The sequence below is a fragment of the Oncorhynchus tshawytscha genome, linkage group LG28, assembly GCF_018296145.1.
Source record: "Oncorhynchus tshawytscha isolate Ot180627B linkage group LG28, Otsh_v2.0, whole genome shotgun sequence".
In the NCBI taxonomy this organism is placed as follows: domain Eukaryota; kingdom Metazoa; phylum Chordata; class Actinopteri; order Salmoniformes; family Salmonidae; genus Oncorhynchus; species Oncorhynchus tshawytscha.
This window is the reverse complement of record NC_056456.1, coordinates 39677874-39749962: the sequence shown is the minus strand read 5'-3', so window position 1 is coordinate 39749962 and position 72089 is coordinate 39677874. Positions and strand designations below refer to the sequence as shown.

Genomic DNA, 72089 nt, shown 5'->3' with positions numbered 1-72089 from the left:
AACCCAGTGGAACTCCCTTCTACCACTCACCCTAACCCAGTGGAACTCCCTTCTACTCACCCTAACCCAGTGGAACTCCCTTCTACTCACCCTAACACAGTGGAACTCCCTTCTACTCCTCACCCTAACCCAGTGGAACTCCCTTCTACTACTCACCATAACCCAGTGGAACTCCCTTCTACTACTCATCCTAACCCAGTGGAACTCCCTTCTACTCCTCACCCTAACCCAGTGGAACTCCCTTCTACTACTCACACTAACCCAGTGGAACTCCCTTCTACTCCTCACCCTAACCCAGTGGAACTCCCTTCTACTCCTCACCCTAACCCAGTGGAACTCCCTTCTACTCCTCACCCTAACCCAGTGGAACTCCCTTCTACTACTCACCCTAACCCAGTGGAACTCCCTTCTACTACTCACCCTAACCCAGTGGAACTCCCTTCTACTGACCCTAACCCAGTGGAACTCCTTCTACTACTCACCCTAACCCAGTGGAACTACCTTCTACTCCTCACCCTAACCCAGTGGAACTCCCTTCTACACCTCACCCTAACCCAGTGGAACTCCCTTCTACTCCTCACCCTAACCCAGTGGAACTCCCTTCTTCTACTCACCCTAACCCAGTGGAACTCCTTTTCCACTCACCTTAACCCAGTGGAACTCCCTTCTACACCTCACCCTAACCCAGTGGAACTCCCTTCTACTCCTCACCCTAACCCAGTGGAACTCCCTTCTACTCCTCACCCTAACCCAGTGGAACTCCCTTCTACTACTCACCCTAACCCACTGGAAGTCCTTCTACCACTCACTCTAACCCAGTGGAACTACCTTCTACTCCTCACCCTAACCCAGTGGAACTCCCTTCTACTACTCACCCTAACCCAGTGGAACTCCCTTCTACTCCTCACCCTAACCCAGTGGAACACCCTTCTTCTACTCACCCTAACCCAGTGGAACTCTCTTCTACCCATCCTAACCCAGTGGAACTCCCTTCTACTCCTCACCCTAACCCAGTGGAACTCCCTTCTACTCACCCTAACCCAGTGGAACTCCCTTCTACTCACCCTAACCCAGTGGAACTCCTTCTACTACTCACCCTAACCCAGTGGAACTCCCTTCTACTACTCACCCTAACCCAGTGGAACTCCCTTCTACTACTCACCCTAACCCAGTGGAACTCCCTTCTACTCCTCACCCTAACCCAGTGGAACTCCTTTCTACTACTCACCCTAACCCAGTGGAACTCCCTTCTACTACTCACCCTAACCCAGTGGAACTCCTTTCAACTCACCCTAACCCAGTGGACCTCCCTTCTACTCACCCTAACCCAGTTGAACTCCTTCTTCTACTCACCCTAACCCAGTGGAACTCCTTTTCCACTCACCTTAACCCAGTGGAACTCCCTTCTACACCTCACCCTAACCCAGTGGAACTCCCTTCTACTCCTCACCCTAACCCAGTGGAACTCCCTTCTACTCCTCACCCTAACCCAGTGGAACTCCCTTCTACTACTCACCCTAACCCACTGGAAGTCCTTCTACCACTCACTCTAACCCAGTGGAACTACCTTCTACTCCTCACCCTAACCCAGTGGAACTCCCTTCTACTACTCACCCTAACCCAGTGGAACTCCCTTCTACTCCTCACCCTAACCCAGTGGAACACCCTTCTTCTACTCACCCTAACCCAGTGGAACTCTCTTCTACCCATCCTAACCCAGTGGAACTCCCTTCTACTCCTCACCCTAACCCAGTGGAACTCCTTCTACTCACCCTAACCCAGTGGAACTCCCTTCTACTCACCCCCTAACCCAGTGGAACTCCTTCTACTACTCACCCTAACCCAGTGGAACTCCTTCTACTACTCACCCTAACCCAGTGGAACTCCCTTCTACTACTCACCCTAACCCAGTGGAACTCCCTTCTACTCCTCACCCTAACCCAGTGGAACTCCCTTCTACTCCTCACCCTAACCCAGTGGAACTCCTTCTACTACTCACCCTAACCCACTGGAAGTCCTTCTACCACTCACTCTAACCCAGTGGAACTACCTTCTACTCCTCACCCTAACCCAGTGGAACTCCCTTCTACTACTCACCCTAACCCAGTGGAACTCCCTTCTACTCCTCACCCTAACCCAGTGGAACACCCTTCTTCTACTCACCCTAACCCAGTGGAACTCTCTTCTACCCATCCTAACCCAGTGGAACTCCCTTCTACTCCTCACCCTAACCCAGTGGAACTCCCTTCTACTCACCCTAACCCAGTGGAACTCCCTTCTACTCACCCTAACCCAGTGGAACTCCCTTCTACTACTCACCCTAACCCAGTGGAACTCCCTTCTACTACTCACCCTAACCCAGTGGAACTCCTTCTACTACTCACCCTAACCCAGTGGAACTCCCTTCTACTCCTCACCCTAACCCAGTGGAACTCCTTTCTACTACTCACCCTAACCCAGTGGAACTCCCTTCTACTACTCACCCTAACCCAGTGGAACTCCTTTCAACTCACCCTAACCCAGTGGACCTCCCTTCTACTCACCCTAACCCAGTTGAACTCCCTTCTACTCCTCACCCTAACCCAGTGGAACTCCCTTCTACCACTCACCCTAACCCAGTGGAACTCCCTTCTACTCACCCTAACCCAGTGGAACTCCCTTCTACTCACCCTAACCCAGTGGAACTCCCTTCTACTACTCACCCTAATCAAGTGGAACTCCCTTCTACCACTCACCCTAACCCAGTGGAACTCCTTCTACTCCTTACCCTAACCCAGTGGAACTCCCTTCTACCACTCACCCTAACCCAGTGGAACTCCCTACTCCTTACCCTAACCCAGTGGAACTCCCTTCTACTACTCACCCTAACCCAGTGGAACTCCTTTCAACTCACCCTAACCCAGTGGAACTCCCTTCTGCTCACCCTAACCCAGTGGAACTCCCTTCTACTACTCACCCTAACCCAGTGGAACTCCCTTCTACTACTCACCCTAACCCAGTGGAACTCCTTCTCTACCACTCACCCTAAACCCAGTGGAACTCCCTTCTACCACTCACCCTAAACCCAGTGGAACTCCCTTCTACTACTCACCCTAACCCAGTGGAACTCCCTTCTACTACTCACCCTAACCCAGTGGAACTCCCTTCTACTGACCCTAACCCAGTGGAACGCCCTTCTACTACTCACCCTAACCCAGTGGAAATACCTTCTACTCCTCACCCTAACCCAGTGGAACTCCCTTCTACACCTCACCCTAACCCAGTGGAACTCCCTTCTACTCCTCACCCTAACCCAGTGGAACTCCCTTCTTCTACTCACCCTAACCCAGTGGAACTCCTTTTCCACTCACCTTAACCCAGTGGAACTCCCTTCTACACCTCACCCTAACCCAGTGGAACTCCCTTCTACTCCTCACCCTAACCCAGTGGAACTCCTTCTAATCACCCTAACCCAGTGGAACTCCTTCTACTCCTCACCCTAACCCAGTGGAACTCCCTTCTATCACTCACCCTAACCCAGTGGAACTCCCTTCTACTCCTTACCCTAACCCAGTGGAACTCCCTTCTACTCCTCACCCTAACCCAGTGGAACTCCCTTCTATCACTCACCCTAACCCAGTGGAACTCCCTTCTACTACTCACACTAACCCAGTGGAACTCCCTTCTACCACTCACCCTAAACCCAGTGGAACTCCCTTCTACTCCTTACCCTAACCCAGTGGAACTCCCTTCTACTCCTCACCCTAACCCAGTGGAACTCCCTTCTACCACTCACCCTAACCCAGTGGAACTCCCTTCTACTCACCCTAACCCAGTGGAACTCCCTTCTACTCACCCTAACACAGTGGAACTCCCTTCTACTCCTCACCCTAACCCAGTGGAACTCCCTTCTACTACTCACCATAACCCAGTGGAACTCCCTTCTACTACTCATCCTAACCCAGTGGAACTCCTTCTACTCCTCACCCTAACCCAGTGGAACTCCCTTCTACTACTCACACTAACCCAGTGGAACTCCCTTCTACTCCTCACCCTAACCCAGTGGAACTCCTTCTACTCCTCACCCTAACCCAGTGGAACTCCTTCTACTCCTCACCCTAACCCAGTGGAACTCCCTTCTACTACTCACCCTAACCCAGTGGAACTCCCTTCTACTACTCACCCTAACCCAGTGGAACTCCCTTCTACTGACCCTAACCCAGTGGAACTCCCTTCTACTACTCACCCTAACCCAGTGGAACTACCTTCTACTCCTCACCCTAACCCAGTGGAACTCCCTTCTACACCTCACCCTAACCCAGTGGAACTCCCTTCTACTCCTCACCCTAACCCAGTGGAACTCCTTCTTCTACTCACCCTAACCCAGTGGAACTCCTTTTCCACTCACCTTAACCCAGTGGAACTCCCTTCTACACCTCACCCTAACCCAGTGGAACTCCCTTCTACTCCTCACCCTAACCCAGTGGAACTCCCTTCTACTCCTCACCCTAACCCAGTGGAACTCCTTCTACTACTCACCCTAACCCACTGGAAGTCCTTCTACCACTCACTCTAACCCAGTGGAACTACCTTCTACTCCTCACCCTAACCCAGTGGAACTCCCTTCTACTACTCACCCTAACCCAGTGGAACTCCTTCTACTCCTCACCCTAACCCAGTGGAACTCCCTTCTTCTACTCACCCTAACCCAGTGGAACTCTCTTCTACCCATCCTAACCCAGTGGAACTCCCTTCTACTCCTCACCCTAACCCAGTGGAACTCCCTTCTACTCACCCTAACCCAGTGGAACTCCCTTCTGCTCACCCTAACCCAGTGGAACTCCCTTCTACTACTCACCCTAACCCAGTGGAACTCCCTTCTACTACTCACCCTAACCCAGTGGAACTCCCTTCTACTACTCACCCTAACCCAGTGGAACTCCCTTCTACTACTCACCCTAACCCAGTGGAACTCCCTTCTACTACTCACCCTAACCCAGTGGAACTCCCTTCTACTACTCACCCTAACCCAGTGGAACTCCTTTCAACTCACCCTAACCCAGTGGACCTCCCTTCTACTCACCCTAACCCAGTGGAACTCCCTTCTTCTACTCACCCTAACCCAGTGGAACTCCTTTTCCACTCACCTTAACCCAGTGGAACTCCCTTCTACACCTCACCCTAACCCAGTGGAACTCCTTCTACTCCTCACCCTAACCCAGTGGAACTCCTTCTACTCCTCACCCTAACCCAGTGGAACTCCTTCTACTACTCACCCTAACCCACTGGAACTCCCTTCTACCACTCACTCCTAACCCAGTGGAACTCCTTCTACTACTCACCCTAACCCAGTGGAACTCCCTTCTACCACTCACCCTAAACCCAGTGGAACTCCTTCTACTCCTTACCCTAACCCAGTGGAACTCCCTTCTACTCCTCACCCTAACCCAGTGGAACTCCCTTCTACCACTCACCCTAACCCAGTGGAACTCCCTTCTACTCACCCTAACCCAGTGGAACTCCTTCTACTCACCCTAACACAGTGGAACTCCCTTCTACTCCTCACCCTAACCCAGTGGAACTCCTTCTACTACTCACCATAACCCAGTGGAACTCCCTTCTACTACTCATCCTAACCCAGTGGAACTCCCTTCTACTCCTCACCCTAACCCAGTGGAACTCCCTTCTACTACTCACACTAACCCAGTGGAACTCCCTTCTACTCCTCACCCTAACCCAGTGGAACTCCCTTCTACTCCTCACCCTAACCCAGTGGAACTCCCTTCTACTCCTCACCCTAACCCAGTGGAACTCCCTTCTACTACTCACCCTAACCCAGTGGAACTCCCTTCTACTACTCACCCTAACCCAGTGGAACTCCCTTCTACTGACCCTAACCCAGTGGAACTCCCTTCTACTACTCACCCTAACCCAGTGGAACTACCTTCTACTCCTCACCCTAACCCAGTGGAACTCCCTTCTACACCTCACCCTAACCCAGTGGAACTCCCTTCTACTCCTCACCCTAACCCAGTGGAACTCCTTCTTCTACTCACCCTAACCCAGTGGAACTCCTTTTCCACTCACCTTAACCCAGTGGAACTCCTTCTACACCTCACCCTAACCCAGTGGAACTCCCTTCTACTCCTCACCCTAACCCAGTGGAACTCCCTTCTACTCCTCACCCTAACCCAGTGGAACTCCCTTCTACTACTCACCCTAACCCACTGGAAGTCCTTCTACCACTCACTCTAACCCAGTGGAACTACCTTCTACTCCTCACCCTAACCCAGTGGAACTCCCTTCTACTACTCACCCTAACCCAGTGGAACTCCCTTCTACTCCTCACCCTAACCCAGTGGAACACCCTTCTTCTACTCACCCTAACCCAGTGGAACTCTCTTCTACCCATCCTAACCCAGTGGAACTCCCTTCTACTCCTCACCCTAACCCAGTGGAACTCCTTCTACTCACCCTAACCCAGTGGAACTCCCTTCTACTCACCCTAACCCAGTGGAACTCCTTTCTACTACTCACCCTAACCCAGTGGAACTCCCTTCTACTACTCACCCTAACCCAGTGGAACTCCCTTCTACTACTCACCCTAACCCAGTGGAACTCCCTTCTACTCCTCACCCTAACCCAGTGGAACTCCTTTCTACTACTCACCCTAACCCAGTGGAACTCCTTCTACTACTCACCCTAACCCAGTGGAACTCCTTTCAACTCACCCTAACCCAGTGGACTCCCTTCTACTCACCCTAACCCAGTTGGAACTCCCTTCTTCTACTCACCCTAACCCAGTGGAACTCCTTTTCCACTCACCTAACCCAGTGGAACTCCCTTCTACTCACCACCCTAACCCAGTGGAACTCCCTTCTACTCCTCACCCTAACCCAGTGGAACTCCTTCTACTCCTCACCCTAACCCAGTGGAACTCCCTTCTACTACTCACCCTAACCCACTGGAAGTCCCTTCTACCACTCACCTAACCCAGTGGAACTCCTTCTACTCCTCACCCTAACCCAGTGGAACTCCTTCTACTACTCACCCTAACCCAGTGGAACTCCCTTCTACTCCTCACCCTAACCCAGTGGAACTCCCTTCTTCTACTCACCCTAACCCAGTGGAACTCCTCTTCTACCCATCCCCTAACCCAGTGGAACTCCTTCTACTCCTCACCCTAACCCAGTGGAACTCCCTTCTACTCACCCTAACCCAGTGGAACTCCTTCTACTCACCCCCTAACCCAGTGGAACTCCCTTCTACTACTCACCCTAACCCAGTGGAACTCCCTTCTACTACTCACCCTAACCCAGTGGAACTCCCTTCTACTACTCACCCTAACCCAGTGGAACTCCTTCTACTCCTCACCCTAACCCAGTGGAACTCCTTCTACTCCTCACCCTAACCCAGTGGAACTCCCTTCTACTACTCACCCTAACCCAGTGGAACCCTTCTACCACTCACTCTAACCCAGTGGAACTACCTTCTACTCCTCACCCTAACCCAGTGGAACTCCTTCTACTACTCACCCTAACCCAGTGGAACTCCCTTCTACTCCTCACCCTAACCCAGTGGAACTCCCTTCTTCTACTCACCCTAACCCAGTGGAACTCCTTCTACCCATCCTAACCCAGTGGAACTCCCTTCTACTCCTCACCCTAACCCAGTGGAACTCCCTTCTACTCACCCCTAACCCAGTGGAACTCCCTTCTACTCACCCTAACCCAGTGGAACTCCTTCTACTACTCACCCTAACCCAGTGGAACTCCTTCTACTACTCACCCTAACCCAGTGGAACTCCCTTCTACTACTCACCCTAACCCAGTGGAACTCCCTTCTACTCCTCACCCTAACCCAGTGGAACTCCTTTCTACTACTCACCCTAACCCAGTGGAACTCCTTCTACTACTCACCCTAACCCAGTGGAACTCCTTTCAACTCACCCTAACCCAGTGGAACTCCCTTCTACTCACCCCCTAACCCAGTGAACTCCCTTCTACTCCTCACCCTAACCCAGTGGAACTCCCTTCTACCACTCACCCTAACCCAGTGGAACTCCCTTCTACTCACCCTAACCCAGTGGAACTCCTTCTACTCACCCTAACCCAGTGGAACTCCTTCTACTACTCACCCTAATCAAGTGGAACTCCCTTCTACCACTCACCCTAACCCAGTGGAACTCCTTCTACTCCTTACCCTAACCCAGTGGAACTCCCTTCTACCACTCACCCTAACCCAGTGGAACTCCCTACTCCTCACCCTAACCCAGTGGAACTCCCTTCTACTACTCACCCTAACCCAGTGGAACTCCTTTCAACTCACCCTAACCCAGTGGAACTCCTTCTGCTCACCCTAACCCAGTGGAACTCCCTTCTACTACTCACCCTAACCCAGTGGAACTCCTTCTACTACTCACCCTAACCCAGTGGAACTCCTTCTACCACTCACCCTAAACCCAGTGGAACTCCCTTCTACCACTCACCCTAAACCCAGTGGAACTCCTTCTACTACTCACCCTAACCCAGTGGAACTCCTTCTACTACTCACCCTAACCCAGTGGAACTCCTTCTACTGACCCTAACCCAGTGGAACTCCCTTCTACTACTCACCCTAACCCAGTGGAAATACCTTCTACTCCTCACCCTAACCCAGTGGAACTCCCTTCTACACCTCACCCTAACCCAGTGGAACTCCTTCTACTCCTCACCCTAACCCAGTGGAACTCCTTCTTCTACTCACCCTAACCCAGTGGAACTCCTTTTCCACTCACCTTAACCCAGTGGAACTCCCTTCTACACCTCACCCTAACCCAGTGGAACTCCTTCTACTCCTCACCCTAACCCAGTGGAACTCCTTCTAATCACCCTAACCCAGTGGAACTCCCTTCTACTCCTCACCCTAACCCAGTGGAACTCCCTTCTTCTACTCACCCTAACCCAGTGGAACTCCCTTCTACCCATCCTAACCCAGTGGAACTCCTTCTACTCCTCACCCTAACCCAGTGGAACTCCTTCTACTCACCCTAACCCAGTTGAACTCCCTTCTACTCACCCTAACCCAGTGGAACTCCCTTCCACTCCCACCCTAACCCAGTGGAACTCCCTTCTTCTACTCACCCTAACCCAGTGGAACTCCCTTCTACTCACCCTAACCCAGTGGAACTCCCTTCTACTACTCACCCTAACCCAGTGGAACTCCCTTCTACTACTCACCCTAACCCAGTGGAACTCCTTCTACTCCTCACCCTAACCCAGTGGAACTCCTTTCTACTACTCACCCTAACCCAGTGGAACTCCCTTCTACTACTCACCCTAACCCAGTGGAACTCCTTTCAACTCACCCTAACCCAGTGGAACTCCCTTCTACTCACCCTAACCCAGTGGAACTCCCTTCTACTACTCACCCTAACCCAGTGGAACTCCTTCTACCACTCACCCTAACCCAGTGGAACTCCCTTCTACTCACCCTAACCCAGTGGAACTCCCTTCTACTCCTCACCCTAACCCAGTGGAACTCCCTTCTACTCCTCACCCTAACCCAGTGGAACTCCTTCTACTCACCCTAACCCAGTGGAACTCCCTTCTACCACTCACCCTAACCCAGTGGAACTCCCTACTCCTTACCCTAACCCAGTGGAACTCCTTCTACTACTCACCCTAACCCAGTGGAACTCCTTTCAACTCACCACCCTAACCCAGTGGAACTCCCTTCTGCTCACCACCCTAACCCAGTGGAACTCCCTTCTACTACTCACCCTAACCCAGTGGAACTCCTTCTACTACTCACCCTAACCCAGTGGAACTCCCTTCTATCACTCACCCTAACCCAGTGGAACTCCCTTCTACCACTCACCCTAACCCAGTGGAACTCCCTTCTATCACTCACCCTAAACCCAGTGGAACTCCCTTCTACTCCTCACCCTAACCCAGTGGAACTCCCTTCTACTCCTCACCCTAACCCAGTGGAACTCCTTCTACTCCTCTCCCTAACCCAGTGGAACTCCCTTCTAATCTCTCCCTAACCCAGTGGAACTCCCTTCTACTCACCCTAACCCAGTGGAACTCCTTTCAACTCACCCTAACCCAGTGGAACTCCTTCTACTCACCCTAACCCAGTGGAACTCCCTTCTACTCACCCTAACCCAGTGTAACTCCTTCCACTCCCCACCCTAACCCAGTGGAACTCCCTTCTTCTACTCACCCTAACCCAGTGGAACTCCCTTCTACTCACCCCCTAACCCAGTGGAACTCCTTCTACTACTCACCCTAACCCAGTGGAACTCCTTCTACTACTCACCCTAACCCAGTGGAACTCCTTCTACTACTCACCCTAACCCAGTGGAACTCCTTCTACTCCTCACCCTAACCCAGTGGAACTCCTTCTACTACTCACCCTAACCCAGTGGAACTCCTTCTACTACTCACCCTAACCCAGTGGAACTCCCTTCTACTACTCACCTAACCCAGTGGAACTCCTTCTACCACTCACCCTAAACCCAGTGGAACTCCTTCTACTCCTTACCCTAACCCAGTGGAACTCCCTTCTACTCCTCACCCTAACCCAGTGGAACTCCCTTCTACTCTCACCCTAACCCAGTGGAACTCCTTCTACCACTCACCCTAACCCAGTGGAACTCCCTTCTACCACTCACCCTAAACCCAGTGGAACTCCCTTCTACTCCTTACCCTAACCCAGTGGAACTCCCTTCTACTCCTCACCCTAACCCAGTGGAACTCCCTTCTACTCCTCTCCCTAACCAGTGGAACTCCTTCTAATCCTCTCCCTAACCCAGTGGAACTCCTTCTACTCACCCTAACCCAGTGGAACTCCTTCTACTCACCCTAACCCAGTGGAACTCCTTTCAACTCACCCTAACCCAGTGTAACTCCCTTCTACTCCTCACCCTAACCCAGTGGAACTCCTTCTACTACTCATCCCTAACCCAGTGGAACTCCTTCTACTCCTCACCCTAACCCAGTGGAACTCCTTCTACTACTCACACTAACCCAGTGGAACTCCCTTCTACTCCTCACCCTAACCCAGTGGAACTCCTTCTACTACTCACCCTAATCACTCCCTTCTACCACTCACCCTAACCCAGTGGAACTCCTTTCTACTCCTTACCCTAACCCAGTGGAACTCCCTTCTACCACTCACCCTAACCCAGTGGAACTCCTACTCCTTACCCTAACCCAGTGGAACTCCTTCTACTACTCACCCTAACCCAGTGGAACTCCTTTCAACTCACCCTAACCCAGTGGAACTCCCTTCTGCTCACCCTAACCCAGTGGAACTCCCTTCTACTACTCACCCTAACCCAGTGGAACTCCCTTCTACTACTCACCCTAACCCAGTGGAACTCCCTTCTACCACTCACCCTAAACCCAGTGGAACTCCCTTCTACCACTCACCCTAAACCCAGTGGAACTCCCTTCTACTACTCACCCTAACCCAGTGGAACTCCTTCTACTACTCACCCTAACCCAGTGGAACTCCTTCTACTGACCCTAACCCAGTGGAACTCCCTTCTACTACTCACCCCTAACCCAGTGGAACTCCTTCTACTCCTCACCCTAACCCAGTGGAACTCCTTCTACACCTCACCCTAACCCAGTGGAACTCCCTTCTACTCCTCACCCTAACCCAGTGGAACTCCTTCTTCTACTCACCCTAACCCAGTGGAACTCCTTTTCCACTCACCTAACCCAGTGGAACTCCCTTCTACACCTCACCCTAACCCAGTGGAACTCCTTCTACTCCTCACCCTAACCCAGTGGAACTCCCTTCTAATCACCCTAACCCAGTGGAACTCCTTCTACTCCTCACCCTAACCCAGTGGAACACCCTTCTTCTACTCACCCTAACCCAGTGGAACTCCCTTCTACCCATCCTAACCCAGTGGAACTCCCTTCTACTCCTCACCCTAACCCAGTGGAACTCCCTTCTACTCACCCTAACCCAGTTGAACTCCCTTCTACTCACCCTAACCCAGTGGAACTCCTTCCACTCCCCACCCTAACCCAGTGGAACTCCCTTCTTCTACTCACCCTAACCCAGTGGAACTCCCTTCTACTCACCCTAACCCAGTGGAACTCCCTTCTACTACTCACCCTAACCCAGTGGAACTCCTTTCTACTACTCACCCTAACCCAGTGGAACTCCCTTCTACTCCTCACCCTAACCCAGTGGAACTCCTTTCTACTACTCACCCTAACCCAGTGGAACTCCCTTCTACTACTCACCCTAACCCAGTGGAACTCCTTTCAACTCACCCTAACCCAGTGGACCTCCTTCTACTCACCCTAACCCAGTGGAACTCCCTTCTACTCCTCACCCTAACCCAGTGGAACTCCCTTCTACCACTCACCCTAACCCAGTGGAACTCCCTTCTACTCACCCTAACCCAGTGGAACTCCCTTCTACTCCTCACCCTAACCCAGTGGAACTCCCTTCTACTCCTCACCCTAACCCAGTGGAACTCCTTCTACTCACCCTAACCCAGTGGAACTCCTTCTACCACTCACCCTAACCCAGTGGAACTCCCTACTCCTTACCCTAACCCAGTGGAACTCCCTTCTACTACTCACCCTAACCCAGTGGAACTCCTTTCAACTCACCCTAACCCAGTGGAACTCCTTCTGCTCACCCTAACCCAGTGGAACTCCTTCTACTACTCACCCTAACCCAGTGGAACTCCTTCTACTACTCACCCTAACCCAGTGGAACTCCTTCTATCACTCACCCTAACCCAGTGGAACTCCCTTCTACCACTCACCCTAACCCAGTGGAACTCCTTCTACACTCACCCTAAACCCAGTGGAACTCCCTTCTACTCCTTACCCTAACCCAGTGGAACTCCCTTCTACTCCTCACCCTAACCCAGTGGAACTCCCTTCTACTCCTCACCCTAACCCAGTGGAACTCCCTTCTAATCTCTCCCTAACCCAGTGGAACTCCCTTCTACTCACCCTAACCCAGTGGAACTCCTTCTACTCACCCTAACCCAGTGGAACTCCTTTCAACTCACCCTAACCCAGTGTGGAACTCCCTTCTACTCACCCTAACCCAGTTGAACTCCTTCTACTCACCCTAACAGTGTAACTCCCTTCCACTCCCCACCCAACCCAGTGGAACTCCCTTTCTTCTACTCACCCTAACCCAGTGGAACTCCTTCTACTCACCCCTAACCCAGTGGAACTCCCTTCTACTACTCACCCTAACCCAGTGGAACTCCTTCTACTACTCACCCTAACCCAGTGGAACTCCCTTCTACTACTCACCCTAACCCAGTGGAACTCCCTTCTACCCTCACCCTAACCCAGTGGAACTCCTTTCTACTACTCACCCTAACCCAGTGGAACTCCCTTCTACTACTCACCCTAACCCAGTGGAACTCCCTTCTACTACTCACCCTAACCCAGTGGAACTCCTTCTACCACTCACCCTAACCCAGTGGAACTCCCTTCTACTCCTTACCCTAACCCAGTGGAACTCCCTTCTACTCCTCACCCTAACCCAGTGGAACTCCCTTCTATCACTCACCCTAACCCAGTGGAACTCCCTTCTACTACTCACCCTAACCCAGTGGAACTCCTTCTACCACTCACCCTAAACCCAGTGGAACTCCCTTCTACTCCTTACCCTAACCCAGTGGAACTCCTTCTACTCCTCACCTAACCCAGTGGAACTCCCTTCTACTCCTCTCCCTAACCCAGTGGAACTCCTTCTAATCCTCTCCCTAACCCAGTGGAACTCCCTTCTACTCACCCTAACCCAGTGGAACTCCCTTCTACTCACCCTAACCCAGTGGAACTCTTTCAACTCACCCCTTGTAACTCCCTTCTACTCCTCACCCTAACCCAGTGGAACTCCCTTCTACTACTCATCCTAACCCAGTGGAACTCCCTTCTACTCCTCACCCTAACCCCTTGGAACTCCCTTCTACTACTCACACTAACCCAGTGGAACTCCCTTCTACTCCTCACCCTAACCCAGTGGAACTCCCTTCTACTCCTCACCCTAACCCAGTGGAACTCCTTCTACTCCTCACCCTAACCCAGTGGAACTCCTTCTACTACTCACCCTAACCCAGTGGAACTCCCTTCTACTACTCACCCCTAACCCAGTGGAACTCCTTCTACTGACCCTAACCCAGTGGAACTCCTTCTACTACTCACCCTAACCCAGTGGAACTCCCTTCTACTCCTCACCCTAACCCAGTGGAACTCCTTTTCAACTCACCCTAACCCAGTGGAACTCCCTTCTACACCTCACCCTAACCCAGTGGAACTCCCTTCTACTCCTCACCCTAACCCAGTGGAACTCCCTTCTACTCCTCACCCTAACCCAGTGGAACTCCCTTCTACTCACCCTAACCCAGTGGAACTCCTTCTACTCATCCCTAACCCAGTGGAACTCCCTTCTACTCCTCACCCTAACCCAGTGGAACTCCTTCTACTCACCCCCTAACCCAGTGGAACTCCTTCTTCTACTCACCCTAACCCAGTGGAACTCCTTCTTCTACTCACCCTAACCCAGTGGAACTCCCTTCTACCCATCCTAACCCAGTGGAACTCCTTCTACTCCTCACCCTAACCCAGTGGAACTCCTTCTACTACTCACCCTAACCCAGTGGAACTCCTTCTACTCCTCACCCTAACCCAGTGGAACTCCCTTCTACTACTCACCCTAACCCAGTGGAACTCCCTTCTACTCCTCACCCTAACCCAGTGGAACTCCTTCTACTCCTCACCCTAACCCAGTGGAACTCCTTCTACTCACCCTAACCCAGTGGAACTCCCTTCTACCACTCACCCTAACCCAGTGGAACTCCCTTCTACTCCTCACCCTAACCCAGTGGAACTCCCTTCTACTACTCACCCTAACCCAGTGGAACTCCCTTCTACTCCTCACCCTAACCCAGTGGAACTCCCTTCTGCTCACCCTAACCCAGTGGAACTCCTTCTACTACTCACCCTAACCCAGTGGAACTCCTTCTACTACTCACCCTAACCCAGTGGAACTCCCTTCTACCACTCACCCTAAACCCAGTGGAACTCCCTTCTACCCATCCCCTAACCCAGTGGAACTCCCTTCTACTCCTCACCCTAACCCAGTGGAACTCCCTTCTACTACTCACCCTAACCCAGTGGAACTCCCTTCTACTCCTCACCCTAACCCAGTGGAACTCCTTCTACTACTCACCCTAACCCAGTGGAACTCCTTCTACTCCTCACCCTAACCCAGTGGAACTCCTTCTACTCCTCACCCTAACCCCTTGGAACTCCCTTCTACTACTCACACTAACCCAGTGGAACTCCCTTCTACTCCTCACCCTAACCCAGTGGAACTCCTTCTACTCCTCACCCTAACCCAGTGGAACTCCCTTTTACTCCTCACCCTAACCCAGTGGAACTCCTTCTACTACTCACCCTAACCCAGTGGAACTCCCTTCTACTACTCACCCTAACCCAGTGGAACTCCTTCTACTGACCCTAACCCAGTGGAACTCCTTCTACTACTCACCCTAACCCAGTGGAACTACCTTCTACTCCTCACCCTAACCCAGTGGAACTCCCTTCTACACCTCACCCTAACCCAGTGGAACTCCCTTCTACTCCTCACCCTAACCCAGTGGAACTCCTTCTTCTACTCACCCTAACCCAGTGGAACTCCTTTTCAACTCACCCTAACCCAGTGGAACTCCCTTCTACACCTCACCCTAACCCAGTGGAACTCCCTTCTACTCCTCACCCTAACCCAGTGGAACTCCTTCTACTCCTCACCCTAACCCAGTGGAACTCCTTCTACTCACCCTAACCCAGTGGAACTCCTTCTACTCACCCTAACCCAGTGGAACTCCCTTCTACTCCTCACCCTAACCCAGTGGAACTCCCTTCTACTCACCCTAACCCAGTGGAACTCCTTCTACCCATCCTAACCCAGTGGAACTCCTTCTACTCCTCACCCTAACCCAGTGGAACTCCTTCTACTACTCACCCTAACCCAGTGGAACTCCTTCTACTCCTCACCCTAACCCAGTGGAACTCCCTTCTACTACTCACCCTAACCCAGTGGAACTCCTTCTTCTACTCACCCTAACCCAGTGGAACTCCCTTCTACTCCTCACCCTAACCCAGTGGAACTCCCTTCTACTCACCCTAACCCAGTGGAACTCCCTTCTACTACTCACCCTAACCCAGTGGAACTCCTTCTACTCCTCACCCTAACCCAGTGGAACTCCTTCTACTACTCACCCTAACCCAGTGGAACTCCTTCTACTCCTTACCCTAACCCAGTGGAACTCCTTCTGCTCACCCCTAACCCAGTGGAACTCCTTCTACTACTCACCCTAACCCAGTGGAACTCCCTTCTACTACTCACCCTAACCCAGTGGAACTCCTTCTACCACTCACCCTAAACCCAGTGGAACTCCTTCTACCCATCCTAACCCAGTGGAACTCCCTTCTACTCCTCACCCTAACCCAGTGGAACTCCCTTCTACTACTCACCCTAACCCAGTGGAACTCCCTTCTACTCCTCACCCTAACCCAGTGGAACTCCTTCTACTACTCACCCTAACCCAGTGGAACTCCTTCTACTCCTCACCCTAACCCAGTGGAACTCCCTTCTACTCCTCACCCTAACCCAGTGGAACTCCTTCTACTACTCACCCTAACCCAGTGGAACTCCCTTCTACTCCTCACCCTAACCCAGTGGAACTCCTTCTACTCCTCACCCTAACCCAGTGGAACTCCCTTTACTCCTCACCCTAACCCAGTGGAACTCCCTTCTACTACTCACCCTAACCCAGTGGAACTCCCTTCTACTACTCACCCTAACCCAGTGGAACTCCCTTCTACTACTCACCCTAACCCAGTGGAACTCCTTCTACTACTCACCCTAACCCAGTGGAACTCCTTCTACCACTCACCCTAAACCCAGTGGAACTCCCTTCTACTCCTCACCCTAACCCAGTGGAACTCCCTTCTACTCCTCACCCTAACCCAGTGGAACTCCTTCTACTACTCACCCTAACCCAGTGGAACTCCCTTCTACTACTCACCCTAACCCAGTGGAACTCCCTTCTACCACTCACCCTAAACCCAGTGGAACTCCCTTCTACTCCTCTCCCTAACCCAGTGGAACTCCCTTCTAATCCTCACCCTAACCCAGTGGAACTCCCTTCTACTCACCCTAACCCAGTGGAACTCCCTTCTACTCCTCACCCTAACCCAGTGGAACTCCTTCTACTCACCCTAACCCAGTGGAACTCCTTCTACTCACCCTAACCCAGTGGAACTCCTTCTACTCCTTACCCTAACCCAGTGGAACTCCTTCTACTCACCCTAACCCAGTGGAACTCCTTCTTCTACTCACCCTAACCCAGTGGAACTCCCTTCTACTCCTCACCCTAACCCAGTGGAACTCCTTCTACTACTCACCCTAACCCAATGGAACTCCTTCTAACCCTAACCTGGTGGAACTCCTTCTACCACTCACCCTAACCCAGTGGAACTCCTTCTACACCTTACCCTAACCCAGTGGAACTCCCTTCTACCACTCACCCTAACCCAGTGGAACTCCCTTCTACTCCTCACCCTAACCCAGTGGAACTCCTTCTACTACTCACCCTAACCCAGTGGAACTCCTTTCAACTCACCCTAACCCAGTGGAACTCCTTCTGCTCACCCTAACCCAGTGGAACTCCCTTCTACTACTCACCTAACCCAGTGGAACTCCCTTCTACTACTCACCCTAACCCAGTGGAACTCCCTTCTACCACTCACCCTAAACCCAGTGGAACTCCTTCTACTCCTTACCCTAACCCAGTGGAACTCCCTTCTACTCCTCACCCTAACCCAGTGGAACTCCTTCTATCACTCACCCTAACCCAGTGGAACTCCCTTCTACTACTCACCCTAACCCAGTGGAACTCCCTTCTACCACTCACCCTAAACCCAGTGGAACTCCTTCTACTCCTCTCCCTAACCCAGTGGAACTCCCTTCTAATCCTCACCCTAACCCAGTGGAACTCCCTTCTACTCACCCCTAACCCAGTGGAACTCCCTTCTACTCACCCTAACCCAGTGGAACTCCTTTCAACTCACCCTAACCCAGTGGAACTCCCTTCTACTCCTCACCCTAACCCAGTGGAACTCCCTTCTACTACTCACCCTAACCCAGTGGAACTCCCTTCTACTCACCCTAACCCAGTGGAACTCCCTTCTACTCCTCACCCTAACCCAGTGGAACTCCCTTCTACCACTCACCCTAACCCAGTGGAACTCCTTCTACTCCTCACCCTAACCCAGTGGAACTCCTTCTACTACTCACCCTAACCCAGTGGAACTCCTTCTACCCTTCCTAACCCAGTGGAACTCCCTTCTACTCCTCACCCTAACCCAGTGGAACTCCTTCTACACTCACCCTAACCCAGTGGAACTCCTTCTACTACTCACCCTAACCCAGTGGAACTCCTTCTACCACTCACCCTAAACCCAGTGGAACTCCCTTCTACTCCTCACCCTAACCCAGTGGAACTCCTTCTACTCCTCACCCTAACCCAGTGGAACTCCTTCTACTACTCACCCTAACCCAGTGGAACTCCTTCTACTCACCCTAACCCAGTGGAACTCCTTCTACTCACCCTAACCCAGTGGAACTCCTTTCTACTCACCCTAACCCAGTGGAACTCCCTTCTACTCTCACCCTAACCCAGTGGAACTCCTTCTACTACTCACCCTAACCCAGTGGAACTCCCTTCTACTACTCACCCTAACCCAGTGGAACTCCTTCTACTACTCACCTAACCCAGTGGAACTCCCTTCTACTCCTCACCCTAACCCAGTGGAACTCCTTCTACTCCTCACCCTAACCCAGTGGAACTCCCTTCTACTACTCACCCTAACCCAGTGGAACTCCTTCTACTACTCACCCTAACCCAGTGGAACTCCCTTCTACTGACCCTAACCCAGTGGAACTCCTTCTACTACTCACCCTAACCCAGTGGAACTACCTTCTACTCCTCACCCTAACCCAGTGGAACTCCCTTCTACACCTCACCCTAACCCAGTGGAACTCCTTCTACTCCTCACCCTAACCCAGTGGAACTCCCTTCTTCTACTCACCCTAACCCAGTGGAACTCCTTTTCCACTCACCTAACCCAGTGGAACTCCCTTCTACTACTCACCCTAACCCAGTGGAACTCCTTCTACTCCTCACCCTAACCCAGTGGAACTCCCTTCTACTCCTCACCCTAACCCAGTGGAACTCCTTCTACTACTCACCCTAACCCAGTGGAACTCCCTTCTACCACTCACTCTAACCCAGTGGAACTCCTTCTACTCCTCACCCTAACCCAGTGGAACTCCCTTCTACTACTCACCCTAACCCAGTGGAACTCCCTTCTACTCCTCACCCTAACCCAGTGGAACTCCCTTCTACTATTCACCCTAACCCAGTGGAACTCTCTTCTACTATCCTAACCCAGTGGAACTCCCTTCTACTCCTCACCCTAACCCAGTGGAACTCCTTCTACTCACCCTAACCCAGTGGAACTCCTTCTACTCACCCTAACCCAGTGGAACTCCTTCTACTACTCACCCCTAACCCAGTGGAACTCCCTTCTACTACTCACCCTAACCCAGTGGAACTCCTTCTACTACTCACCCTAACCCAGTGGAACTCCCTTCTACTCCTCACCCTAACCCAGTGGAACTCCTTTCTACTACTCACCCTAACCCAGTGGAACTCCCTTCTACTACTCACCCTACCAGTGGAACTCCTTTCAACTCACCTAACCCAGTGGACCTCCCTTCTACTCACCCTAACCCAGTGGAACTCCTTCTACTCCTCACCCTAACCCAGTGGAACTCCCTTCTACCACTCACCCTAACCCAGTGGAACTCCTTCTACTACTCACCCTAACCCAGTGGAACTCCCTTCTACTCACTCCTTCTACTCACCCAACCCAGTGGAACTCCCTTCTACTACTCACCTAATCAAGTGGAACTCCTTCTACCACTCACCCTAACCCAGTGGAACTCCCTTCTACTCCTCACCCTAACCCAGTGGAACTCCTTCTACCACTCACCCTAACCCAGTGGAACTCCTTCTACTCCTCACCCTAACCCAGTGGAACTCCCTTCTACTACTCACCCTAACCCAGTGGAACTCCTTTCAACTCACCCTAACCCAGTGGAACTCCCTTCTGCTCACCCTAACCCAGTGGAACTCCCTTCTACTACTCACCCTAACCCAGTGGAACTCCTTCTACTACTCACCCTAACCCAGTGGAACTCCCTTCTACTGACCCTAACCCAGTGGAACTCCCTTCTACTACTCACCCTAACCCAGTGGAACTCCTTCTACTCCTCACCCTAACCCAGTGGAACTCCTTCTACTACTCACCCTAACCCAGTGGAACTCCTTCTACTCCTCACCCTAACCCAGTGGAACTCCCTTCTTCTACTCACCCTAACCCAGTGGAACTCCTTTTCCACTCACCCCTAACCCAGTGGAACTCCCTTCTACACCTCACCCTAACCCAGTGGAACTCCCTTCTACTCCTCACCCTAACCCAGTGGAACTCCTTCTAATCACCCTAACCCAGTGGAACTCCCTTCTACTCCTCACCCTAACCCAGTGGAACTCCCTTCTTCTACTCACCCTAACCCAGTGGAACTCCCTTCTACCCATCCTAACCCAGTGGAACTCCCTTCTACTCCTCACCCTAACCCAGTGGAACTCCCTTCTACTCACCCCTAACCCAGTGGAACTCCCTTCTACTCACCCCCTAACCCAGTGTAACTCCCTTCCACTCCCCACCCTAACCCAGTGGAACTCCTTCTTCTACTCACCCTAACCCAGTGGAACTCCCTTCTACTCACCCTAACCCAGTGGAACTCCCTTCTACTACTCACCCTAACCCAGTGGAACTCCCTTCTACTACTCACCCTAACCCAGTGGAACTCCCTTCTACTACTCACCCTAACCCAGTGGAACTCCTTCTACTCCTCACCCTAACCCAGTGGAACTCCTTCTACTACTCACCCTAACCCAGTGGAACTCCTTCTACTACTCACCCTAACCCAGTGGAACTCCTTTCAACTCACCCTAACCCAGTGGAACTCCTTCTACTCACCCCTAACCCAGTGGAACTCCTTCTACTCACCCTAACCCAGTGGAACTCCCTTCTACTACTCACCCTAACCCAGTGGAACTCCCTTCTACTACTCACCCTAACCCAGTGGAACTCCCTTCTACTACTCACCCTAACCCAGTGGAACTCCTTCTACTCCTCACCCTAACCCAGTGGAACTCCTTTCTACTACTCACCCTAACCCAGTGGAACTCCTTCTACTACTCACCCTAACCCAGTGGAACTCCTTTCAACTCACCCTAACCCAGTGGAACTCCCTTCTACCACTCACCCTAACCCAGTGGAACTCCATTCTACTCACCCTAACCCAGTGGAACTCCCTTCTACTCCTCACCCTAACCCAGTGGAACTCCCTTCTACTCCTCACCCTAACCCAGTGGAACTCCTTCTACTCACACCCTAACCCAGTGGAACTCCTTCTACCACTCACCCTAACCCAGTGGAACTCCCTTCTTACCCTAACCCAGTGGAACTCCCTTCTACTACTCACCCTAACCCAGTGGAACTCCTTCAACTCACCCTAACCCAGTGGAACTCCCTTCTAACCCAACCCAGTGGAACTCCCTTCTACTACTCACCCTAACCCAGTGGAACTCCTTCTACTACTCACCCTAACCCAGTGGAACTCCTTCTACCACTCACCCTAAACCCAGTGGAACTCCCTTCTACTCCTCACCCTAACCCAGTGGAACTCCTTCTACTCCTCACCCTAACCCAGTGGAACTCCTTCTATCACTCACCCTAACCCAGTGGAACTCCCTTCTACCACTCACCCTAACCCAGTGGAACTCCCTTCTATCACTCACCCTAAACCCAGTGGAACTCCTTCTACTCCTCACCCTAACCCAGTGGAACTCCCTTCTACTCCTCACCCTAACCCAGTGGAACTCCCTTCTACTCCTCTCCCTAACCCAGTGGAACTCCTTCTAATCTCTCCCCTAACCCAGTGGAACTCCCTTCTACTCACCCTAACCCAGTGGAACTCCCTTCTACTCACCCTAACCCAGTGGAACTCCTTTCAACTCACCCTAACCCAGTGGAACTCCCTTCTACTCACCCTAACCCAGTGGAACTCCTTCTACTCACCCTAAACCCAGTGGAACTCCTTCCACTCCCACCCTAACCCAGTGGAACTCCCTTCTTCTACTCACCCTAACCCAGTGGAACTCCCTTCTACTCACCCTAACCCAGTGGAACTCCTTCTACTACTCACCCTAACCCAGTGGAACTCCCTTCTACTACTCACCCTAACCCAGTGGAACTCCCTTCTACTACTCACCCTAACCCAGTGGAACTCCTTCTACTCCTCACCCTAACCCAGTGGAACTCCTTTCTACTACTCACCCTAACCCAGTGGAACTCCCTTCTACTACTCACCCTAACCCAGTGGAACTCCCTTCTACTACTCACCCTAACCCAGTGGAACTCCCTTCTACCACTCACCCTAAACCCAGTGGAACTCCCTTCTACTCCTCACCCTAACCCAGTGGAACTCCCTTCTACTCCTCACCCTAACCCAGTGGAACTCCCTTCTATCACTCACCCTAACCCAGTGGAACTCCCTTCTACCACTCACCCTAACCCAGTGGAACTCCCTTCTACCACTCACCCTAACCCAGTGGAACTCCTTCTACTCCTCACCCTAACCCAGTGGAACTCCCTTCTACTCCTCACCCTAACCCAGTGGAACTCCTTCTACTCCTCACCCTAACCCAGTGGAACTCCTTCTAATCCTCTCCCTAACCCAGTGGAACTCCCTTCTACTCACCCTAACCCAGTGGAACTCCCTTCTACTCACCCTAACCCAGTGGAACTCCCTTCAACTCACCCTAACCCAGTGGAACTCCCTTCTACTCCTCACCCTAACCCAGTGGAACTCCCTTCTACTACTCACCCTAACCCAGTGGAACTCCCTTCTACTACTCACCCTAACCCAGTGGAACTCCCTTCTACTCCTCACCCTAACCCAGTGGAACTCCCTTTACTCCTCACCCTAACCCAGTGGAACTCCTTCTACTACTCACCCTAACCCAGTGGAACTCCCTTCTACTACTCACCCTAACCCAGTGGAACTCCTTCTACTGACCCTAACCCAGTGGAACTCCCTTCTACTACTCACCCTAACCCAGTGGAACTCCTTCTACTCCTCACCCTAACCCAGTGGAACTCCTTTTCAACTCACCCTAACCCAGTGGAACTCCTTCTACACCTCACCCTAACCCAGTGGAACTCCTTCTACTCCTCACCCTAACCCAGTGGAACTCCCTTCTACTCCTCACCCTAACCCAGTGGAACTCCCTTCTACTCACCCTAACCCAGTGGAACTCCCTTCTACTCACCCTAACCCAGTGGAACTCCCTTCTACTCCTTACCCTAACCCAGTGGAACTCCCTTCTACTCACCCTAACCCAGTGGAACTCCCTTCTTCTACTCACCCTAACCCAGTGGAACTCCTTCTTCTACTCACCCTAACCCAGTGGAACTCCCTTCTACCCATCCTAACCCAGTGGAACTCCCTTCTACTCCTCACCCTAACCCAGTGGAACTCCCTTCTACTACTCACCCTAACCCAGTGGAACTCCTTCTACTCCTCACCCTAACCCAGTGGAACTCCCTTCTACTACTCACCCTAACCCAGTGGAACTCCCTTCTACTCCTCACCCTAACCCAGTGGAACTCCCTTCTACTCCTCACCCTAACCCAGTGGAACTCCTTCTACTCACCCTAACCCAGTGGAACTCCCTTCTACTACTCACCCTAATCAAGTGGAACTCCCTTCTACCACTCACCCTAACCCAGTGGAACTCCCTTCTACTCCTCACCCTAACCCAGTGGAACTCCCTTCTACTACTCACCCTAACCCAGTGGAACTCCTTTCAACTCACCCTAACCCAGTGGAACTCCCTTCTGCTCACCCTAACCCAGTGGAACTCCCTTCTACTACTCACCCTAACCCAGTGGAACTCCCTTCTACTACTCACCCTAACCCAGTGGAACTCCCTTCTACCACTCACCCTAAACCCAGTGGAACTCCCTTCTACCCACCCTAACCCAGTGGAACTCCCTTCTACTCCTCACCCTAACCCAGTGGAACTCCCTTCTACTACTCACCCTAACCCAGTGGAACTCCTTCTACTCCTCACCCTAACCCAGTGGAACTCCTTCTACTACTCACCCTAACCCAGTGGAACTCCCTTCTACTCCTCACCCTAACCCAGTGGAACTCCCTTCTACTCCTCACCCTAACCCAGTGGAACTCCCTTCTACTACTCACACTAACCCAGTGGAACTCCCTTCTACTCCTCACCCTAACCCAGTGGAACTCCCTTCTACTCCTCACCCTAACCCAGTGGAACTCCTTTTACTCCTCACCCTAACCCAGTGGAACTCCCTTCTACTACTCACCCTAACCCAGTGGAACTCCTTCTACTACTCACCCTAACCCAGTGGAACTCCCTTCTACTGACCCTAACCCAGTGGAACTCCCTTCTACTACTCACCCTAACCCAGTGGAACTACCTTCTACTCCTCACCCTAACCCAGTGGAACTCCCTTCTACACCTCACCCTAACCCAGTGGAACTCCCTTCTACTCCTCACCCTAACCCAGTGGAACTCCTTCTTCTACTCACCCTAACCCAGTGGAACTCCTTTTCAACTCACCCTAACCCAGTGGAACTCCCTTCTACACCTCACCCTAACCCAGTGGAACTCCCTTCTACTCCTCACCCTAACCCAGTGGAACTCCTTCTACTCCTCACCCTAACCCAGTGGAACTCCTTCTACTCACCCTAACCCAGTGGAACTCCTTCTACTCACCCTAACCCAGTGGAACTCCCTTCTACTCCTTACCCTAACCCAGTGGAACTCCCTTCTACTCACCCTAACCCAGTGGAACTCCTTCTTCTACTCACCCTAACCCAGTGGAACTCCCTTCTTCTACTCACCCTAACCCAGTGGAACTCCCTTCTACCCATCCCAACCCAGTGGAACTCCCTTCTACTCCTCACCCTAACCAGTGGAACTCCCTTCTACTACTCACCCTAACCCAGTGGAACTCCCTTCTACTCCTCACCCTAACCCAGTGGAACTCCCTTCTACTACTCACCCTAACCCAGTGGAACTCCCTTCTACTCCTCACCCTAACCCAGTGGAACTCCCTTCTACTCCTCACCCCTAACCCAGTGGAACTCCTTCTACTCACCCCTAACCCAGTGGAACTCCTTCTACTACTCACCCTAACCAAGTGGAACTCCCTTCTACCACTCACCCTAACCCAGTGGAACTCCCTTCTACTCCTCACCCTAACCCAGTGGAACTCCCTTCTACTCCTCACCCTAACCCAGTGGAACTCCTTCTACTCCTCACCCTAACCCAGTGGAACTCCTTCTATCACTCACCCTAACCCAGTGGAACTCCCTTCTACTACTCACCCTAACCCAGTGGAACTCCTTCTACCACTCACCCTAAACCCAGTGGAACTCCCTTCTACTCCTCTCCCCCTAACCCAGTGGAACTCCCTTCTAATCCTCACCCTAACCCAGTGGAACTCCTTCTACTCACCCTAACCCAGTGGAACTCCTTCTACTCACCCTAACCCAGTGGAACTCCTTTCAACTCACCCTAACCCAGTGGAACTCCCTTCTACTACTCACCTAACCCAGTGGAACTCCCTTCTACTCCTCATCCTAACCCAGTGGAACTCCCTTCTACTCCTCACCCTAACCCAGTGGAACTCCTTCTACTGACCCACCCTAACCCAGTGGAACTCCTTCTACTACTCACCCTAACCCAGTGGAACTACCTTCTACTCCTCACCCTAACCCAGTGGAACTCCCTTCTACACCTCACCCTAACCCAGTGGAACTCCTTCTACTCCTCACCCTAACCCAGTGGAACTCCTTCTTCTACTCACCCTAACCCAGTGGAACTCCTTTTCAACTCACCCTAACCCAGTGGAACTCCATTCTACACCTCACCCTAACCCAGTGGAACTCCTTCTACTCCTCACCCTAACCCAGTGGAACTCCCTTCTACTCCTCACCCTAACCCAGTGGAACTCCTTCTACTCACCCTAACCCAGTGGAACTCCCTTCTACTCACCCTAACCCAGTGGAACTCCCTTCTACTGGAACCCAGTGGAACTCCCTTCTACTCACCCCTAACCCAGTGGAACTCCTTCTTCTACTCACCCTAACCCAGTGGAACTCCCTTCTGCTCACCCTAACCCAGTGGAACTCCCTTCTACTACTCACCCTAACCCAGTGGAACTCCCTTCTACTACTCACCCTAACCCAGTGGAACTCCTTCTACCACTCACCCTAAACCCAGTGGAACTCCTTCTACTCCTTACCCTAACCCAGTGGAACTCCCTTCTACTCCTCACCCTAACCCAGTGGAACTCCCTTCTATCACTCACCCTAACCCAGTGGAACTCCCTTCTACTACTCACCCTAACCCAGTGGAACTCCTTCTACCACTCACCCTAAACCCAGTGGAACTCCCTTCTACTCCTCTCCCTAACCCAGTGGAACTCCTTCTAATCCTCTCCCTAACCCAGTGGAACTCCTTCTACTCACCCTAACCCAGTGGAACTCCTTCTACTCACCCTAACCCAGTGGAACTCCTTTCAACTCACCCTAACCCAGTGGAACTCCCTTCTACTACTCACCCTAACCCAGTGGAACTCCCTTCTACTCCTCATCCTAACCCAGTGGAACTCCTTCTACTCCTCACCCTAACCCAGTGGAACTCCTTCTACTGACCCTAACCCAGTGGAACTCCTTCTACTACTCACCCTAACCCAGTGGAACTACCTTCTACTCCTCACCCTAACCCAGTGGAACTCCCTTCTACACCTCACCCTAACCCAGTGGAACTCCCTTCTACTCCTCACCCTAACCCAGTGGAACTCCTTCTTCTACTCACCCTAACCCAGTGGAACTCCTTTTCAACTCACCCTAACCCAGTGGAACTCCATTCTACACCTCACCCTAACCCAGTGGAACTCCCTTCTACTCCTCACCCTAACCCAGTGGAACTCCCTTCTACTCCTCACCCTAACCCAGTGGAACTCCCTTCTACTCACCCTAACCCAGTGGAACTCCCTTCTACTCACCCTAACCCAGTGGAACTCCCTTCTACTCCTTACCCTAACCCAGTGGAACTCCCTTCTACTCACCCTAACCCAGTGGAACTCCTTCTTCTACTCACCCTAACCCAGTGGAACTCCCTTCTACTCCTCACCCTAACCCAGTGGAACTCCTTCTTCTACTTACCCTAACCCAGTGGAACTCCCTTCTTCTACTCACCCTAACCCAGTGGAACTCCCTCTACCCATCCTAACCCAGTGGAACTCCTTCTACTCCTCACCCTAACCCAGTGGAACTCCTTCTACTACTCACCCTAACCCAGTGGAACTCCTTCTACTCCTCACCCTAACCCAGTGGAACTCCCTTCTACTACTCACCCTAACCCAGTGGAACTCCTTTCAACTCACCCTAACCCAGTGGAACTCCTTCTACTACTCACCCTAACCCACTGGAACTCCTTCTACCACTCACGCTAACCCAGTGGAACTCCCTTCTACTCCTCACCCTAACCCAGTGGAACCCATTAACAACTCACCCTAACTCAGTGGAACTCCTTCTACTCACCCTAACCCAGTGGAACTCCTTCTACTCACCCAACCCAGTGGAACTCCTTCTACTCCTCACCCTAACCCAGTGGAACTCCTTCTTCTACTCACCCTAACCCAGTGGAACTCCTTCTACCCATCCTAACCCAGTGGAACTCCTTCTACTCCTCACCCTAACCCAGTGGAACTCCTTCTACTACTCACCCTAACCCAGTGGAACTCCCTTCTACTCCTCACCCTAACCCAGTGGAACTCCTTCTACCACTCACCCTAACCCAGTGGAACTCCCTTCTACTCCTTACCCTAACCCAGTGGAACTCCCTTCTACCACTCACCCTAACCCAGTGGAACTCCTACTCCTCACCCTAACCCAGTGGAACTCCCTTCTACTACTCACCCTAACCCAGTGGAACTCCTTTCAACTCACCCTAACCCAGTGGAACTCCCTTCTGCTCACCCTAACCCAGTGGAACTCCCTTCTACTACTCACCCTAACCCAGTGGAACTCCTTCTACTACTCACCCTAACCCAGTGGAACTCCCTTCTACCACTCACCCTAAACCCAGTGGAACTCCCTTCTACTCCTTACCCTAACCCAGTGGAACTCCTTTCTACTCCTCACCCTAACCCAGTGGAACTCCCTTCTATCACTCACCCTAACCCAGTGGAACTCCTTCTACTACTCACCCTAACCCAGTGGAACTCCCTTCTACCACTCACCCTAAACCCAGTGGAACTCCCTTCTACTCTCTCCCTAACCCAGTGGAACTCCCTTCTAATCCTCTCCCCTAACCCAGTGGAACTCCTTCTACTCACCCTAACCCAGTGGAACTCCCTTCTACTCACCCTAACCCAGTGGAACTCCTTTCAACTCACCCTAACCCAGTGGAACTCCTTCTACTCCTCACCCTAACCCAGTGGAACTCCCTTCTACTACTCACCATAACCCAGTGGAACTCCCTTCTACTCCTCACCCTAACCCAGTGGAACTCCTTCTTCTACTCACCCTAACCCAGTGGAACTCCCTTCTTCTACTCACCCTAACCCAGTGGAACTCCCTCTACCCATCCCTAACCCAGTGGAACTCCTTCTACTCCTCACCCTAACCCAGTGGAACTCCCTTCTACTACTCACCCTAACCCAGTGGAACTCCCTTCTACTCCTCACCCTAACCCAGTGGAACTCCCTTCTACTACTCACCCTAACCCAGTGGAACTCCTTTCAACTCACCCTAACCCAGTGGAACTCCCTTCTACTACTCACCCTAACCCACTGGAAGTCCCTTCTACCACTCACGCTAACCCAGTGGAACTACCTTCTACTCCTCACCCTAACCCAGTGGAACTCCCTTCTACTACTCACCCTAACCCAGTGGAACTCCCTTCTACTCACCCTAACCCAGTGGAACTCCCTTCTACTCACCCTAACCCAGTGGAACTCCCTTCTACTCCTCACCCTAACCCAGTGGAACTCCCTTCTTCTACTCACCCTAACCCAGTGGAACTCCTTCTACCCATCCTAACCCAGTGGAACTCCTTCTACTCCTCACCCTAACCCAGTGGAACTCCCTTCTACTACTCACCCTAACCCAGTGGAACTCCTTCTACTCCTCACCCTAACCTGTGGAACTCCCTTCTACCACTCACCCTAACCCAGTGGAACTCCCTTCTACTCCTCACCCTAACCCAGTGGAACTCCCTTCTACCACTCACCCTAACCCAGTGGAACTCCCTTCTACTCCTTACCCTAACCCAGTGGAACTCCCTTCTACTACTCACCCTAACCCAGTGGAACTCCTTTCAACTCACCCTAACCCAGTGGAACTCCTTCTGCTCACCCTAACCCAGTGGAACTCCCTTCTACTACTCATCCCTAACCCAGTGGAACTCCTTCTACTACTCACCCTAACCCAGTGGAACTCCCTTCTACCACTCACCCTAAACCCAGTGGAACTCCCTTCTACTCCTTACCCTAACCCAGTGGAACTCCTTCTACTCCTCACCCTAACCCAGTGGAACTCCCTTCTATCACTCACCCTAACCCAGTGGAACTCCTTCTACTACTCACCCTAACCCAGTGGAACTCCTTCTACCACTCACCCTAAACCCAGTGGAACTCCCTTCTACTCCTCACCCTAACCCAGTGGAACTCCTTCTAATCCTCTCCCTAACCCAGTGGAACTCCTTCTACTCTCACCCTAACCCAGTGGAACTCCTTCTACTCACCCTAACCCAGTGGAACTCCTTTCAACTCACCCTAACCCAGTGGAACTCCCTTCTACTCCTCACCCCTAACCCAGTGGAACTCCCTTCTACTACTCACCATAACCCAGTGGAACTCCTTCTACTACTCATCCTAACCCAGTGGAACTCCCTTCTACTCCTCACCCTAACCCAGTGGAACTCCCTTCTACTCCTCACCCTAACCCAGTGGAACTCCCTTCTACTACTCACCCTAACCCAGTGGAACTCCCTTCTACTACTCACCCTAACCCAGTGGAACTCCCTTCTACTGACCCCCTAACCCAGTGGAACTCCCTTCTACTACTCACCCTAACCCAGTGGAACTACCTTCTACTCCTCACCCTAACCCAGTGGAACTCCCTTCTACACCTCACCCTAACCCAGTGGAACTCCCTTCTACTCCTCACCCTAACCCAGTGGAACTCCTTCTTCTACTCACCCTAACCCAGTGGAACTCCTTTTCAACTCACCCTAACCCAGTGGAACTCCATTCTACACCTCACCCTAACCCAGTGGAACTCCCTTCTACTCCTCACCCTAACCCAGTTGAACTCCCTTCTACTCCTCACCCTAACCCAGTGGAACTCCCTTCTACTCACCCTAACCCAGTGGAACTCCTTCTTCTACTCACCCTAACCCAGTGGAACACCCTTCTACTCCTCACCCTAACCCAGTGGAACTCCTTCTTCTACTCACCCTAACCCAGTGGAACTCCCTCTACCCATCCTAACCCAGTGGAACTCCCTTCTACTCCTCACCCTAACCTAGTGGAACTCCCTTCTACTACTCACCCTAACCCAGTGGAACTCCCTTCTACTCCTCACCCTAACCCAGTGGAACTCCCTTCTACTACTCACCCTAACCCAGTGGAACTCCTTTCAACTCACCCTAACCCAGTGGAACTCCCTTCTACTACTCACCCTAACCCACTGGAACTCCCTTCTACCACTCACGCTAACCCAGTGGAACTACCTTCTACTCCTCACCCTAACCCAGTGGAACTCCTTCTACTACTCACCCTAACCCAGTGGAACTCCCTTCTACTCCCTCACCCTAACCCAGTGGAACTCCTTCTACTACTCACACTAACCCAGTGGAACTCCCTTCTACTCCTCACCCTAACCCAGTGGAACTCCCTTCTACTCCTCACCCTAACCCAGTGGAACTCCCTTCTACTACTCACCCTAACCCAGTGGAACTCCCTTCTACTACTCACCCTAACCCAGTGGAACTCCTTTCTACTGACCCTAACCCAGTGGAACTCCATTCTACACCTCACCCTAACCCAGTGGAACTCCATTCTACACCTCCCACCCTAACCCAGTGGAACTCCCTTCTACTCCTCACCCTAACCCAGTGGAACTCCCTTCTACTCCTCACCATGACCCAGTGGAACTCCCTTCTACTCACCCTAACCCAGTGGAACTCCTTCTACTCACCCTAACCCAGTGGAACTCCTTCTACTCCTTACCCTAACCCAGTGGAACTCCCTTCTACTCACCCTAACCCAGTGGAACTCCCTTCTTCTACTCACGCTAACCCAGTGGAACTCCTTCTACTCCTCACCCTAACCCAGTGGAACTCCCTCTTCTACTCACCCTAACCCAGTGGAACTCCTTCTTCTACTCACCCTAACCCAGTGGAACTCCCTCTACCCATCCTAACCCAGTGAACTCCCTTCTACTCCTCACCTTAACCTAGTGGAACTCCCTTCTACTACTCACCCTAACCCAGTGGAACTCCTTCTACTACTCACCCTAACCCAGTGGAACTCCTTTCAACTCACCCTAACCCAGTGGAACTCCCTTCTACTACTCACCCTAACCCACTGGAAGTCCCTTCTACCACTCACGCTAACCCAGTGGAACTACCTTCTACTCCTCACCCTAACCCAGTGGAACTCCCTTCTACTACTCACCCTAACCCAGTGGAACTCCTTCTACTCACCCTAACCCAGTGGAACTCCTTCTACTCACCCTAACCCAGTGGAACTCCTTCTTCTACTCCTCACCCTAACCCAGTGGAACTCCTTCTTCTACTCACCCTAACCCAGTGGAACTCCTTCTACCCATCCTAACCCAGTGGAACTCCTTCTACTCTCACCCCCTAACCCAGTGGAACTCCTTCTACTACTCACCCTAACCCAATGGAACTCCCTTCTACTCCTAACCCTAACCTGGTGGAACTCCTTCTACCACTCACCCTAACCCAGTGGAACTCCTTCTACCACTCACCCTAACCCAGTGGAACTCCCTACTCCTTACCCTAACCCAGTGGAACTCCCTTCTACTACTCACCCTAACCCAGTGGAACTCCTTTCAACTCACCCTAACCCAGTGGAACTCCTTCTGCTCACCCCCTAACCCAGTGGAACTCCTTCTACTACTCACCCTAACCCAGTGGAACTCCTTCTACTACTCACCCTAACCCAGTGGAACTCCCTTCTACCACTCACCCTAAACCCAGTGGAACTCCTTCTACTCCTTACCCTAACCCAGTGGAACTCCCTTCTACTCCTCACCCTAACCCAGTGGAACTCCTTCTATCACTCACCCTAACCCAGTGGAACTCCCTTCTACTACTCACCCTAACCCAGTGGAACTCCCTTCTACCACTCACCCTAAACCCAGTGGAACTCCCTTCTACTCCTCTCCCTAACCCAGTGGAACTCCCTTCTAATCCTCTCCCTAACCCAGTGGAACTCCTTCTACTCACCCTAACCCAGTGGAACTCCCTTCTACTCACCCTAACCCAGTGGAACTCCTTTCAACTCACCCTAACCCAGTGGAACTCCTTCTACTACTCACCATAACCCAGTGGAACTCCTTCTACTACTCATCCTAACCCAGTGGAACTCCTTCTACTCCTCACCCTAACCCAGTGGAACTCCCTTCTACTACTCACACTAACCCAGTGGAACTCCTTCTACTCCTCACCCTAACCCAGTGGAACTCCCTTCTACTCCTCACCCTAACCCAGTGGAACTCCCTTCTACTACTCACCCTAACCCAGTGGAACTCCCTTCTACTACTCACCCTAACCCAGTGGAACTCCCTTCTACTGACCCTAACCCAGTGGAACTCCTTCTACTACTCACCCTAACCCAGTGGAACTACCTTCTACTCCTCACCCTAACCCAGTGGAACTCCCTTCTACACCTCACCCTAACCCAGTGGAACTCCCTTCTACTCCTCACCCTAACCCAGTGGAACTCCTTCTTCTACTCACCCTAACCCAGTGGAACTCCTTTTCAACTCACCCTAACCCAGTGGAACTCCATTCTACACCTCACCCTAACCCAGTGGAACTCCCTTCTACTCCTCACCCTAACCCAGTGGAACTCCTTCTACTCCTCACCCTAACCCAGTGGAACTCCCTTCTACTCACCCTAACCCAGTGGAACTCCTTCTACTCACCCCCTAACCCAGTGGAACTCCCTTCTACTCCTTACCCTAACCCAGTGGAACTCCTTCTACTCACCCTAACCCAGTGGAACTCCTTCTTCTACTCACCCCCTAACCCAGTGGAACTCCCTTCTACTCCTCACCCTAACCCAGTGGAACTCCCTTCTTCTACTCACCCTAACCCAGTGGAACTCCTTCTTCTACTCACCCTAACCCAGTGGAACTACCCTCTACCCATCCTAACCCAGTGGAACTCCTTCTACTCCTCACCCTAACCTAGTGGAACTCCCTTCTACTACTCACCCTAACCCAGTGGAACTCCTTCTACTACTCACCCTAACCCAGTGGAACTCCTTTCAACTCACCCTAACCCAGTGGAACTCCCTTCTACTACTCACCCTAACCCACTGGAAGTCCTTCTACCACTCACGCTAACCCAGTGGAACTACCTTCTACTCCTCACCCTAACCCAGTGGAACTCCCTTCTTCTACTCACCCTAACCCAGTGGAACTCCCTTCTACTCACCCTAACCCAGTGGAACTCCCTTCTACTCACCCTAACCCAGTGGAACTCCCTTCTACTCCTCACCCTAACCCAGTGGAACTCCCTTCTACTCCTCACCCTAACCCAGTGGAACTCCTTCTTCTACTCACCCTAACCCAGTGGAACTCCTTCTACCCATCCTAACCCAGTGGAACTCCCTTCTACTCCTCACCCTAACCCAGTGGAACTCCCTTCTACTACTCACCCTAACCCAATGGAACTCCCTTCTACTCCTCACCCTAACCTGGTGGAACTCCCTTCTACTACTCACCCTAACCCAGTGGAACTCCTTTCAACTCACCCTAACCCAGTGGAACTCCCTTCTACTACTCACCCTAACCCAGTGGAACTCCCTTCTACTCCTCACCCTAACCCAGTGGAACTCCCTTCTACTACTCACCCTAACCCAGTTGAACTCCCTTCTACTCCTCACCCTAACCCAGTGGAACTCTCTTCTACTCACCCTAACCCAGTGGAACTCCTTCTACTCACCCTAACCCAGTGGAACTCCCTTCTACTTCTCACCCTAACCCAGTGGAACTCCCTTCTACTCCACACCCTAACCCAGTGGAACTCCCTTCTTCTACTCACCCTAACCCAGTGGAACTCCCTTCTACCCATCCTAACCCAGTGGAACTCCTTCTACTCCTCACCCTAACCCAGTGGAACTCCTTCTACTACTCACCCTAACCCAATGGAACTCCCTTCTACTCCTCACCCTAACCTGGTGGATCTCCCTTCTACTACTCACCCTAACCCAGTGGAACTCCTTTCAACTCACCCTAACCCAGTGGAACTCCTTCTACTACTCACCCTACCCAGTGGAAGTCCCTTCTACCACTCACTCTAACCCAGTGGAACTCCCTTCTACTCCTCATCTTAACCCAGTGGAACTCCCTTCTACTCCTCATCTTAACCCAGTGGAACTCCCTTCTACTCACCCTAACCCAGTGGAACTCCTTCTACTACTCACCCTAACCCAGTGGAACTCCTTCTACTCCTCACCCTAACCCAGTTGAACTCCCTTCTACTCCTCACCCTAACCCAGTGGAACTCCATTCTACTACTCACCCTAACCCAGTGGAACTCCCTTCTACTCCTCACCCTTACCCAGTGGAACTCCCTTCTACTCCTCACCCTAACCCAGTGGAACTCCCTTCTACTCCTCACCCTAACCCAGTGGAACTCCCTTCTACTCACCCTAACCCAGTTGAACTCCCTTCTACTCACCCTAACCCAGTGGAACTCCCTTCTACTACTCACCCTAACCCAGTGGAACTCCCTTCTACTCCTCACCCTAACCCAGTGGAACTCCTTTCTACTACTCACCCTAACCCAGTGGAACTCCTTTCTACTCCTCACCCTAACCCAGTGGAACTCCTTCTACTCCTCACCCTAACCCAGTGGAACTCCCTTCTGCTCACCCTAACCCAGTTGAACTCCCTTCTACTCACCCTAACCCAGTGGAACTCCCTTCTACTACTCACCCTAACCCAGTGGAACTCCCTTCTACTCCTCACCCTAACCCAGTGGAACTCCTTTCTACTACTCACCCTAACCCAGTGGAACTCCCTTCTACTCCTCACCCTAACCCAGTGGAACTCCTTCTACTCCTCACCCTAACCCAGTGGAACTCCCTTCTACTCCTCACCCTAACCCAGTGGAACTCCCTTCTGCTACTCACCCTAACCCAGTGGAACTCCCTTCTACTACTCACCCTAACCCAGTGGAACTCCCTTCTACTCCTCACCCTAACCCAGTGGAACTCCCTTCTACTACTCACCCTAACCCATTGGAACTCCCTTCTACTAGATCCTGGTCCCTCCCCCCTCCTCTCTGCATTGGTTGGGGTTGTGTGTGTTGTGCTTCATATTATTTCTACATGTGTGTTTGGAAATGTCTGAATGTGAGTATGTGTCTGTGAGCGTGTGTCTGTGAGCATATGTCTGTGAGCATGTGTCTGTGAGTGTGTGCGTGTGTGTGTGAGTAATTAAGTGAATGTGTCGCTGTGTGGGCTTTGAGAGTGACAGAGAGAGAAGGAGAGAAAGAATGAGATGAAGGGAGAGGGAAATAGAAACTGGGTGCAAGTCTGTCTTTCTGCCATTGAGGTTGAGACTGTGTGTATGCATGTTTTAAGAATGTATATGTCTCTGACTGTCTTTCCACCTGTGAGTGTGCACGGTACATGCACACGTGTGAGTGAGTGAGTGAGTGAGTGAGTGAGTGAGTGAGTGAGTGAGTGAGTGAGTGAGTGAGTGAGTGAGTGAGTGAGTGAGTGAGTGAGTGAGTGAGTGAGTGAGTGAGTGAGTGAGTGGTGAGTGTGAGTGAGTGAGTGAGTGAGTGAGTGTGAGTGAGCGTGGTGAGTGTGTGTGAGTGTGTGTGAGTGAGTGAGTGAGTGTGAGTGAGTGTGAGTGAGTGAGTGTGAGTGAGTGAGTGAGTGAGTGAGTGAGTGAGTGGTGAGTGAGTGTGAGTGAGTGAGTGTGGTGAGTGAGTGGTGAGTGGTGGTGAGTGAGTGGTGAGTGAGTGAGTAGTGAGTGAGTGAGTGAGTGAGTGGTGAGTGAGTGAGTGTGAGTGAGTGAGTGAGTGTGAGTGAGTGAGTGTGTGTGTGTGTGTCAGACTGTATGTGTGTGTGTCAGAGAGTGTGTGTCAGAGAATGTGTGTGAGTCAGAGTGTGTCAGACCCGCTCTGAGACGGTGGTTCTCTCCCTGAGGACTTCTGTTTGCACTGCTGTTTTTCTTTGCAGTGAGATGGAAAGTATTTTATTTTCTCCACATCTGCACAACACATCATCATCATCATCGTGGAGCTGAGGATTCCCCGCTGAAACGTTCCTCTGGAAAGAACGACCACCACACAGCAATCAATGCATTTCACTCATTACAGCCTAAACATTACAAACATACCATTTCATTTACTTACTAACAGCTAGTGGAAAATAAATAACTTTACATTTTCATTTATGGTGATTATGTTATCACTCATTTGTTAATAACCTGATACATTCTTTGTGATCAACTGATTAATTTATAACTTATTCATATTATGTAAATACATTTATACACATACAAAAATTATATATCCAGTATATATTAAAAATGGTAGATATTATCTGAGAGTCAGAAACAGATACATTTTTGCCAAGTCTGAGTTCTGTTAGATTACTAATTATATTACAACTCCTACAACATCTGAGTTCTGTTAGATTACTAATTATATTACAACTCCATCTGTGTTTTGTGTAATCATTTGCATAGCTGAGGTGATGTGGACTGGGCTTGCTCAATGACTGATTTATGTGCTGAGGTATGTCTGACATCAAACTAACACCATGTCCACAAAATGATCTGGCTGGTAACAGACAGGGCTGTGGTGTGGGAGGAGAGGATAAACCTACTCATTCATTTTTCTCTTTCCCTCCCCTGTCTCTGTCTCTATTTCTTTCCTTTCCCCTTCTCTCTCTCCCATCTCTCTCTCTCTTTCTAACCCCTTCTCTCTCTCTCTATCATCACTCTCTTTCCCCCCCTTCTCTCTCTCCCATCTATCTCTCCCCATTCATCTTTTTCTCTTTCCCTCCCCTGTCTCTGTCTCTATTTCTTTCCTTTCCTCTTCTCTCTCTCCCATCTCTCTCTCTCTTTCTAACCCCTTCTCTCTCTCCCTATCTCTCCCATCTCTCTCTTTCCCCCTTCTCTCTCTCCCATCTCTCTCTCTCTTTCTAACCCCTTCTCTCTCTCTCTATCATCACTCTCTTTCCCCCTTCTCTTTCTCCCATCTCTCTCTCCCATCTCTCTCTCCCTTCTCTCTTTCCCCATTCTCTCTCTCCCTTCTCTAACTCCCATCTCTTTCTCCCATCTCTCTCTTTCTCCCCCTTTCTCTCTCTCCCATCTCTCTCTTCCCCCTTCTCTCTCTCCCTTCTTTCTCCATTCTGTCTCCCATCTCTCTCTTCCCCCTGTCTCTCTCTCCCCATTCTCTCTTTCGCATCTCTCTCTCTCCCCCTACTCTCTCTCCATTCTCTCTTTCCCCATTCTCTCTCTCCCTTCTCTAACTCCCATCTCTTTCTCCCATCTCTCTCTTTCTCCCCCTTCTCTCTCTCCCATTTCTCTCCCCTTCTCTCTCTCCCTTCTTTCTCCATTCTCTCTCTTCTCCCTTCTCCCTTCTCTCTCTCTCCCCCATTTCTCTTTTTCTCTCTGCTTCTCTCTCCCCCATCTCTCTCTTCCCCCTTTTCTCTCTCTCCCATCTCTCTCCCATCTCTCTCTTTCTCCCCCTTTCTCTCTCTACCATCTCTCTCTTCCCCCTTCTCTCTCTCCTTCTTTCTCCATTCTCTCTCTCCCATCTCTCTCTTCCCCCTGTCTCTCTCTCCCATCTCTCTCTCACATTTCTCTCTCCCCCTTCTCTCTCTCACATCTCACTCCCATCTCTCTCTTTCTCCCCCTTCTCGTTCTCCCATCTCACTCTTTCTCCCCCTTCTCATTCTCCCATGTCTCTTACCCTCCTTTCTCTTTCTCCCATCTCTCTCTTTCTCCCCCTTCTCGTTCTCCCATCTCTCTCTCCCATCTCTCTCTTTCTCCCCCCTTCTCTCTCTCCCATCTCTCTCTTTCTCCTTCTTTCTCATTTCCTCACCTTGTTTACTCCTTCCACCAGCCCCTTCCTTCCTCATTTCCTCTCTCTCTCCTTCGATATCTTTTCTTTCTCTCTCCTTCCATCTCTATGACTGATTTATGTGCTGAGATATGTCTGACATCACACTAACACCATGTCCACAAGATGCTCTGGCTGGTAACAGATAGGGCTGTGGTGTGGGAGGAGAGGATAAACTTCCTCATTCATCTCTCTCTTTCCCTCTTCTGTCTCTTGTCTCTTATTTTTTCATTTCCTCTTCCCCCTTTCTCTCTCTCTCTCATCTCTCTCTTTCTCACTCCTTCTCTCATCTATCTCTCTCTCTTTATCCCCCTCATCTCTCTCTTGTCTCTCCCTTTCTCTCCTCTTCTCTCTCTCCCGTCTCTCTCTTCCCCCGTCTCGCTCATCTCTCTCTCCCATCTCTCTCTTTCTCATCTCTCTCTTTCTCCCCCTCTCTCTCTCTCTCTCCCCTTCTCTCTCTCTATCTCTCTCTTTCTCCCCCTCTCTCTCTCTCTCTCTCTCTCCCCTTCTCTCCCTCTCATCTCTCTCTTTCTCCCCCTCTCTCTCTCTCTCATCTCTCTCTTTCTCCCCCTCTCTCTCTCTCTCTTTCTCCGCCCTTCTCTCTCTCTAAATCTCTCTCTCTCTCTCTCTAATCTCCCCCTTCTCTCTCCCATCTCTCTCTTTCTCCGCCCTTCTCTCCTCATCTCTCTCTTTCTCCCCCTTCTCTCTCTCTCTCTCTCCCCCTTCTCTCTCATCTCTCTCTTTCTCCCCCTATATATATCTCTCTCCCCCTTCTCTCTCTCTCTCTCTCTCTCTCTCTCTCTCTCTCTCTCTCTCTCTCCCCCTTCTCTCTCATCTCTCTCTTTCTCCCCCTTCTCTCTCTTTCTCCCCCTTCTCTCTCTTTCTCCCCCTTCTCTCTCTCTCTCTCTCTCTCTCTCTAAATCTCTCTCATCTCTCTCTTTCTCCCCCTTCTCTCTCTCTCTCTCTCTCTCCCCTTCTCTCTCCCATCTCTCTCTTTCTCCGCCCTTCTCTCCTCATCTCTCTCTTTCTCCCCTTCTCTCTCTCTCTCTCTCTCTCTCCCCCTTCTCTCTCATCTCTCTCTTTCTCCCCCTTCTCTCTCTCTCTCCCCCTTCTCTCTCTCTCTCATCTCTCTCTTTCTCCCCCTTCTCTCTCTCTCTCCCCCTTCTCTCTCTCTCTCTCTCTCTCTCTCTCTCTCCCCCTCTCTCTCATCTCTCTCTTTCTCTGCCCTTCTCTCTCTTAGTCAAATTATTTAACTTCAACTCGCAATCTGTGGATTCTATTCGATTAGATAGATTCAAATTGTTTGTTTAACAACACAGCATAGTTGAAAGATATAATGGTGCACAGAAATCTGAAAAAGGTGGCCAGCAGAGATGGGAAACTGAGGGTTAAGATGTGGAACTGGAGACAAGTGGGAGTAGAGTTTCTGGGCAGGGGATAGAATGGAGTCAAAGATAAAAGTTTAAAAAAATAAAAACTTTAAAAAATAAAATAGAAAAAAACATTGAATGACACAGAGGGGATGTGCTTGTATGCACACACACACACACACACACACACACACACACACACACACACACACACACACACACACACACACACACACACACACACACACACACACACACACAGTTCACTCCAACATATCCAGTCAGCTGTTATGATTTTCTGTTGTCCTTGATGTCTTTTTGTTTTTGAATTGTTGTGTTCTGTTTTTCTCTTTTTGTGCATTTTGTTGGTTGTTTTGCGAATTGGGTAGGGTGGCTTGCAGAGGGGGTGGGGTGGGGGGTTGGAGGGAGATGTTTGTTTTTCGGAGGGGGACTGTGTGGGGTTTCTCAGATGGTTTAGGGGCAGCTCTCGGGAACTGTTGATCTTGGCAGTTGGTAGCTTGGCCCCTCTGGGCGATAGGTCGCTGATCCGGCTCCCAGATTTGACTTGGTGGGAGATGTGTTTGACGTGCCACTGGGCAGGGTGCTTGACCCTGGTTGTTCCTGTGGGTCTCTCTGGATGGGAGTGTCTGCTAGATGACTGAATGTGATGTAAATGTTGAACAGCTTCCCTACAGGTAGATTGTATGTTTTAATATTCAATTAAAAAATACATTGAATAAATAAATATCCCAAAAGTGTTAAACAAATAATAAACTTTTGTAATATTTTGATTTGTTTAACACTTTTTTGGTTACTACATGATTCCATATGTGTTATTTCATAGTTTTGATGTCTTCACTATTATTCTAAAAAGTAGAAAATATTTTAAAAAATAAAGAAAAACCCTTGTATATACATACAGTGCCTTGCGAAAGTATTCGGCCCCCTTGAACTTTGCGACCTTTTGCCACATTTCAGGCTTCAAACATAAAGATATAAAACTGTATTTTTTTGTGAAGAATCAACAACAAGTGGGACACAATCATGAAGTGGAACGACATTTATTGGATATTTCAAACTTTTTTAACAAATCAAAAACGGAAAAATTGGGCGTGCCTTGTCTCAGAATAGTAAGTAGGTGCTTGAAGATATCCCTCTTGTGGTGACCCTGCTGGTCATCTATGAACATTTGAACATCTTGGCCAAGTTCTGTTATAATCTCCACCCGGCACAGCCAGAAGAGGACTGGCCACCCCTCATACCCTGGTTCCTCTCTAGGTTTCTTCCTAGGTTCGGGCCTTTCTAGGGAGTTTTTCCTAGCCACCGTGCTTCTATACCTGCATTGCTTGCTGTTTGGGGTTTCTGTACAGCACTTTGAGGTATCAGCTGATTTAAGAAGGGCTTTATAAATAAATTTGATATGATTTGATTTGATTCTGGAAAAATTGGAAAACACTAAAAACAACAAAGAATTATCTGTCTTATACAAAACGGAGATGTATGTACCACTTCTCCAGTCTTTTTTTTATAGCAAAAACGTCCAAATACCTTGAATGAGCTACAGGACAAAATACAAACCCTCCAACCCAAAAAGGCATGTGGTGTTGATGGTATCCTCAATGAAATGATCAAATATACAGACAACGAATTCAAATTGGCGATACTAAAACTCTTTAACTTTAACAGGTTAACGTCATCCTTAGCTCTTGCATCTTCCCCATTATTTCGAACCAAGGACTGATCACCCCAATCCACAAAAATGGAAACAAATTTGACTCAAATAACTACCGTGGGATATGCGTCAACAGCAACCATGGGAAAATCACCTGCATTAACTTGAACAGCAGACTCGTATATTTCCTCAGGGAAAACAATGTGCTAAGCAAATGTCAATTTTTTAATTTTTTTTATACCAAATTATTGTATGACAGACCATGTATTCACCCTGTTCACCCTAATTGACAACCAAACAAACCAAAACAAAGGCAAAGTCTTCTCATGCTTTGTTGATTTCAAAAAAGCCTTCGACTCAATCTGGCATGAGGGTCTGCTATACAAATGAATGGAAACGGGTATTGTGGGAAAAACATATGACATTATAAAGTCTAGGTACACAAACAACAAGTGTGCGGTTCAAATTTGCAAAAAATAAATTTATTTCCACAGGGCTGTGGGATGAGACAGGGATGTAGCTTAAGTCTCACGCTCTTCAACATATATATTGATGAATTGCCGCGGGCACTAGAAAAGTCTGCAGCACCTGGCCTTACCCTACTAGAATCTGAAGTCAAATGACTACTGTTTGCTGATGATCTGGTGCTTCTGTCACCAACCAAGGAGGGCCTACATCAGCACCTAGATCTTCTGCACAGATTCTGTCAGACCTGGGCCCTGAGAGTAAGTCTCAGTAAGACCAAAATAATGGTGTTCCAGAAAGGTCCAGTCGCCAGGACAACAAATACAAATTCCATCTAGACACCGTTTCCCTAGAGCACACAAAAAACTATAAATACCTTGGCCTAAACATCAGCGCCACAGGTAACTTCCACAAAGCTGTGAACGATCTGAGAGACAAGTCAAGAAGGGCATTCTGTGCCATCAAAAGGAACATAAAATTCAACATACCAATTAGGATCTGGCTAAAAATACTTGAATCAGTCTTAGAACCCATTGCCCTGGGGTCTGGGGTCCGCTCACCAACCAAGAATTCACAAAATGGGCCAAACACCAAATTGAGACTCTGCACTCAGAATTCAATGTAGAAGAGCAAATAATGCAGAGCAGAATTAGGCCGATACCCACTAATTATCAAAATCCAGAAAAGAGCCGTTAAATTCCACAACCACCTAAAAGGAAGCGATTCCCAAACCTTCCATAACAAAGCCATCACCTACAGAGAGATGAACCTGGAGAATTACTTGATAATTACATTGGAAAGAATTAACAAAACAATCAGAGCAAACTACAATGTTATTTGGCCCTAAACAGTGAGTACACAGTGACAGAATACCTGACCACTGTGACTGACCCAAACTTAAGGAAAGCTTTGATTATGTACAGACTCAGTGAGCATAGCCTTGCTGTTGAGAAAGGCCGCTGTAGGCAGACATGGCTCTCAAGAGAAGACAGAATATGTGCTCACTGCCCACAAAATGAGGTGAAAAGGTGTAAACTGAGCTGCACCTCCTAACCTCCTGCAAAATGTATGACCATATTAGAGACACATAATTCCCTCAGATTACACAGATCCACAAAGAATTTGAAAACAAACCCAATTTTGATAAACTCCCATATCTACTGGGTGATTCCACAGTGTACCATCACAGCAGCAAGATTTGTGACCTGTTGCCACAAGAAAAGGGCAACCAGTGAAGAACAAACACCATTGTAAATACAACCCATATTTATGCTTATTTATTTTCCCTTGCGTACTTTAACCATTTGTACATTGTTACAACACTGTATATATACATAATATGGCATTTTTAATGTCTTTATTGTTTTGGAACTTCTGTTAGTGGAATGTTTACTGTTCATTTTTATTGTTTATTTCACTATTATCTACTTCACTTGCTTTGACAGTGTTAACATATGTTTCCCATGCCAATAAAGCCCCTTGAATTGAATTGAATTGAATTGAGAGAGAGAGACAGAGAGAGAGACAGACAGACAGACAGACAGACAGACAGACAGACAGACAGACAGACAGACAGACAGACAGACAGGGAGACAGACAGACAGGGAGACAGACAGGGAGACAGACAGACAGACAGACAGACAGAGACAGACAGACAGACAGAGACAGAGACAGACAGACAGAGAGACAGACAGACAGAGACAGAGACAGAGACAGAGACAGACAGACAGACAGACAGACAGGAGACAGAGATAGACAGACAGGGAGACAGAGATAGACAGACAGGGACACAGACAGAGGGGGCACCACACAGAGGGGGTGCCAGTGTAGCCTAGTGGTTAGAGTGTTGGACTAGTAAACCAAAAGGTTGTAAGTTCAAATCCCCAAGCTGACAAGGTACAAATCTGTTGTTCTGCCCCTGAACAGGCAGTTAACCCACTATTCCTAGGCCGTTATTGAAAATAAGAATTTGTTCTTAACTGACTTGCCTAGTTAAATAATAATTTTAAAAAAAGACACAGAGACTAGAGGCTGACTAGTGACTAGAAACACTGCTGTTGGACAATAAAGGAATCTCTTTCAAAGAATGAGTATGAATGCATGGTCCTCTCTACAGATACAGAGTTCATTAGGGGGACACTACTGAACAGTCATTCTTTATGGACTCAATGAGAATGATGCATAGATATTTTGTGACGAATGGATGCTGTACCATTTTACACCCATTGAGGGAGCTAGTGTTCTGTGGAAATATCTGCTGATGGGGATTCTGTCCATGTCTACCAATAAATGAGGGACTTGTAGACCTCCAATAAATCAATCGACCAATCAGAAACAGAGGCAGAACAACAATATATGTACAATATATGTACAACAATATATGTACATATATGTATCCGCAACCACAGCTCACGCTGGGGTTGGCTTAGTCCAACGTGACTTGGGTCACGGGGGCTCTTATAGAAATGTAGAAAAGGGGTTGGCTCATCATTTCCAACCAATGCCTATTCACGTGGGTGTGGCTACTGACTTTGTAGTTAAACTCATCAGGGAAGACAATTTTCTCATTTTAAAAGTTATCACATTTGATAAATTTTCAAATAGTTGAATCTTTACTCATTCATTTTATACAAGAATTATACAAGAATTAGATGCTAACCTCTTAATTGAGGACATAACAGAACCTGTAAAAACAGAGTTAGGGTAATGTGGCTGCATTGTCTTTCATGAGGTCACAAACATGAAACAAAATGGACTGAGTCGTAGCTGGCTTCTCCACTGACCATTTATACATTCTCCAAAATAGGAATATTGTTTCTTTCTCAAATTCTGGAACGTAGTAGAATTGGGCGGGAGAATCACTTTGTCTTACTGTGAAACTCTCTCTCAATTGCATGGTCAGAGACTCTTTGTGGTATTTACAATGTGGTTGTAAGGTTGTAAAACTACCCCCCCCCTCCTAAGATGGGGGGGGTTGTTCACATCTCTGCTAGCCAATTCACTGAAGCGTCATAACAGAAGATAGCCCTATTTAGTAAAAGACCAGGTCCATAATATGACAAGAACATCTCAAATAAGCATAGAGAAACAGTCCATCATTACTTTATGGAGATCGGTCAATTCTGAACATGAAGAACTTTGAGCGTTTCTTCAAGTGCAATTGCAAAAACCATCAAGCACTATGATGAAACTGGCTGTCATGAGGAAAGGAAGATCCAGAGTCACCTCTGCTGCAGAGGATAAGTTCATTACTGTAAGTTTAAGGTTACCAGCCTTAGAAATAGCATCCCAAATAAGTGCTTCACAGAGTTCAAGTAACAGACACATCTCAACATCAACTGTTCAGAGGAAACTGCGTGAATCAGGCCTTCATGGTCAAATTTCTGCAAAGAAACCACTACTAAAGGACACCAATAAGAAGACTTGCTTGGTCCAAGAAACACAAGCAATGGACATTAGACCAGTGGAAATCTGTCCTTTGGTCTGTTGAGTCCAAATTTGAGATTTTTGGTTCTAACCACCGTGTCTTTGAGAGACAGAGTAGGTGAACGGATGCTCTCCGCATGCGTGTTTCCCACCGTGAAGCATGGAGGAAGAGGTGTGATGTGGGGGTGCTTTGCTGGTGACACTGTCAGTGATTCATTTAGAATTCAAGGCTGTTACGCACGCCTCTATGAAGAGGGAACGCAACACCCTGCTACAACTAAACTCTCCGTGAAGCGAAAAAGGTATGGACTGTAGGTGCGAGTAAGGATGACAACAGGCAGAATGTGGTACCGTTTACAAGGACTTTATTCCTTTACACGGTAATATGGGGAAAAGGGGCTGGACGGAACCAAAGCAAAGAAAGTAAATCTCAAAGCCTGCCCCCTCTCCTATCTTACCTGCCTACCCACTACTTACCTAATTTAGCACCACCTGGTGCCCTAACCAAAATACAGGGGGTGGTCCGCCCAGGTCTTACCTATTGTGCATAGACAATGAATATACTACGGGTATGTGTATGCCCGCAGGCCTCTTGCCTAAGCACTCCCTAGGTGCCTTCCCCTTCCCCCTGGGAACAAATGAACAGAACACTGGCTGAACAGAACACTGGCTTTATATATAGCTTCAGAAGGAATAGGTAATTGGAGACAGCTGTATCTTGACGAGGGGGCGGGGTCAGCTCCAATTAGCCCTGGAGTCGACCAATCAGCTGCTTGAGGGATTTCAGGAAGCCATTTCCTGAAATAAACACATGCAAATACACAAACTACAACACATAAACTGGGGAACGTAACAAAGGCACACTTAACCAGCATGGCTACCACAGCATTATGCAGCAATACGCCATCCCATCTGGTTTGCGCTTAGTGGAACCATCTTTCGTTTTTCAACAGGACAACGACTGTACACACCTCCAGGCTGTGTAAGGGCTATTTTACCAAGAAGGAGAGTGATGGAGTGCTGCATCAGATGACCTGGCCTCCACAATCACCCGACCTCAACCCAATTGAGATGGTTTGGGATGAGTTGGACTGCAGAGGGAAGGAAAAGCAGCCAACAAGTGCTCAGCATATGTGGGAACTCCTTCAAGACTGTTGGAAAAGCATGCCAGGTGAAGCTGGTTGAGAGGATTCCAAGAGTGTGTAAAGCTGTCATCAAGGCAAAGGATGGCTTGTTTGTTTATCACTTTTTTGGTTACTACATGATTCCATATGTGTTATTTCATAGTTTTGATGTCTTCACTATTATTCTACAATGTGAAAAATAGTCCCAAAAAAAGGAACACCCTTTAATGAGTAGGTGTGTCCAAACCTTTGACTTTTCTACTATACTCCCTTTTCATCCATTGGGGGTTTCTACTCAGCTAATATATGGAATTTCTTTCAGATGGTCATATCAAGGATCATTTAGCTATTGGATTTAGAATATTTGGACCCCTTTAGGTAAAACAAATAATAATGTTTGTCCTATATGCCTCCTCTTGGGGATTTGCAGCGATCAGATAAGATCGACATTGTGGAGAAAGAAGTAAAATACAAACAAACAAAAGAAGTTCTGGGAATCTACAGCCCTCAGAAGGCTTTACAGTTTCACTTGTTAAAGACTGGAGATTTACAATTTATCACAGTAGAATCTCAGGAGAATCTCAGTAGAATCTCAGTAGAATCTCAGTAGAATCTCAGGAGAATCTCAGGAGAATCTCAGTAGAATCTCAGGAGAATCTCAGTAGAATCTCAGTAGAATCTCAGTAGAATCTCAGGAGAATCTCAGGAGAATCTCAGTAGAATCTCAGTGGAATCTCAGTAGAATCTCAGGAGAATCTCAGTAGAATCTCAGTAGAATCTCAGGAGAATCTCAGTAGAATCTCAGTAGAATCTCAGGAGAATCTCAGTAGAATCTCAGTAGAATCTCAGTAGAATCTCAGTAGAATCTCAGGAGAATCTCAGTAGAATCTCAGTGGAATCTCAGTAGAATCTCAGGAGAATCTCAGGAGAATCTCAGTAGAATCTCAGTGGAATCTCAGTAGAATCTCAGTAGAATCTCAGGAGAATCTCAGTAGAATCTCAGTTGAAGCAACAATAATTAGTCAAGATTTTTAGTGCGACTTTGACAAGGGACACGATTCTTCTAGGCCTAATTTGACTGTACTTCGATCATTATAGTTAAGGCACACCATCTTGAGACATGCCTCTCTCAAGCACCAATACTATGTTAGCTTCTCAGTGTTGTACTAATAACCTAATGTCATTGTGACCATCCATTTGCCTAAGTCAACTTAGAAGTGTCAAAGTTAAGGTGTATAGCTTCAACTACTTATGTGTCTATCTCAAATCAAGACAGTTAACCTGCTTCCCTATAAATTAGCAAGCATGTTAAAGGACAACCGCTAAGATAGATTCAGCATTGACCAAGCCTTCACTTAACAGCTAAAACAAAACCAATCCACCACAGAAGTTCAGTTTGCAGTAGATTTTATTGTTTGTTTATGTGTATAGTGTTTGTTTTTTTACAGCTTGGAGTCGGCATGGATCGCCACCATGGGGTCCTCGTCGGTGTTGCTGATCTTGAAGTGGGCGCGACCATCGCCCCCGACGTTGATGGTCTTCCCCGTGCAGCGCTCTCCGTCCCTCTGGCCCGAAATGACATCACAGTAGGCGCCGCCAGGCATGCCAGTATTCAGAGTCACATCCAGGAGCCTGATTGGTTGAAACACAGTAAGTAGAGAGCTAAGAGTGAAGTTGATCTGAATTCAATCAATTAACCACTCAGTCAATCAATCAACCAACCAGTCAACTAATCAGTCAGTCAATCAATCGATTGATCCCTCTGCCAATCAACCAAACCCACCCACCCACCAACCAACAAACTTACCAACCAGTCAGCCAACAAATTAACAAAGGTGTTACAGTATAGACATTATTAACAAAGGTGTTACAGTATATATATTATTAACCAAGGTGTTACAGTATAGACATTATTAACCAAGATGTTACAGTATAGACATTATTAACCAAGGTGTTACAGTATAGACATTATTAACCAAGATGTTACAGTATAGACATTATTAACCAAGATGTTACAGTATAGACATTATTAACCAAGGTGTTACAGTATAGACATTATTAACCAAGGTGTTACAGTATAGACATTATTAACCAAGGTGTTACAGTATAGACATTATTAACCAAGGTGTTACAGTATAGACATTATTAACCAAGATGTTACAGTATATATATTATTAACCAAGGTGTTACAGTATAGACATTATTAACCAAGATGTTACAGTATAGACATTATTAACAAAGGTGTTACAGTATATTACCAGTCGTCGTTGTTGAAGACAATGAAGCCACGGTTACCGCGTCCAAAGGCCACCTGGTTGTCTCCATTATCCCACCAGTTGGAATGGGGCTGTCCGTTCACCACGTTACGGAAGGTAGCCATGTTCCTACACAGACAGAAGACAAAGAGGGAATCTATTACCGTGGTTATTTTTTCTTCTGCAGAACAGCAACAACCAAAACTGTTCCTAGTAGCTACGGTCCGTGTAATGAACGGTGAATAACTGACAGGTGTATTAAATCGAGCACACGGTCATGCATTCTCCATAGACAAACATTGGCAGCAGAACACTGAAGAGCTAAGTGTCTATCACGTGGCGCTGTCATAATATGCCACCTTTCCAACAAGTCAGTTTGTAAAATTGAAATTCTACATCTACATAGGTATTTACACAGTAGTTTGTTGAAGCACCTTTAGCAGTGATTACAGCCTCGAGTCTTCTTGGGTATGACGCTACAAGCTTGGCACGCTTGTAATTGGGGAGTTTCTACCATTCTTCTCGGCAGATCCTCTCAAGTTCTGTCCAGTTGTACGGGAGCGTCACTGCGCAACTATTTTCAAGTTCTCCTATCTCCACAGAGGAACTCTGGAGCTCTGTCAGAGTGACCATCAAGTTCCTTCTCCCCCGATTGCTAAGTTTGGCCGGGCAGCTCTAGGAAGAGTCTTGATAGTTGCAAACGTCTTCCGTTTAAGAATGATGGAGGCCACTGTGTACTTGGGAACCTTCAATATTGCAGAAATTGTTTGGTACCCTTCCCCGGATCTGTGCCTCAACACAATCCTGTCTCGGAGCTCTACAGACCATTCCTTTGACCTCATGACTTGGTTTTTGCTCTGACATTTTTTTGTCAACTGTGGGACCTTATATAGACAGGTGTGTGCCTTTCCAAATCATGTCCAGTCAATTGAATTTACACACAGGTGGACTCCAATCAGGTTGTAGAAACATCTCATGGACGATCAATGGACGATCAATGGAAACAGGATGCACCTGAGCTCAATGTTGAGTCTCATAGTAAAAGGTCTGAATACTTATGTAAATAAGGTGTTTTTGTTTCTAAAAACCTGTTTTCACTTTGTCATCGTGGGGTACTATGTGTAGATTGATGAGATATATATTTTTTATATATATGCATTTTAGAATAATGCTATAAAGTAACAAAATGTGGAAAAAAAGTAAAGGGGTCTGAATACTTTCCCAATTACACAGTCAGCCCAATTCTGATCTTTTTGAGATACCACAAGCCGTCCTCCCTAAATTAATGTTTTTTTTTAACTAGGCAAGTTAGTTAATTAAGAACAAATTCTTATTTTCAATGACAGCCTAGCAACAGTGGGTTAACTGCCTTGTTCAGGGGCAGATTGACAGATTTGTTTATTTTTTACCTTGTCAGCTCGGGGATTTGAACTGGCTTCCTTTCGGTTAAAAAGTCCAATGCTCTAACCACTAGGCTAACCGCCTCCCCAATGTGCCACAAACATCCTGTGATATACATCAATACCTGCCTTTGTTCGCTGTAGGACTTACGTAATCTGGCGCCACCTGTGCTCACACACCCATCCGTCTCCACAGGTGTCGTCAGCGTTTACATGGACATCCTTGGTGGATCCATCTTCGTGGCTGGGAGGGCCCTGCCAGTCATCAGCGCGGTTCCAACGGAAGGAGGACATCACACGGGCCACTCCGTAGGGATGGGCAAGCATGTAGGCCACGGCCATCTTGTACATCCTGCAGGAGAGTCAACAAATGGTTTCTTTTCATAATTGTTATTTTTCTGTTAATCATGCATTGATGTCATCGGGGGAGGGGGGAGGGGGGGGAGGGGTCATAAAATATGGGGGAAGGAAGTAATGTATGTTGTTAAAATGGAAGTTTAAAAGGGGTAATTTTCCTGAAGATAAATTGTGTACTTCCTTCAGCTGTCATAAAATATGTTTACAGTAGTGGAAGAAGTTTAAAAGGAAGGAAGTAATGTATGTTATTAAAATGAAGAAGTTTAAAAGGAAGGAAGTAATGTATGTTGTTAAAATGAAGAAGTTTAAAAGGAAGGAAGTAATGTATGTTATTAAAATGAAGAAGTTTAAAAGGAAGGAAGTAATGTATGTTGTTCACATGGATATTGGCAAAGTTGCATAGTGAAAGATTTGGATGTAAGAGAGAGGTGTAGTGAGAGGGTACCTGGCGTCCCAGAAGGTGAGTATGGCGTTTCCACCTCCTCCATGACCTCTCTGGTTGTCATGGTTATCAATAAACACAAGAGCATTGCTGTCGGGCATGAAGCCCCAGCCCTCACCCCAGTTCCTGGAATACACACATCGAAATGATTTAGGAAGATGACAAAGTTGACAAATTCACACACTTTGGCTACTTACAAAATACACATACATCAACTGTATCTTTGAAATATTCACAAACACAATGATAAGTGTTTATAAAAGTTATATTATGAGTTTGTATTTAATGATGTATTAAATGAGTTTGTAACTTATGAGGAAATTAGTTAAAGTGCCACTCCACCTCATTTGACACCAGATTTACTGAAAAAAGCACATGTCAATAGGTGGCACAGGTATCCTCATGACATGGCACAAGTGAATGGGGGGAGGGGGGGATTTCCTCTTTAGTTATCTATTGCTCCTGTATTGTTCCTCAAGCAAAGGGGGGAGGCTGATGACATCATGTCAGACCATTAGACCATCAGACCAACTCTGAATGGACGATGTCTTTAAGTAGATTTCTTTACCCGCTTAAGTGCGTGGACATCACTGCATTTATACTTCAGATATTGTTTATCAACAGAAAAAAGTTCAGAAATAGCCGGAGTCCATCTTTAATGAGTTGTTTGCTTGTTGAATAAGAGCATCTGCTAAATTATTACAATGAAAATGTACAATGTTAACTCATGTTAATCATATCTTACTTGGTGTAAGACAGCTTTTCTCCATTCCACTTGCGGAATACATTTCCGATTTTGGCTCCATATTTGAACTCAGTGACTCTGCCTAAGGGGAAGTACTCTGAGGTCTGGATGGCCTCGCCACCCATGTCGATAACCTAAACGGAATCAATGAAGAAAAAATGAGCACTGTTGACGACATACATTTAACCCCATAATGACATCACAATACCCCATAATGACATCACAATACTCCATAATGACATCACAATACCCCATAATGACATCACAATACACCCATGTCGATAACCTAAACGGAATCAATGAAGAAAAAATGAGCACTGTTGAATATACATTTAACCCCATAATGACATCACAATACTCCATAATGACATCACAATACCCCATAATGACATCACAATACACCCATGTCGATAACCTAAACGGAATCAATGAAGAAACAATGAGCACTGTTGAGACATTAACAAATGGAGATGCCAAGACTGAGTAAGAGGATGGTAGATGGTACGTCTACATGTTATGGAACACAAACTGATTTGATTCAGTCCTATATAGACGTTTTTCCGATGCTCAAAGCAATTATATTGTGTGTTTGGGGGAGGGGGCTAGTATAGTTTTAATTACCTCCTGGAACAGGAAGGGTCTGGATCCCCCGTTGAACCAGCGGGTGTTGAGGTTGTGCAGACCTCCGTAGATGACAGTAAGGTCGCCGGGCCACATGTGTTTACTGGCATCCACTCTGAACCCGGCCACTCCCATGTCGATCAGCTTGTTCATGTAGTCGGCCACCTTTTCTCTGACATAGTTTTTCTCTAGGGCGAGATCCAGCAGACTCACCAGACGACAATCACGCACCTGGGGATGGAACAAAACGTTACGTAAGCTGATTATCGGAATTTGTCCGTTACCAACTTGAAAGAGTGACAGTGTGAAAGTATCACAATAACACACATTGCATTGTATCACACAAGTAAAACAGCACACTTGAATAAATTTAGACTTAAAAGAAGTTTGTTTCCCAATGTTAAAGACTACTCCTATAGGTGGTCTTAATGAAGACCACTATTCAGCATGTCCACAAAAAGAGAAACATTATTTTGTGAAATTGTGTAAAAATTGCCTGACCTTCAGCTAGCAAGGTTTCTGAGAGGTAGGACCGCACCAAGGGTTAACATAATGTGTGTTGTCTCTTCGTGTGCAGGGCAAAAAAAATAAAAAATTCAACTAGCAGACTTCCTAATTAAAAGTACACAACTCAAAACGAACCACGCTACAAACTGTAAAAAATAAAATAAATACGATCTGCAATAATAATGTGTGTACTGAGTCATACCTTGTTGATATCATTGTAATTTAGTGTTTACTGAGTCATACCTGGTTGATATCATTGTAATTTAGTGTTTACTGAGTCATACCTGGTTGATATCATTGTAATTTAGTGTGTACTGAGTCATACCTGGTTGATATCAATAATAATTTAGTGTTTACTGAGTCATACCTGGTTGATATCAATAATAATTTAGTGTTTACTGAGTCATACCTGGTTGATATCAATAATAATTTAGTGTGTACTGAGTCATACCTGGTTGATATCATTGTAATTTAGTGTTTACTGAGTCATACCTGGTTGATATCATTGTAATTTAGTGTTTACTGAGTCATACCTGGTTGATATCATTGTAATTTAGTGTGTACTGAGTCATACCTGGTTGATATCAATAATAATTTAGTGTGTACTGAGTCATACCTGGTTGATATCATTGTAATTTAGTGTTTACTGAGTCATACCTGGTTGATATCAATGATAATTTAGTGTTTACTGAGTCATACCTGGTTGATATCAATAATAATTTAGTGTTTACTGAGTCATACCTGGTTGATATCAATAATAATTTAGTGTGTACTGAGTCATACCTGGTTGATATCAATAATAATTTAGTGTTTACTGAGTCATACCTGGTTGATATCAATAATAATTTAGTGTGTACTGAGTCATACCTGGTTGATATCAATAATAATTTAGTGTGTACTGAGTCATACCTGGTTGATATCATTGTAATTTAGTGTGTACTGAGTCATACCTGGTTGATATCATTGTAATTTAGTGTTTACGGAGTCATACCTGGTTGATATCATTGTAATTCTCGATGTCTCCGCTGGCAGATTTGCACTTGCCTTCGTTGAAATCAAAGCCACTGAAGGGAATGGAAGGGAAGTCCATCTTTTTGGCACTGAAATAGGTTCCACAGGTAGAGTGGGTTCCCTCTCCGCCTCCAGCTGCACACATGTGGTTGATGACGGCATCAACGTAGATGTTAACCTGGGAATATTAGGAGAGAGGTTTTAGTGTCACAAGAAAACTGAACAGGACATAGATCTGGAGGAAGGATTTTAACTGTTGGTTCTGTCGGTTTGGTTTGTTGTTAGACCATCAGTTAAACTTGGTTCTGTCGGGTTTGGTTTGTTGTTAGACCATCAGTTAAACTTGGTTCTGTCGGGTTTGGTTTGTTGTTAGACCATCAGTTAAACTTGGTTCTGTCAGTTTGGTTTGTTTGTTGTTAGACCATCAGTTAAACTTGGTTCTGTCAGTTTGGTTTGTTGTTAGACCATCAGTTAAACTTGGTCCTGTCGGTTTGGTTTGTTGTTAGACCATCAGTTAAACTTGGTTCTGTCGGTTTGGTTTGTTGTTAGACCATCAGTTAAACTTGGTTCTGTCGGTTTGGTTTGTTGTTAGACCATCAGTTAAACTTGGTTCTGTCGGTTTGGTTAAGAGTTGGTAGACCATCAGTTAAACTTGGTTCCGTCGGTGTGGTTAAGAGTTGGTAGACCATCAGTTAAACTTGGTTCTGTTGGGTCGGTAGTATGAGTATGATGGTATTTTTTTAAAGTTCTGTGTGTTTGTGGGAGCAGAGTAGGAGATAAAGTATCCTACTTAACCCCTAGCAGTGGACTTGTATGACGATATGAAGTTTGTCTTGTTCATGATCACGCGTGTGTTGTTTTTATTATTGTTGTTTACCCCAACGTTGTTGCATCTGGTAATCATGTCTCTGAGCTCGCTCTCATTTCCTGATCTGGAACACAGGTTGTAGCTGATTGGCTGGTACCGCTCCCACCATGGTCTCCACGGGCTGGTCAACAAAACACTCTCAGTAGGAGGAGAGATCTAAGGGGAAGAGGCAACAGCATAGGTACATTTCTAACTCAAAAAACATCTCAGGGCGCGGCAACCATGAAGCAGAATCAGTGGGTTAGCCAGTCTTCTTTAAAAAACAACAGTTAACATCGATATGTGTTTTTGGATATATCTATATACATAAATGAAGATGTGCATTCCGTATCTGTTACTCTCTATATATCTGTATCTATTACTTTCTAAATATCTGTATCTATTACTCTATATATACAGTATCTGTATTTATTGCACTATATATTTCTGTATTTATTACTCTCTCTCTCTCTCTCTCTCTACACACATATATATATATTTGTATATATTACTCTCTCTATATATAAATATCTGTATATATTACTATCTCTCTATATATCTGTATCTATTATTCTCTCTCTCTCTCTATATATATATATATATGTATATATATATATATATATATTACTCTCTATATATTTCTGTATCTATTACTCTGTATATATATACCTGTATCTATTATTCTCTCTCTCTATATATATATATATGTATATATATATCTGTATATATTTATATCTGTATCTATTACTCTGTATATATATACCTGTATCTATTACTCTGTGTATATATATATATCTGTGTATATTACTCTGTATGCATATATCTGTATCTATAACTCTCTCTATACATATCTGTATCTATTACTCTATATATATATATATATGTGTATATTACTCTGTATGTATGTATCTGTATCTATTACTCTCTCTATACATATCTGTATCTATTATTCTGTATATATATATATGTGTGTATATTACTCTGTATGTATATATCTGTATCTATTATTCTGTATATATATATATATGTGTATATTACTCTGTATGTATATATCTGTATATATATATGTGTATATTACTCTGTATGTATATATCTGTATCTATTATTCTGTATATATATATATATATATATGTGTGTATATTACTCTGTATGTATATATCTGTATCTATTATTCTGTATATATATATATATATATATATATATATATATATATATATATATATATATATATATTACTCTGTGTATATATACAGTGCCTTGCGAAAGTATTCGGCCCCCTTGAACTTTGCGACCTTTTGCCACATTTCAGGCTTCAAACATAAAGATATAAAACTGTATTTTTTGTGAAGAATCAACAACAAGTGGGACACAATCATGAAGTGGAACGACATTTATTGGATATTTCAAACTTTTTAACAAATCAAAAACGGAAAAATTGGGCGTGCAAAATTATTCAGCCCCTTTACTTTCAGTGCAGCAAACTCTCTCCAGAAGTTCAGTGAGGATCTCTGAATGATCCAATGTTGACCTAAATGACTAATGATGATAAATACAATCCACCTGTGTGTAATCAAGTCTCCGTATAAATGCACCTGCACTGTGATAGTCTCAGAGGTCCGTTAAAAGCGCAGAGAGCATCATGAAGAACAAGGAACACACCAGGCAGGTCCGAGATACTGTTGTGAAGAAGTTTAAAGCCGGATTTGGATACAAAAAGATTTCCCAAGCTTTAAACATCCCAAGGAGCACTGTGCAAGCGATAATATTGAAATGGAAGGAGTATCAGACCACTGCAAATCTACCAAGACCTGGCCGTCCCTCTAAACTTTCAGCTCATACAAGGAGAAGACTGATCAGAGATGCAGCCAAGAGGCCCATGATCACTCTGGATGAACTGCAGAGATCTACAGCTGAGGTGGGAGACTCTGTCCATAGGACAACAATCAGTCGTATATTGCACAAATCTGGCCTTTATGGAAGAGTGGCAAGAAGAAAGCCATTTCTTAAAGAGATCCATAAAAAGTGTTGTTTAAAGTTTGCCACAAGCCACCTGGGAGACACACCAAACATGTGGAAGAAGGTGCTCTGGTCAGATGAAACCAAAATTGAAATTTTTGGCAACAATGCAAAACGTTATGTTTGGCGTAAAAGCAACACAGCTCATCACCCTGAACACACCATCCCCACTGTCAAACATGGTGGTGGCAGCATCATGGTTTGGGCCTGCTTTTCTTCAGCAGGGACAGGGAAGATGTTTAAAATTGATGGGAAGATGGATGGAGCCAAATACAGGACCATTCTGGAAGAAAACCTGATGGAGTCTGCAAAAGACCTGAGACTGGGACGGAGATTTGTCTTCCAACAAGACAATGATCCAAAACATAAAGCAAAGTCTACAATGGAATGGTTCAAAAATAAACATATCCAGGTGTTAGAATGGCCAAGTCAAAGTCCAGACCTGAATCCAATCGAGAATCTGTGGAAAGAACTGAAAACTGCTGTTCACAAATGCTCTCGATCCAACCTCACTGAGCTCGAGCTGTTTTGCAAGGAGGAATGGGAAAAAAATTCAGTCTCTCGATGTGCAAAACTGATAGAGACATACCCCAAGCGACTTACAGCTGTAATCGCAGCAAAAGGTGGCGCTACAAAGTATTAGCTTAAGGGGGCTGAATAATTTTGCACGCCCAATTTTTCAGTTTTTGATTTGTTAAAAAAGTTTGAAATATCCAATAAATGTCATTCCACTTCATGATTGTGTCCCACTTGTTGTTGATTCTTCACAAAAAAATACAGTTTTATATCTTTGTTTGAAGCCTGAAATGTGGCAAAAGGTCGCAAAGTTCAAGGGGGCCGAATACTTTCACAAGGCACTGTATATATATGTGTATATTACTCTGTATGTATATACCTGTATCTATTACTCTGTATATATATATATATATATATATCTGCGTATATTTATCTGTATGTATATATCTGTATATATTATTCTGTATGTATATATCTGTATCTATTATTCTGTATGTATATATCTGTATCTATTATTCTGTATGTATATATCTGTATCTATTATTCTGTATGTATATATCTGTATCTATTATTCTGTATATATATATATATATGTATCTTATACTATTGCAACTGTGGTATGTGCTCATAATGTTTGCTAAAATGAAGACACTAACCAGGTTTCCATCCAACCCTTTTCTGCGAGTAAAGTATGTTGGGTAAAAAACAATTCAAAACATGCCTGATGGAAACAACATATTTGTCTGTAAGACTTTCCAAATGTCGACCAAACAAAATACGTTAGACAAGGTGGGATCTTTTTGTGTCTGTAAAAAGGAATTATCAGAGAAATGGTTGTGGAAAAGTCTATATTATTATATAATAACCATCATATTTAAGTAATGTTGGCGTCATGCGATGATATGGTGTGTGGTCGTCCCACTACGACTAGGGAAAGCAGGCAGTTTATTAGTCTACAGATGATATTACTGTACAGGATGGTGAAAGTGCACGGTGACGAGCTTGATGCTCCTTTTTATTGAGTGTCTTATTCTAAACCCTGGGGTAGGAGAACAACAGCCATGGTGAGTACATTAGGATAAACCCTGGGCCTGGAGAACAACATCCATGGTGAGTACATTAGGATAAACCCTGGGCCTGGAGAACAACATCCATGGTGAGTACATTAGGATAAACCCTGGGGTAGGAGAACAACAATCATGGTGAGTACATTAGGATAAACCCTGGGGTAGGAGAACAACATCCATGGTGAGTACATTAGGATAAACCCTGGGGTAGGAGAACAGCAACCATGGTGAGTACATTAGGATAAACCCTGGGGCTGGAGAACAACAACCATGGTGAGTACAGTAGGATAAACCCTGGGCCTGGAGAATAACAACTATGGTGAGTACATTAGGATAAACCCTGGGCCTGGAGAACAACAACTATGGTGAGTACATTAAGATAAACCCTGGGCCTGGAGAAAACAACCATGGTGAGTACAGTAGGATAAACCCTGGGCTTGGAGAACAACATCCATGGTGAGTACATTAGGATAAACCCTGGGGTAGGAGAACAACAGCCATGGTGAGTACAGTAGGATAAACTCTGGGCCTGGAGAACAACAACTAGGTTGAGTACAGTAGGATAAACCCTGGGCCTGGAGAACAACAACTATGGTGAGTACAGTAGGATAAACCCTGGGCCTGGAGAACAACAACTATGGTGAGTACAGTAGGATAAACTCTGGGCCTGGAAAACAACAACCATGGTGAGTACATTAGGATAAACCCTGGGGTAGGAGAACAACAACCATGGTGAGTACAGTAGGATAAACTCTGGGCCTGGAGAACAACAACTAGGTTGAGTACATTAGGATAAACCCTGGGCCTGAAGAACAACAACTATGGTGAGTACAGTAGGATAAACTCTGGGCCTGGAGAACAACAACTATGGTGAGTACAGTAGGATAAACCCTGGGCCTGGAGAACAACAACTATGGTGAGTACAGTAGGATAAACTCTGGGCCTGGAAAACAACAACCATGGTGAGTACAGTAGGATAAACCCTGGGCCTGGAGAACAACAACTATGGTGAGTACAGTAGGATAAACCCTGGGGTAGGAGAACAACAACTATGGTGAGTACATTAGGATAAACCCTGGGCCTGGAGAACAACAACCATGGTGAGTACAGTAGGATAAACCCTTGGCCTGGAGAACAACAACTATGGTGAGTACAGTAGGATAAACCCTGGGCCTGGAGAACAACAACTATGGTGAGTACAGTAGGATCAACCCTGGGCCTGGAGAACAACAACCATGGTGAGTACAGTAGGATAAACCCTGGGCCTGGAGAACAACAACTATGGTGAGTACAGTAGGATAAACCCTGGGCCTGGAGAACAACAACCATGGTGAGTACATTAGGATGAACCCTGGGGATGGAGTCTTTCTTGACCAGTTGACCTAAACAGGAAAAACTTCTCCATTCTCCAACAGTACATACCTGAACTCCAGCGTATCCTTTGGGAGCCAGGAACCTCTCACACTCAGCCGCGATGTCGTTCCACTTCCACTCAAACAGGTGGACGATGGCCTGCCTGCCGTGCTTGGCATGGGGATTGTTGAAAGCCTGGCTCAGCCCCAGCAGGGCCAACAGAACTAGATACCTCATCATGTCTATCCCTGGTCGAGATAGAAAAAAAAAGAATCAGACAACAAACTGGAGATTTGACACCCGATATATATACAGAGCGTAGACGTCTGACCATTCAGGCTATGGCCAATGATAGGGCGTATTATGTTTCTGTAAAGATTCCACATGTGTTTATCTACAATGTCAAGGGCAGTGTAAAAGCAGGTGTGTGGTGTCAAGTCTTACTCACGATTGAAGTAACCTACAGAGTTTTCCTTCCACAAATAGAAGAGTGAAAAATACCTCTGGCATACTGAGATCTGCATTACCTGAATTACACTCTAAGAAAAAAAAGGGTTCTTTGCTGAGGGATAGGGTTCTACCAAGAACTGGTTTGATCTGAAGAACATTTTTTGGAAGACAAGGCTTATTTGTAAGGCAAAGGGTTCTACATAGAACCTTTAATATTCTTAGAACTATTTCTGGAAGAAAGGGTTCTTTGATGATTTGTTGGAAGGCAAGAAGTGTTCTACATAGAATCATATATCATATTTCCCAGCATGCTCTATTGCAGGGAGATTCTCAGAATTGTTTGTTTCACAGTAATATCTGTGTTTTTGCATGTACATTGATTTGTTTATTAATTTTATGCTACACAAAAATAAACATTGTTTTCTAAACTAATCCAATCTGTTAGTAGTTAGATTTCTTGTACCCGTTATTGAGATGGTTGACCCAGTTTAGATGATTGAGGTAGGTTCAGAAGTCAATCTTTTCTACACTTGCATTCATTCTGAATGAAGACTGCAGGTAAATTAACAATTCCACTTGTTGAATATCCTAAATTCTGTCTGGATTCAAATAGAATATACGCATCACTTTGCAAGCCAACATAATGTGACTTTCAGGCCTTTTGTGGCCTGTAACTCCACCATGTTAGGGTATAACTAGGCTATCTCAAAGAAAGGCCTTAATGATATATGTAATGTATTGTCATAAATAATTAGATTGGAAAAGGCTGGTGGAACAGTTCAATGAATACCCCTCCAAAGATAAAAAGGGGTCGTTGGTAGAACCCTTCATAGACGGTTCTAGGAATAACCTTTAGATGTTAACGTGGTTCTTGGTAGAACCCTTCATAGACGGTTCTAGGAATAACCTTTAGATGTTAACTTGGTTTTTGGTAGAACCCTTCATAGACGGTTCTAGGAATAACCTTTAGATGTTAACGTGGTTCTTGGTAGAACCCTTCATAGACGCTTCTAGGAATAACCTTTAGATGATAACGTGGTTCTTGGTAGAAACCTTCATAGACGGTTCTAGGAATAATCTTTAGATGATAACATGGTTCTTGGTAGAACCTGTAATGACGTGGCCATTTCTGGGTGTAGATCATGGCTGACCCCCTCCCCTCTCACTCTCTCTCTCCTAAACCAGGTTTAGTACCTCAGGTCATAAATGCAGGGTAGAAACTGCCATGCAGTATGGAGGTAGAGAGCCTAGAAAGAACAACGGAAGACCACAAACTCCTAATTAAAGTCCTAATTAAACAGCGTTCCTACTTTTGGGAATGTGTGAATGGTCTGTGGACGCTTAAGGGACAGTTATGATGAGTGTGTTTCATTTGGTGACCTCATGAAGGACAGGAAACACACATAACTGTATCTCTTAAAGTGTACATTTCCCAGCTGTCAGGTTTACATCTACATATTGTGAAACATATGTGATTAAACCTGAAACTATTTTTGAAAAGATGTAATGTGATGTTAATTAATTCTTGTAGGATAGGGGACGCTTGTGTCCCACTTGGCCAAAAGCTAGGGAAAATGCAGCGAGGCAAATTAAAATAAAATGATATAAAAATCTAACTTTCATTGAATTAAATTAAAATAAAATGATATGAAACTCAAACTGTCATTAAATCACACATATATGATACTGAATTAAAGCTACACTCGTTGTGAATCCAGCCAACATGTCAGATTGTAAAAAGGCTTTTCGGCGAAAGCATAAGAAGCTATTATCTGATGATAGCACAACAGTAAACAAAGAGAGTAGCATATTTCAACCCTGCAGGCGCTACACAAAACGCAGAAATAAAATATAAAACATGCCTTACCTTTGACGAGCTTCTTTTGTTGGCACTCCAATATGTCCCATAAACATCACAAATGGTCCTTTTGTTCGATTAATTCCATCCATATATATCCAAAATGTCCATTTATTTGGCACGTTTGATCCAGAAAAAAATCAGCTTCCAATTTGCGCAACGTCACTACAAAATATTTCAAAAGTTACCTGTAAACTTTGCCAAAACATTTCAAACTACTTTTGTAATACAACTTTAGGTGTTTTTAAACATTAATAATCGATCAAATTGAAGACGGGATGATCTGTGTTCAATACAGGAAGACAACAAACCAACACCACTTTTCAAGTCTTGCGCAACTCTCAACAGTGTTCAATTCCAAGATGGCCGTACTTCTTCATTGCACAAAGGAATAACCTCAACCAAATTTCAAAGTGACATCCAGTGGATGCGGTAGGAACTGAAAACAAGCTCCTAAGAAATATCGTTTCCCAATTCACTGAACAGACAGAGGCCCCAAAAAACAACATCTGAATGGTTAGTCCTCGGAGATTTGCCTGCTACATAAGTTCTGTTATACTCACAGACATGATTCAAACAGTTTTGGAAACTTCAGAGTGTTTTATATTCAAATATACTAATACTATGCATATCTTATATTCTTGGCATGAGTAGCAGGAAGTTGAAATTGGGCACGCTATTTATCCAAAATTGAAAATGCTGCCCCCTATCATTTAGAGGTTTTAACCTTGTAAATGAAAGTATGGGTTTTTTCATATAAATTTAACCAAATCAATGGTCAAGCCAACATGAGCATAGACATTACATCGGCTTCATGCCCTTTTCTATTGAAATGGATAAAACCCACTGCTGGTGAAATTCACACCATACCACACAAGCTAAGGTTGCAAATTGTTGAATTTCTAAGACCAAAACATGCCGGGTGACGCTGGTGTGTGCAGTGGTTTAAACTACAACTCTACCAAAGGACAAGACGATACCACGTGGAGCATTGGCAACTCGGATGGAAATGGTTAAACTCTGAGACTGTCGATCACTACAGAATAAGATCAAATCTTAGATCTATAATTACTAGTCCGCAGCTAGAAATGACATAAGTCTAGAACGAGAATACAGACAACCGCCGAAGCATCTATTCTATGAGAACATTTCTGAATGGAACTCTGAAGTACCCATTCTAACCACCTACAACCACAAAAGACTTAAATGAAAGTTAACCAGAGACTCAGATGAACCCTACCGGACGATCGAGATTCCAACAGAGGAGACAACAATGACATACAGGTGTAAATATATATACATTGCAATTATTCTCGAATGAGCGGCTGTTCATATGCAAAGGATTAGCATTTCAATGAATATAATTATAGACTGTGTGTAGTGTATCCACTTTCTCAGTCCCACCCCATTCCTTTTATCTACCAAGTTGTCATATCGACTTGGTCCACTAGGGACTTTTCTTTGTATCATGAAGCAACCCAATGTACTAATTGTGTGTGTTTTCATGTTTTTCTGTGATTTGTTTAGTTAGTAAATAAAAAATTAAGACATCTTGTATATTGCTGAATCATAATTTATGGGTTCGTGCAGATGACCAAGAATTTAACGACGTTTGGAATGAGACTAACAAGGTAATGATAAAACATTAATGAGACTAATCGATCAGATATTAAAATATCTGAAGAGTTATATTCTGAAAATTATAACTCTGTAAGTCAACATTTTCCATGTTGCCCCGACTTCCTAGTTAAATAAGTTGACCATTATTAGTTAAATCACGTAATAACAATTACAAATAGAGAATTGATTTGATAAAATAACAGTCTTCACATTCAATGACAGCAAAGACACGACAAACCCTTCATAGACGGTTCTAAGAAGAACCTTTACATGATAACATGGTTCTAGGCAGAACCATATTACAGGGAGTTATTTGAAGAACCCTACATAGAGGGTTCTAGATATAAACCCTCAGCCAAATGACAAAATATGCGACAATACTACACTGTGTTTCAAGTAGCAAAAGAAACAGTAGTAATTGATGATGGTTGTAAGAGATTTTGTGTAATTTGTATTCATAGAAGGGACACAGATGCCTTTTCTACACTCTTAGAAAAAAGCTTAAAAAAGGGTTCTACGGCTGTCCCCTTTTTGGTTCCAGGTAGAACCCTTTTGGTTCAAAGTGGAACCTTTTAGCTTCTACATGGAACTCAAAATAGTTCTACCCAGAACCAGAACCAGAACCAGAAAGGGTTCTTCAAAGGGTTCTCTAATGGGGACCAAAGGATCCTTTTAGGTTTTAAATAGCACCTTTTTTTCCTAAGAGTTTAGGTCATGAAAGCTATGTTAAATATTCTTACAAAAAAAGGAAACACTGAATAATTTCAGCTGCAACCTTACCTTGTGTATAGCCCTGTTGTGAACCGAGATATATTGTAATATTTGCTAAATAGCCAGCGAATGGTGCAACAGTTTGTCAGAGCTAGCATTTGTTTTGCCACTATAAAATCAATAGCTGAAATGGATATCTGAGATTGCAACATTTGATCTAGTGGAAGGAACACCTCACTGTCAATATAATAAAAAAGAAAAAAACAACATCTAACATTTACAGCGATTATAAACTACAAATGTATAGATACATGTAACTATAGATCATAGAGATGTTATAGACAGACATATTAATTCAGTGTTCATAGTGTTTAGGATGTACTGATTTAGAATTGCTTGAAATAGTCATCTGTCGTATACCTATTTAGAGTGTGTGTGTGTGTTCGTGTGCGTGTGTGTGTGTGTGTGTGTGTGTGTGTGTGTGTGTGTGTGTGTGTACTGGTTTTCCAACCAACAACACTATACTCGAGATAGCATGCCAATTCTGATAGAAATTAAAAATGTCAGGGGGCTCAATCCAACAGTGAAGTTCACCATGACTTTATGTTCATGTTTTTCATTACACACAACTACAGTAGTTGGTGGTGCTTGTATAACCAGGGCTTATGTTCTCTCTGACTGACCTTGACATGTTTTTCCGATCTGCGCTTTATCAGTTTCAGAGAAATATACAGTAACTGGAGTGTAGCTTTATCTTTATTTATAAATAGCTCACAGTAAAAAAAATAATAATAATAAAAACTTCTCTCTTTTTGTGTTTCAAAATTAAATTTAAATTCATAAAACACCATAAACTAAAATCATAGTATTTTTGTTTGAATATCTAATAAATAGTGTATAAACATGATTATTTTACCTTTTATTTAACTGGGCAAGTCAGTTAAGAAAAATAATCTTATTTTCAATGACATCCTAGGAACAGTGGGTTAACTGCCTGTTCAGGGGCAGAACGACAGATTTGGGGGAATTTGGGGATTTGATCTTACAACCTTTCGGTTACTAGTCCCAACGCTCTAACCACTAGGCTACGCTGCCTCCCCATGGACAGTATGTGGATAGAAAATGTTATATATCTGTTAAATACGTGGATAGAATATGTAGTATAATTGAACAGGATGGCCTTGACTAGAATACAGTATATACATTTGAAGAGGATAAAACAGTGTGTAAACATGATTAAAGTGGCCAGTGTTCCATGTTTAAGTATATAGGGCAGCAGCCTCAAAGGTGCAGGGTTGAGTAACCGGGTGGTAGCCGGTTAGTGACATTGACCTAAAGTTCAGGGTATGGTACTGGGTGCGGGCCAGCTAGTGGTGACTGTTTAACAGTCTGGTGGCCTTGAGATAGAAACTGTTTTTCAGTCTCTCTGTCCCAGCTTTAATGCACCTGTACCGACCTCGCCTTCTGGATGATAGCGGGGTGAACAGGCAGTGGCTCTTGGGGTGGCTGTTGTCCTTGATGAACTTTATGGCCTTCCTGTGACATCGGGTGCTGTAGGTATCCTGGAGGGCAGGCAGTGTGCCTCCGTTGATGCGTTGGGCTGACCAAACCACCGTCTGGAGAGCCCTGCATTTGCGGAAGGTGCAGTTTCCGAAACCAGACGGTGATAGAGCCCGACAGAATGCTCTCAATTGTGAATCCGTAAATGTCTTAGGGGCCAAGACAAATTTATTCAACCTCCTGAGGTTGAAGAAGCTATAAGAATATTTTGAATATAAATACACAACGCAGAGGATGAGAGGACGAGAGAACGAGATGGTCAAAAGGGAATTGTAAATAGTACTTGGGTTTCAGTTCCACAGGTGTTAGGAATCTGTGGAATTTCACTCCTGAACTCAGAGCTACTGGTTTGTGAAAGTATTCACCCCCTTGGCATTTATCCTACTTTGTTGCCTTAAAACCTGGAATTGAAATAGATTTTTAGGGGGGGTTTGTATCATGTGATTTACACAACATGCCTACACTTTGAAGATGCTAAATATTTTTTATTGTGAAACAAACAAGAAATAAGACAAGAAAACATAACACTTGAGCAACTATCCACCCTCCCAATGTCAATACTTTGTAGAGCCACCTGTTGCAGCAATTACATCTGCAGGTCTCTTGGGGTATGTCTCTATAAGCTTGGCACATCAAGCCACTGGGATTTTTGCCCATTCTTCAAGGCTAAACTGCTCCAGCTGCTTCAAGTTGGATGGATTCCGCTGATGTACAGCGATCTTTAAGTCATACCGCAGTTTCTTAATTAGATCGAGGTCTGGGCTCTGACTAGGCCATTCCCAGACATATAAATAGTTTCCCCTAAACCACTCAAGTATTGCTTTTGCAGTATGCTTAGGGTCATTATCCTGCTGGAAGGTCTGACCAGAGTACCTTCTTCCATATGTTTGTGGAGTCTCCCACATGCCTTTTGGCAAACATCAAACATCTTTGTTTATTTTATTCTGGCCACTCTTCCGTAAAGCCCAGCTCTGTGGAGTGTACAGCTTAAAGTGGTCCTATGGACAGATACTCCAGTCTCCACTGGGGAGCTTTGCAGCTCCTTCAGGGTTATCTTTGGTCTCTTTGTTGCCTCTTTGATTAATACCCTCCTTGCCTGGTCCGTGAGTTTTGGTGGGCAGCCCTCTCGTGGCAGGTTTGTTGTGGTGCCATATTCTTTCCATTTTTTAATAATGGATTTATTGGTGCTCCGTGGGATGTTCAAAGTTTCAGATATTTTTTATAACCCAACCCTGATCTGTATGTCTCCACAACTTTGTCCCTGACCTGTTTGGCGAGCTCCTTGGTCTTCATGGTGCCCCTTGCTTAGTGGTGTTGCAGACTCTGGGGCCTTTCAGAACAGGTGTATTTATACTGAGATCATGTGACAGATCATGTGACACTTAGATTGCACACAGGTGGACTTTATTTAACTAATTATGTAACTTCTGAAGGTAATTGGTTGCTCCAGATCTTATTTAGGGGCTTCATAGCAAAGGCGGTGAATACATATACACTCACCACTTTATCATTACACACAGGTGGACTTTATTTAACTAATTATATGACTTCTGAAGGTAAGGTGAATACATATACACTCACCATCTTTACTTTTTAATACACGCACCACTTTTCAGTTTATCAGTTTTTATTATTGTAGATAAGTTCTTTTTTTTTCATTTCAATTCACCAATTTGGACTATGTTGTACATGACCATTACATGAAATCCAAATAAACATCTATTTAATTTACAGGTTGTAATGCAACAAAATAGGAAAATAGGAAAAACGAGGCACTGTGCAAGGCACTACACTTGTGCTACGTTCTGTACATTGAGTCAGGAGTAGGATATTTGTTATTTGGCCATTGGTTAGTTGTACTGAAAGGACTTCTGATTGGTCAACCACAGGCTCGGGTGGGGGGCTATAAATGGCATCCTGTTCCTTTGTTCAATGGAGAAAAGCTGAGGACAGGGGAGACTAAACATATTCCTCCCAGCATAAGATCTTGATTTGTCCTTCTCTAATAAACCTATTTTTCTCCCCCTGATTTGCTTTGGAGTTTGTGTTATTGAAGAATAACATCAATTCCTAACAAAGCACTGTTGAAGAGGCTATTTTGCTGTCACCTCTCCGTCCTGTAGTCTGTCTTGTCAATGTTGGTAATCAGGCTTACCACTGTAGTGTCGTCTGCAAACTTGATGATTGAGATGGAGACGTGCATGGCCACACAGTCATGGGTGAACAGGGAGTACAGGAGGGGGCTGAGCATGCACCCTTGTGGGGCCCCTGTGTTGAGAATTAGTGTAGTTGAGGTGTGGTTGCCTACCTTCACCACCTGGGGGCAGCCAATCAGGAAATCCAGGACCCAGTTGCACAGGGCGGGGTTCAGATCCAGGGCCCCAAGCTTAATGATGCCCTTGGAGGGTACTGTGGTGTTGAAGGCTGAGCTGTAGTCAATGAACAGCATTCTTACATAGATATTACTCTTGTCCAAATGGTATAGAAGCTACACAAACATTGACACATACACACACACACACACACACAAGATAACATACGCACTATACATACACATGAATGTAGTACTGTAGATATGTGGTAGTGGTGGAGTAGGGGCCTGAGGGCACAAGGTGTATTGGGAAATCTGTGAATAAATTGTAATGTTTTTAAAATTGTATTAACTGCCTTAATTTTGCAGGACCTCAGGAAGAGTAACTGCTGCTTTGGCAGCTAATAGGGATCCATAATAAACACAAATACAAACAGGGCAGTGTGCAGTGCGATGGCGATTGCATCATCCACGGATCTATTAGGGCGGAATGCAATGATCCTTACCTAGCCTCTCAAAGCACTTCATGATGACAGAAGCGAGTGCTACTAATTTAGTTAAATTCAGTTAACTTCGTTGTCTTGGGTACAGGAGCAATGGTGGACATCTTGAAGCACGTGGGGACAGCAGACTGGGATTGGGAGAGATTGAAAATGTCAGTAAATACTCCAGCCAGGTAGTTTCAGCGCATGCTCTGAGGATGCGGGCCGGTAGCCCTGCGAGGGTTAACGTGAATGCAGTTGTTTCCTTTCAAGTCTGTTTGAATAGACTAAAATGAACACCTTTGTAGTCATAATTTTTTTTCATGATACCTCCATCATGATACCTCCATCATGGTACCTCCATCATGGTACCTCCATCATGGTACCTCCATCATGATACCTCCATCCTGATACCTCCATCCTGATACCTCCATCATGGTACCTCCATCATGGTACCTCCATCATGATACCTCCATCCTGATACCTCCATCATGGTACCTCCATCCTGATACCTCCATCATGGTACCTCCATCCTAATACCTCCATCCTGATACCCATCATGGTACCTCCATCCTAATACCTCCATCCTGATACCTCCATCATGGTACCTCCATCCTCCATCCTGATACATCCATCATGGTACCTCCATCCTGATACCTCCATCATGGTACCTCCATCCATCATGATACCCCATCATGGTACATCCTGATACCTTCATCCTGATACCTCCATCATGGTACCTCCATCCTGATACCTCCATCCTGATACCTCCATCCTGGTACCTCCATCATGGTACCTCCATCCTGATACCTCCATCCTGATACCTCCATCCTGATACCTCCATCATGGTACCTCCATCATGATACCTCTATCCTGATACCTCTATCCTGATACCTCCATCATGATACCTCCATCATGGTACCTCCATCCTGATACCTCCATCATGGTACCTCCATCATGATACCTCCATCCTGATACCTCCATCCTGATACCTCCATCATGGTACCTCCATCCTGATACCTTTATCATGATACCTCCATCATGATACCTCCATCATGGTACCTCCATCCTGGTACCTCCATCCTGATACCTCCATCCTGATACCTCCATCATGGTACCTCCATCCTCCATCCTGGTACCTCCATCCTGATACCTCCATCATGATACCTCCATCCTGATACCTCCATCATGATACCTCCATCCTGATACCTCCATCCTGAAACCTCCATCATGGTACCTCCATCCTGATACCTCCATCCTGATACCTCCATCATGGTACCTCCATCCTGATACCTCCATCCTGATACCTCCATCCTGATACCTCCATCATGGTACCTCCATCCTGATGCCTCCATCATGGTACCTCCATCCTAATACCTCCATCCTGATACCTCCATCCTGATACCTCCATCATGGTACCTCCATCCTGATACCTCCATCATGGTACCTCCATCCTGATACTCCATCATGGTACCTCCAACCTGATACCTCCATCATGGTACCTCCATCATGGTACCTCCATCCTAATACCTCCATCCTGATACATCCATCCTGATACCTCCATCATGGTACCTCCATCATGATACCTCCATCCTGATACCTCCATCCTGAAACCTCCATCATGGTACCTCCATCCTGATACCTCCATCCTGATACCTCCATCATGGTACCTCCATCCTACTACCTCCATCCTGATACCTCCATCCTGATACCTCCATCCTGATACCTCCATCATGGTGCCTCCATCATGGTACCTCCATCATGGTACCTCCATCCTGATACCTCCATCCTGATACCTCCATCATGGTACCTCCATCCTGATACCTCCATCATGATACCTCCATCATGGTACCTCCATCCTGATACCTCCATCCTGATACCTCCATCATGGTACCTCCATCCTGATACCTCCATCATGATACCATCCTGATACCTCCATCCTGAAACCTCCATCATGGTACCTCCATCCTGATCCTCCATCATGGTACCTCCATCCTAATACCTCCATCCTGATACCTCCATCCTGATACCTCCATCATGGTACCTCCATCCTGATGCCTCCATCATGGTACCTCCATCCTGATACCTCCATCCTGATACCTCCACCCTCCATCATGGTACCTCCATCCTGATACCTCCATCATGGTACCTCCATCCTGATACTCCATCATGGTACCTCCAACCTGATACCTCCATCATGGTACCTCCATCATGGTACCTCCATCCTAATACCTCCATCCTGATACATCCACCCTGATACCTCCATCATGGTACCTCCATCATGATACCTCCATCCTGATACCTCCATCCTGATACCTCCATCATGGTACCTCCATCCTGATACCTCCATCATGATACCTCCATCATGATACCTCCATCCTGATACCTCCATCCTGAAACCTCCATCATGGTACCTCCATCCTGATACCTCCATCCTGATACCTCCATCCTGATACCTCCATCATGGTACCTCCATCCTGATACCTCCATCATGGTACCTCCAACCTGATACCTCCATCATGGTACCTCCATCATGGTACCTCCATCCTAATACCTCCATCCTGATACATCCATCCTGATACCTCCATCATGGTACCTCCATCATGGTACCTCCATCCTAATACCTCCATCATGGTACCTCCATCCTAATACCTCCATCCTAATACCTCCATCCTGATACATCCATCCTGATACCTCCACCATGGTACCTCCATCCTAATACCTCTATCATGGTACCTCCATCCTAATACCTCCATCCTAATACCTCCATCCTGATACCTCCATCATGGTACCTCCATCATGGTACCTCCATCCTAATACCTCCATCATGGTACCTCCATCCTGGTACCTCCATCCTAATACCTCCATCCTAATACCTCCATCATGGTACCTCCATCCTAATACCTCCATCCTAATACCTCCATCCTGATACATCCATCCTGATACCTCCACCATGGTACCTCCATCCTAATACCTCTATCATGGTACCTCCATCCTAATACCTCCATCCTGATACCTCCATCATGTTGGCACGGAGGACTAATTCCATGGATAGAGAACCGTAGATTATAGGTTCTAATGTCAGTGATGCCGTGTCACAATAAAAAAAGGAAATGTATTTGCATGTGTCCTATCTATGCTTTGAGAAAGAAAAAGCAGTGCTATTAAAAGTCTTATTGGAACATTCAGTGAAAGTATTAAGGAAATTAAATCTAAATAACCAATCATTTCCATTCACAGAAAACATAAGGAACAATGGCAAACGTTTTCAGAACCTCCCTGTAACCTAAAT

The 72089-nt window shown here is 46.6% G+C and overlaps 1 protein-coding gene across 1 annotated transcript; it reads right to left on the bottom strand.

The window, feature by feature from the left end:
* Positions 1 to 48058: 48058 nt before the first annotated feature.
* On the bottom strand, positions 48059 to 64591 carry LOC112240021 (alpha-amylase). The gene is made up of 10 exons (XM_042308202.1): positions 64514 to 64591; positions 59875 to 60053; positions 54884 to 55030; positions 53987 to 54184; positions 52489 to 52719; positions 51868 to 52001; positions 51126 to 51248; positions 50475 to 50675; positions 48927 to 49052; positions 48059 to 48300 (listed from the first exon to the last, which is right to left on the bottom strand). Exons 2-10 carry the CDS (start codon positions 60043 to 60045, stop codon positions 48111 to 48113), a joined length of 1521 nt encoding a protein of 506 aa, XP_042164136.1. The 5' UTR covers positions 60046 to 60053; positions 64514 to 64591; the 3' UTR covers positions 48059 to 48110.
* Positions 64592 to 72089: the final 7498 nt, after the last annotated feature.

Excerpts from the sequence above, each read along its gene's own strand:
- LOC112240021 (XM_042308202.1), bottom strand. The coding sequence starts at position 60,045 with ATGATGAGGTATCTAGTTCTGTTGGCCCTGCTGGGGCTGAGCCAGGCT. Across the intron at positions 54,185-54,883 it reads CCAGATGCAACAACGTTGGG|GTTAACATCTACGTTGATGC; the intron begins GTAAACAACAAT and ends TAATATTCCCAG. Across the intron at positions 51,249-51,867 it reads GAAAAGCTGTCTTACACCAA|GAACTGGGGTGAGGGCTGGG; the intron begins GTAAGATATGAT and ends TGTGTATTCCAG.